We start from the raw sequence: 67,886 nt of genomic DNA, 5'->3' as shown, positions 1-67,886 counted from the left end.
CCTGTGACCCCTAGCCCATCCTGGCTCCTCCTTCTGCCTCCTTTACCGACCTCCAGGACTGGCCGTCCCCTAAGCACTTGGTGGCCCTAAGAACCTGGTGGCCCCCTAGGGCTTGTCCCACTTCCCAGAGGGAATCGCCCCCATACCATCTGGTGGTCCACTGAGATAATAAAAATGCACAGTTTGGGCCCCTATCAGGCACCAGGGGCCAAGTCAATGTCGTTCTAGGAAATCCCTCTAAATTCTCTGGAGGGAATTCTTCTACCTACAAGGCATTCCCCGTGAAACACTCAAAGGTACACAAACCCGTTCAGATGTAACCACGAGGCCATTGACCTCGGCTTCCTCTGCTGGTGGCCCCCTGGCCCACGCTTTCCAAACACGGGTGCATTGACACCACCATGGCATAGAGGACAAACCCAAGCTCCTGTCCGTCCTGGTGGGACTCACCAGGTGGATGCTGGCAACTCTTCCTCCCTCGGCGAGGACAGAAAGCACTCCTGGATACGGCATGACGCCGGCAATGAAACCCAACGACCAGTCATTAGAGATGTGATGATAGGAGTCATGAAGCCTACAATGTCCTGCTGTGACAGTCCCATGTGGCTACTTTTATGCAGTTCCCAATGGGATTTATATTTTTATTTTTTAGAGTGATCAAGCGGGGAGTGGGGGAGAACTGAGGGAGAGCAAAAATCTTGAGCGGGCTCCACATCCAGCATGGAGCCCGACACGGGGCTCGATCTCATGACCCTGAGATCATGGCTTGAGCCGAAATCAAGATTTGGATGCTAAACTGACTGTTCCATCCAGGCGCCCCCACAATGGGATATTCACACAGCCCTACAATCATATGTAACCCCTGCCACCAGGATTTAAATACCTCACAGTAAGAGAATGGTTTGGAGCCTTCCACTGGTGACGTTATGTGGAGGGGTCCCTCCAGGGCCGTGGTCTGGGCCTCCGGTGCACCGGCACAGGCCACCTACGCACACAAACCCCGAGGCCCAGCCTCATCAGTCACGTCCCTGGGCAGCAGCTGGTTCTCTGAGGCCTGAGAAACCCCGCCTGCATCTCACAGGAATCACCAGCCGTTAAACCACCGTCCACACTCACACAGGCACAGCGCCCCTTGGCAGCCGCCAGCCCGCCTCAGCTTTCCTCCCGGGGCCAAGTTCCACTCAAGTGCTCCCCACACTGGGCAACGACCCCTCCCAGCGTCTCCGGAGCAAACGGCTAAGGGCTTTCAGCCTGAGCGCCTTCCCCCAGGGGCACCAGCCCAATACGTGCCCCTCGAGCACCAGCTTCTGGAACCCCACTGGGCTCCTTTAGAGCCCGTGGCCCTCCCAGCTCCCACCCAGTACCCTGTGAACAAGCTCCTGTTCTCCTCAGGTGAGGACTCTGGCTTGGCACCGCCCCGGAGACCTCCTGGGTGGAGGGGCCTTCGGGAGGGCTAACCCTGACCTTGGCCCCAGCACCCACCTCCCCAGCAGCTCGTGCAGGGCCACGTGAGTTCAGGTCACAGGGGGCGGTTCATGCCTTCACCACCTGGGCTCAGGCCTTCCCTCCCCACAGGCCAGTGATCCCTGAAATGGATCAAAGTCTTGCCCAGGCCCTCAATCTTGCTCGATTCTTGCCCCCTGGGCCTTCACACCCCTTGCGCTCCCCACACAATTGTTAGAACCCCCCCAGAATTCTACTTTCTGTCATCTGGGGCAATCCTCAAGCTCTCACTCTCCAGGACAGTGGCTTTTCTTTCTGTCCTGATTCCACACCTCCCTTCCTTCTGATTTCCCCAGCAGCTCGCCATTGACTTCATACCGGTGAGCTGATGGAGGCCGACAGTCCAGGGTGACGCCGCACCCCTGAATCCCTCCCCAGGTGGAGACGCTCCAGCAGGAGCCACCTCCCTGCCAGCCGCCAACACGATGGCTCGGGGCGCTGGCTAACGAAGCTAAAATTCTCGCTGAACTCCAGGAAGCAGAAATCCTCTCCCGGGGCCCCACCAGTGGCATGGTTTGGGAATCCAAAAGAAAGAGAAACTCTGCTTGGTCGACATGAGCCATGGAGTGAGAGCTCAAGGCACAGCCGTCCCGCTAGTCGGGATAACCCATCGCAGCTGCTGGGCCCTGGGGAGGCGGCCCAGCTCGTCAGACGCTGAGGCTCTCTGGGCTGCGCACGCTGGGTGACAGGGTAGGTGGGCCCCGGGGCTCACATCGCACAGACACGGGCTGAAGTAACACCACTCTGGCCCACGGTTGCACCACTGGATGGAAAAGCAGGCGATGTTGGAGCCGCCCGTCGGCGGGGCTCAGGCCAGCAGGCCACGAGTCTGGGCGGCAAGGGGATTGGAGTTGTTTTTTTGCCTTTTTTTTTTTTTTTAAAGATTTTATTTATTCATGAGACACACAGAGAGAGGGGCAGAGACGTAGACAGGGAGCCTGACGTGGGACTTGATCCCACGACAGCAGGATCACACCCCGAGCCAAAGGCAGCCGCTCAACCGCTGAGCCGCCCAGGCGTCCTGAGGTTGAATCTCTTTGGGCAACGAGCCCTCGCAAGCCCCCAAGTGTCCTCCGACGGACACTCCCTCCCCCCAGCGTCTGTGCCGCACATGTGGCTGCAAGCTAACTGGCCGTCTGACTGTGGGTCCGAGACCTTGCCGACGGCCCAACAGGTGAAGATACTCCACAATATTACCTAAATCTTTGAAGAGATTCCCAGGGCCTCTGAGATCACCAAGCTACTCTCACGGCCGGACGCCAGGTCTGGGGCTGTGGCTTCGCACTGGATTTCAGGCCAGCGCCGTGTAATCATTACAAGGTTCGCTGCTAGAATCTTGATTAGGTGCGAACTCGGTTAACCGTGCTCTCCCGGACTTTTAACCCATCGGCTACCAACGCTGCCGAGGTGCTCCCCAGGGGCTCCCCTGCCTGAGGCATCACAGCCCGGCTGACTGCTGGTCCTGGAGGCAAGTGTCTGACTTGAGCTTCCGATTGCCAAGGCACCCCCTTCCAGAACGCCTATCTCAACTAACACTCGCCAGCCTCTCTAGATAAGGAGCCAGGCTGCCCCTCCACCTGCACCCCAGTTTGTTTTAGTGAGCTCTGGCTGGCTTGGATAGCTGACCCTTGGCTTCGTTTTTCCCTTCTGGGGCTTTAATTCCTGCAAGTATGTTTTAAAATCCCCAATAAAGAGTGAGCCTTTGAAACCCTAGGCCGGGCCCCACTAGTAAGCTCCCCGCTCGGAGAAGCCTGCCCGGAGGCCCACGATCCGGGTGGAACTGGAGAGTCCGGGGGCCACACGCGGTCTCTAACGGCGGGGCATCCGAGGTGCCCCCTGGGAGCACGGCGCAGGGGGTGCCCCTAACTTCCCTTGAGGCAAAGGAAGCCAGCTGCAGATCTGAGGTGCCCAGAACGCCAGACTGGGGGGCAACTTAGCCTGTTGGTCATCGCCCTTGATTTCGTTAGGTCGGACAGACGGAGCAGAGCCCCTCTAGGGGTCCCTCTACCCTGCCCCAGGGCTGCTGGCCCGAGGAGACGGAGCAGGGCAGGACCCCCAGGCCACTGCATTGCACGGCCGCGCACCCAGGGGTCCCAGCAGGTGGCCCTGGGCAGCTCAGCTCCGCGGCAGCGCCCCCCGCCACCCCCGGCCTGGCGCGGGGAGCCCAGGGGCCTTCCTAGGCCTGCCCTGGCCCCTGTCACCCGCTCGTTCCCTCCCGCTCTGGTCAGCGGGCGCACGTCCTGGGCTTCCCCTGGAACAGCCAGCCCCCTGCGGTGGCCTCGCGCCCGGGGCCCGTGGAGCCCACTTCTGGCCCTTCCCCATCCCCCGCACCTCTGGCATTTCGGCCTCATCCACCGAGACCCAGAGCTGCTTCCTGTGCTTCTGGGAGCCCCCTGGCAGCCTATGGGTGCCCCCCCCCCCCGGGCCGGCCTCGACCCAGCACTCCCTGCTCCCAGGGCGGATGACGCTCACCTGGCCGAGCAGCACCCGTGGCTCACACTCACCTAACGGAGCAGCACCCGCGGCTCACGCTCACCTGGCCGAGCGGCACCCGCGGCTCACGCTCACCTGGCCGAGCGGCACCCGCGGCCAGGGCCCAGCGCACCTGCGGGATCCTTCTCGGCCTTCTGTAGAGCACCTGCGGCCCGGCCCCGCATCTCCCGCCAGGCCTGGCTCAGCATCATGACCAGAAGCCGAGGGGGCCAACTGGGGGCCCCGCCGCCCCGCAGGGCCCGGGCCTCACGGCCCCCTGTATGGGCTGAGGCCAGCCCGGATCCGTCCTCAGCTTCCTTGGTCGGGCGGACCCGGAGGGGAGCGCCTCTCCCTGAGCTCCCAACAGGGCGCAGCGCCTGACAATCACTCTCAGCTTTTTCTTTTCTTTTCCCAAAAACTTAACTGGGTTTAGCAACAGCCGCGCCATTTCGTGGTCCTCATGCATGTTTCTCCCTCCCTGCATGTTCTTCAAACTCCTGATATATGGAACCCACTGGTGACTCCTCTTCCACCAGAATACCACCCAGTTCATCAGCAGCAAACGTGAGCAACCCCGTTGCTGGGGCACCCGGGTGGCTCAGCGGTTGAGCACCTGCCCTCGGCCCAGGGCCTGATCCTGGAGACCCGGGATCCAGTCCCACGTCGGGCTCCCTGCGTGGAGCCTGCTTCTCCCTCTGCCTGTGTCTCTGCCTCTCTCTCTGTGTCTCTCATGAATAAATAAAATTAAAATCTTAAAAAACAACTTCACTGTTACCTTGTGCCAGGGGTCCTCACTGCCAGCCAGCAGCCCCTGGTCCAGCTCCAGAACCCCATCCCGGCGTCTGCTTTCTGGGGACCACTCCTAGATGAAGCTCAGCTAAAGAAAGCTTCTCGGAGGGTGCTCTCCACCTGGCTTAGGAGGACCTGGATGCAGCGCTGGGCAGAGGGAGAAGGTGGGCTTCACCACTATCCTCATTTTAGGTGAAGAGATTGGGTGCTTACAACCCTCCTGACCAATCAGGAGTGGGGGCTGCCCAGAAAGGCGGCGTGGCCTTGCTCTCAATGATTCTCTTCAGCTGAGGAATTCCCCAGAGAGGGCTGACAGCTGAGGGCTGCCTGCTGGCGACACTCCCAGGGTCTGGGATATAAATCGTCTCAGGATCTGCCAGGCTGTGGGTACAGATGGAGGCTGATAGGTGGTCAGTGAACAGCGTGACATTGTCCAGATGTGAATGGAGAACATTCTCTTCTGATCAATCCAGATGTTTCAGTTAGGTAGGAAGCAAGGGCACCTGCGGACAGAGAAGGTGTGGGGCATGCTTTGTGTCAAACGTGTCTAACTTGGAAAAAGAATATGGGGCAGCGGATCCCATCCTAGAGGGTCTGTTTGCAGACTGGGACAGACTCCCAGTTAAATTGTGGAGTATTTGATTAACTTTATTCAACTAACTGTAAAAATGTATATTTGGAACTACTTGGATACATAAATCAACCTTTTCAACTGTAATTTTTATGAAACTTAAATGCAGATCAAGTATTCCTTTTGAAAATTTAGCATCTTACTGGAGATGGGCTGTAAGTGCAAGTTACACACTGGATTTCAGAGACAAAGTATGAGAAAAAGAATGTAAAATATTCCATTACTAATTTTAAAACATGGATTACATGTTGAAATGGTAACATGTGTATATACTGCGTTAAATAAAACATAGTGATAAAATTAAATCACCTATTTCTTTTGACCTTTTTTTAGTGCGGCTTCCAGGTAATGTAAAATCGCTTCCTTGGCTTGCCTCCTACTTTTGCATGGCGCGGAGTTAGAGGTCGGTGGCAAGACACAGCCATGGGATTCTCATACTGGCCACTGGGTGGCGACCTTAGCCCAGGACCGCGATTTTCGGGCTCCAGGAGGCCGCCTCCCCCCACCAACATCAATCTCCAGGGAAATCTAGAGGAAACTGTGGAAATAGAAAAATGGGAGAAAGACCTAGGAGAGGAAAGGATGCTCTGAACCGAGGGTTGTGTGTGGCCATGGCTGTGACCCACGGCAGGAGGCTGTGGGCTCAGCTCTGGGAGAATAAAATAGAAGTGCACTGTCCGTACCCCAACTCCAGGGCTTTGGGGCAATGGGCCTGCCCCCTGCCCACCTCTGACAAGGAGGGAAGATGTGCTTGGGATAAATGCATCATGCAGAAACTCTGCTGGTGGGGAGTCAAGGAGGAGAGAAAGACCATTTCCATGGCCCCACCCCACCCTTCCCAACCCCTGCTGGGTGCTGCTTCTCCCTGGGGACTGAGCACCAACGTAGCTCGGAGCAGTCTCCTGGTGGGAAGCTCAGCGATGAGCTGTGGTTGTGGCTGGGGCTCATCCACTGCTCTGGGTCCTGAGCTCAAGGGACAGCTACCCACCAGGGGCTTTCACGTGTGTGTGTGTGTGTGTGTGTGTGTGTGTGTGTGTGTGTGTGTGTTGCAGGACCCAGTACTATGGAGTATATGCCCTGTAGGAATATACACTCCTAGGCCAAAATAAGGAGAATTCTGAGGACTTCAGCTCCTTCAAAAGATATCCACAGTCGGGAATTACAGACTTCACTGGAAACAGACATAAGGGGGTGGAAATGGACCAAGACTTAAAATGGGTGCGAAAACCATCCTAAATAAGATAATTTGCCAGCAATATCAAATTAGGACAAGAAACTAGAAAAAGAAGAGCCAAGTAGAAATAATAGGCATGAAAACCACAGTGATTGAAGTAAAGAACATAATAGAAGTATCAATAGCAGAATTAATTATGTAAGTCTTCAATAGAAAGTTTACTAGAGTGGGCTCCTGGATGGCTCAGTGGTTGAGCATCTGCCTTTGGTTCAGGCTGTGACCCCAGGGTCCTGGGATCGAGTCTCGCATCGGGCTCTCCACAGGGAGGCTGCTCCTCTCTGCCTGTGTCTCTGCATCTCTCTCATGAATAAATAAATGAAATCTTTTTAAAAAATTTACTAGAGCAGGAGAAAACATGCTGCCGTATAACTCATGAGCTGAAGAAATCATAATGGAAATAGAAAATACTTAGGACATATATTATATATCAAAATTTATGGGCATCAATGAAATAAGTGCTTTGAGGGAAATGTAAAGCCTGAAATATTCATATTAGGAAAGAGGACAGGCAGCAAATTAATGAGCCAAACAGCCAAACTAAGATGTTAGAAATCACAAATAATAAACACAACGAAATCAGGAGGCTAGTGTTACCCTGATACCAAAGCCAGATGAAACATTACCAAAAAAAAAAAAGAAAAGAAAAGAAAAAGAAAAAAAAAAGAAAATTGTGGAAATTGTGGAGTATCTCTCATGAGTATAAAAGTAAAAGTCTTCCATAAAATACTAGCACACCATATCCACCGGCATACTGAAAAGATGATACACCATGACCAAGTGGGTTTTATCCCAGGCTCACATAAGAACATAAGAACCGATCAGTGGAATATACCATGTTAACAGAATGAAGAAAAATCCATATGATGGCCTCAATTGACGCAGAAAAAAAACCTTTGACCAAATTCCATACCCTTTCATGATAAAAAGCACACAGAAAACTAAGACAATGAAAACTAATACAAAAGAACTAGCTTGATGCTAAGGGGCATTTATGAAAAACACACACAGGTAACGTGTGTCCAGTGGCGAAGGATTGGAAGCTTTCCCCTAAGATCAGGAATAAGACCAAAGATGCCTGCTTTCACCACTGCCAGCAAATATTGTACCGGCCAGAACAATTTACACAAGGAAAAAAATTAATAAAATCATCAAAATTGGAAAGAAAAAAGTACAACTATCTCTATTTGCACATGACATGATCCTACATATAGAAAATCCCAAAGAATCAACAAGCAAGTGATTCAAGCTAATTACTTCAGGAAGGTTGCAGGGTACAAGGGCAACACACAAACATCAGTGGGGTCCTATGTACCTATAATAAACATTCTGAAAAGGAAATTAAGAAAGCTGCTCCAGGGGCACCAGTGGCTCAGTCGGTTAAGCATCCTACTCTTGGTTTCAGCTCAGGTCATGATCTGCAAAGTCAGCTTAAGATTCTCTCTCCCTCTCCCTCTGATCCTCCTCCCACTCTCCCTCGCTTTCTCAAATAAATATTTTTTACAAAAGAAGCTATTCCATTAACAGTAGCATCAAATTAATGAAATAGTACATATTCAAAGCAATTCTTAACAAAATAGGATGAGGGCTTATAATAAAAAGGGGGGAATAACTACAGCTGGGAAGGATAGGGAGAAATTGGAACCCTCATGCATCACTGGTGGGAAAGCATATGGTGCCTCTGCTGTGGAACACAGGCCAGAGAAGCCAGTGTCCGTGCCGAGAGCTGCAGAAGAAAAACCTCACTTGCGGGCAGGCAGGCAGACGCCCCCTTCCTACAGGGCCAGTGGTGATCACAAACATTGGGAAGTTGTACCAGTGGTCGGTGGGCACGTGAGAAGATCAAAACCACCACTCATTAGGGAAATGCAAATCGAAACCAGAGTGAGATAGCATTCATACCCATTAGGATGGCAGATATATGTAAAAACCAAAAAAGAGAAATCAACTAGAATTGGTGCGGTTGGGGAAAAATTGGAGCCCTCATACATCACCAGTGGGAACGCAAAATGGTGCATCTGCTGCGGAAAACCGGTATCTGTGTGGAGAGAGCTGCAGAAGAAAGACTTCACTTGAGGAACAGGGGTGCAGAGGGCAGGAGGCCAGAGTGCCTGGTGTCCATGTTGGGAGGGCCACGGGAGGCCATCACTGGGTGGGCCCAGGGTGGGGAGATCACTAAGGGACCACCTGTGTTGGGGGAGGGGCCGGGGCAGAGCCCCATGGACACCCTCAGACTAATCTTCTAACCGCCGGAACCTTCCTCCTGCAGTCTCCCTCCAGAACCTTCTATGAGCACACATCACATGGTGGTCATTGTCCAAAAGAAATGCTTTCAGAAATTCCATCCATTAGGGCAGAGTGGGTACTCAAGGGTGAATTTTGAGCCGATAGGCTCTAATTGCCAGTTGAGGGCCCAAACCGCCCCCACCATGCACAATGCCAAGGAGCATTAATTCCATGAGTCTCTCCTAAGAAACCTACAGAGAATGAGCTTCCCTCAAACTGGCTACAGAGACAGGCCCAGAGGCCTGGTGGCAAACCCCAAACACACACACACACACACACACACACACACACACACACACTTGCAGGCTGCAAGACACAGGTCACAGCAGGGAAGGGCTCCGTGGAGATATCCAACAACTATTCAAAACCGGGGACAGCAAAACACAACCATTTTCACCCATTATATTGGTGAAGGCAGTGTTGTTGTCCTGCAACGGCTGTGTGTAGTAGGAGACGTAGCACAGACATAATCTTGGGATATTCTAATTCCATCATTCCCTGTGTCCTTGAGAATGAGGCTTCTTGCCGTAGAGCAAAAAACATACCAGTGTACTCTATTTCCACGTAAGGAAAAAATGCTCTAGTCTTGAACTTGAAATGCCAGTATTTGAACTCATGAGGCATTTCATCTTTCAAAGGATTTACCTATAAATATTCCCTTGCTCTGCCCACTGGAAAGGAAACAACACAATGACCATAAGCATCCCCCTCACCCAGACTGTGGTCTTGAAATTCCTTTTCCAACTAAAAGAAAACAGGGAGTTTTCTTTTTTTTTTTTTTTAAGATTTTATTTATTTTTCCATGAGAGACACACACACACACAGAGAGAGAGAGAGAGAGAGAGAGAGAGAGGCAGAGGGAGAAGCAGGCTCCATGCCGGGAGCCCAACGTGGGACTTGATCCGGTGACCTGAATCAAAGGCAGAGGCTCAACCGCTGAGCCACCCAGGTATCCCTAAGCCAGAGAGTTTTAGACAAAGAGCTGACTCCAGGCCTGGGACATCTTGTTACTCCAGACAGCGAAGAAGCTCTGAAACCCTACTTGGGCCATGTCAGCACGTCTCTGACCCAAGGGGAAAAGCTCCCTCTGGTCCAGGTGGCACAATCTGAGCTTCAATAAAGACAGTAAATATGACGGATCAAAACCCTTGTATACATTTAAATGTTTATTTTTTATTTTTTTTTATTTTTAAGAGTGAGTAGGGAGGGGCAGAGGGAGAGAGAGAATCTTAAACAGGCTGCATGCCCAGCATGGTACCCGACATGGGGCTCAATCTCACGACCCCAAGATCACTAACTAACTGAGGTGAAATCAAGAGTCGGACACTTAACAGACTGAGCTGCCCAGGCACCCCAACCCTTGTATACCTTAAAATCTATAGGAATGACATAATAATTCTAAAACACTAAAACGTAATGGACTGGGTCACCTTTGGAGGATGATAAAGAACAAATGAATTATCCTGAAAATCAGTGAAAGAGAAAATGTTTCAAATTCTGTAAAGGTGGGGCACCTGGGTGGTGCAGTCAGATGGGCGACCGACTTGATTCCAGCTCAGGCCGTGATCTCTGGATCATGAAATCGAGCCCCGCCTCCGGCTCCGAGCTAAGTGTGGGCTTGGAGTCCCCCCTCTCCCCCTGCCCCTCCCCAGTGATCGCACGTGCCCTCTCCCTCTCTCAAATAAATGCAGTAATCTTTAAAAAAAAAAAATCTGTAGGGGATCCCTGGATGGCTCAGCGGTTTGGCGCCTGCCTTCAGCCCAGGGCGTGATCCTGGAGACCCGGGATCAAGTCCCACGTCAGGCTGCATGGAGCCTGCTTCTCCCTCTGCCTGTGTCTCTGCATCCCTCTTTCTCTCTCTCTCTGTGTCTCATGAATAAATAAAATCTTTAAAAAAATAAAAATAAATAAAAATAAAATTTAAAAAATCTGTAAAGGAGAAGTTGGTAACCGTTTCCCCTCCGTGTGCCATGTGAGCAGCACTGCTGCGCAATTGGCTGATAGACAGGGGCATCTCTATGGAACTATTCCAGACAATAGAGGAGAAAGAAATGTTAAAATTAAGCTGCTGCCATTGTGCAAACCCCAGGAAAAGCAACGAGGCTCAGGCAGGTGGGCTCGCCTCACAAAAATAGGGGCCCGTCCCGACGCCTCCTAAGGAAGGAAGCTGGCTCCCACCTACAGCCTGGCCAACAGCGCTGAACCCCTACATTTAACTGCTGAGGCCCAGAAATGCAGAGGACACGGAGGGAACTGAGAGGACAGAGGGGCCCGGCGCTGGTGCTGGCCTGGAGCCTCCTGGAGCTACAGAGGCTCACTGCCCTGTGGGGGCGCTGGGACCCCAGCAAGGACCGACAAAGGACACTGGAAGGGAGGGAGAGGGAGGACCTGCGGTGCAGGAGCACATGGTGCCAGGAGTAGGTTTCATGGGCACGCTGTCTGGGTCCCTGAAGCTCACCCTCTAGGGCTATGGACTCCATAGCCTGGCCAGGACAGCTCCCTTCCAGAAAGCTCCTTGGGTAAAGCTGGGTCCAGTAGGTAGAAGTAAGGTTCTACCTTAGTTGGTGGAGTCCCAAGCCAGGAGGATGGGAAATGCGTACAGCTTCCCTAAGAAGTCAGGAATGTTAACAGGGGGCTGACAAGGTCACCCCAGGGGGACAGCCCCATGTCTCCTGGGCCACACAGATACAGGCATACTCAGTGCTTCCCTTTATATGCCTTTATTGGAAACACTTAGGGTTTGGGTAGTGGGAACCAAGAGCTCAGTTGGCAGCAAGTATTTCCTGAACCCAAGGAATGAGCTCAGTGACACGGGAGTACACAGCAGGAACAGAGGTGGAGCAGGTGCCGCTGCCCCAGGACACGATGCCCACCAGGGTCCAGGCTCCATCCTTCTGGCAGACCAGGGGGCCACCAGAGTCACCCTGCAGGAAGAGAAGGGACTCGTTTCCAAGGCCGAAGCGGGGTGCCAGGACCCTGGTGTGCCCCGACCTGCCCCAGCCCAGGTTCTGTGCAGGGAAATGACCAGCGTAGTGTGGGCACGGGGAGCGGGCAGGAGCCCCCAGCTGTGGCCCCATGGCAGCCCCAGCTGTCACCTGCTCCCGGAGGGCCTGGGGCAGCGGGCTAACCCTGACCGGGCCGGCGTCTGCACATCGGGCTGGACACATTGAGCTCAGGGGGGCTGGCGGGAGGACGCCATCGCCCCCGGGAGCCCCTGCACCAGCTGGGCCAGGGGGAGCAGGTGCCGCAGAGAGGAGCCGCCCTCCCGACCCGAGCAGGGCCTGGGCAGGGCAGGGTAGGGCAGGGCGACGGCGGGGAGGGCAGAGCCGGGCCTACCATGCAGGAGGAGACGCCGCTGGCACCGGCGCAAATCATCACGTCGGTGATCTTGCTGCCCCAGAACTTCTTGCACTCGGCGTTGGACAGGAGGGGCAGGGCCGCCTGCTGCAGCTTGTCGGGCGTCTTGTTGGCTGCGGGGACACAGCCGGCCGGGGGGATCAGGACCCCCCGCCCCGGGGTGGCAGGGACCAGCGGCCGCCTGGAGACCCCGCCTCCCCTGCCTGGTCCTAGTCCTTGGCCATTGCCCCGGCCCCGGGACCGGGACCGGAGCTGCCGACCTCCCCTGAGACGAACAGCGCCTGCGGCCCCGGTGCTCGGTGCTCGGATGGCGCCCCGGACTCTGGGCGCCCGGCTCCCGCGGGGTAGCTGAGACCACCCCCCCCTCCCCCCGGCCCTGGGAGACGCTGGGGGGCGCTGTCTCCCAGGGAAGGGGGCTGACACCCTCGGCCGGGGACACCGCAGGGGCCCGCCGCTCTGGGGGGGCACAGGAGGGAGCCCCCTCCCCTGGCCGCTCCTGTCCTGTTAAAGGGCCAGCAGGGGAGCTGGGGCCTGGGCAGGAGCAGCGAGGACCACGTTGCAGGGGGAGTGCGGGCGGGGAGCAGCCGGGGACCGAGGGGGGCCCCCACCCCCTGCACCCGGACGCCTGAGCGGCTCAACACGGCCACTGTCCTCGGGTGTGGGGAGCAGTCGGGCCGGGGATGGGGCGACGGGCCCCGGTGCAAGGCGGCAGGGGGCGAGGCTTGCTGGTCCTTGGCTGCTTCTCGGCCAGTTCGTCTTCCAGCAGAGTATTTATGCTGATCTTTTAAAAAGATTTTATCTATTTGTTAGAGAGAGAGAGAGAGAGAAAGAGAGAGAAAGAGAACGAGGGGTGGGAAGCAGCAGAGGCAGAGGAGAAGCAGAGTCTCCTGTGAGCAGGGAACCCGAGGCGGGACTCGATCCCAGGACTTGGGATCATGACCTGAGCCAAAGGCAGATGCATGAACTGATTGGGCCACCCAGGCATCCCTCAGCTCATCTCTATTCATGTTCGGTAGGTTTTTCATTAAGAGAGTTTTAAATAAACAGAAAGATTTATGGCCGCGCTGCATTTTGGAAAAAAAAGAAAAAGGGAAAAGCGACTTGGGTGCCCCCTGGAGACTTCCTGCTGCTCAGGCGGCCCCAAGGCCAGACGCGTGCCCTGGGAGGACATGCCAGGTGGCCTCACCGTTGTACTTGGTCCGCCCCCAGCCGGTGGTGACGCACATCAAACCCGGGGGGAACTCGTCGGTCGCCTGGGGCAGGCACACGGGGGACACGGTCTCGGAGAAGCGGGCAGGCGTGGCCAGCTTCAGCAGGGTGATGTCGTTGCGGACCGTGAACATGTTGAACTTGGGGTTCTTGAACACCTGTGCGCGGAGCCAGAACAACCGCGTTAGGCCCTCGGATTCGCCGGCAATCTGAGGGCTGCAAGGAGGCAAGTTCTTTTTCCGGTGCCCCCGTGGGGACACGGACCCACAGGGGCCCGGAAAGAGAAGTCGAGGCCCACCCCGGCCACCCCGGGCGCTGCGTCTCAAGCAGCCGAGGGGCTGTCCTTCCCGCCCCTGCCCCCGCGCCTCGGCCAGGCGGCGGGGCTCGGACGCACCTCGGCGATCTTCAGGACCTGGATGTTCTCTTCACTTGAGCTCTGGTCAAACTCCCCGGCCACGACCAGGTGAGAGGTCCTGGGGGAGTCACGTGGAGGTTAAGGCCTGGGGGTGGCTCCTGCTCCCTCCTCACCCCCCAAATAGCCAGAAGCAGAGCCCTGAGGCTGCCCGGGCCTCACCTGACCCCGCAGTGGGCGGCCGTGACCACCCAGTCCTCGCTGATGAGGGACCCCCCGCAGAAGTGGAAGCCGGTGCTGTCCTGGAGGAAGACGCGGAGGGTCAGGCCCAGCTGGACACCAGCGGCCCCCAGCCCGGCTCGTACCCCAGTGTGTCCCCCACTCACGTACAGACTACCCCCTCACCTGCAGCGACACCTGCCAGGGCCAGGAGCCCGGGACGGCGTCTTCCCCATTGACGATCCTGGACAGGCCGTTCAGGACAGGTTCGATGGCGGGGACCCCGCAGTCTGAGGGGGGCGGGCAGCAGGGGGCAGGGAAGAAGGCTGAGGCCCAGGGCCACTCTGCAGAATTCCTGGCTTCTTCCAGGCCAGGGCAGGACCCCACACCGCCCTCCTACCGCCCCCAGGCAACTTGGGCTGCGCTCCTCAGCCCGCAGGCACGAGGAGCCCCACGTACACCTGCTAACCCGGTCGTGCCGCCAAGGCCGCGGAGGACGGGGGGCCGGGCTGCTCCCACCCGAAGCCTTCGACGAAGGAGCAGAAAACAGGCTGAGAAATCAGCCCGCGGGGCTGGACTCCCAGGCCCAGCCTTCTTGCTGTAAGGCCTCAGGGGGTCACTGAAATCTCCACTGCTCACCCTCCTCAGTAAACTGGGGAGCAAACAGGACTCACCTCACAGGTCAGAGCTCGCCTGTCGGATGGGGGGAGTGGCATGAACACCGCTAGCCCCAGTGCACGGGGGCCTAGAACCTGGATGCTCTGCTCAGGCGGGGTAGCCAGTGGTACGTCCCAGCCTGCCTGTGCCCACACTGAATTTCCTCCTCCAGAGAGTTCAGGAACTATTCTCGTATAAAGGTTCAGTGTCTTAATTAGCTAATAAAACAGGACTTGGATTCCGCACCACGGAGAAAACAGAAAACAAGGGCTTGAATTGTCACAGACGGTGAGAAAAGATGGGTGTACTTAATCTGTCTGTGAGGCATTCGCTGTGCCAGCACCTGGGGAAATCTCAGCACCTGTGCAAGCAAAGTTAGGGTCTCGCAGCCCCGAGCACCAGGCAGCCCTCCTCGAGGTGACACAGGCCAGCACCTGCCCCACTGTCCCTGCATAACCCAACGCAGAGCATTATTGCCAAAACGTAGGTCATCGTACTAATCACTTTCTTTGTAACACTAAAAACATTTGAACTAAACCAGGACGTATTTACGCAGCTGACTACGGTGATTACAGTGAATGGGTCTCTGTACCAACAGGGATAAATCTAAAACGTTACACCTGAATGGGTGGGAAAAGCCCCCCCTTTTTGTTTCTGTGTTTAAGTAAACTGTCCTTGTGGGGCTCGAACTCTCCACCTTGAGTTCAAGAGTCGCATGCTCTACCGACTGTGCCGGCTCAGGTGCCCCAGGCACATTTTAAAATTGATGTAGAGTATAATGCTGTTTGTGGAAGTTTGTACACATTCCATACAGTGTTTATGGATTTATAAATATGTAGTAAATTGGTAAAACCCGCACAGAAATGAGGCACAGCAAGCTTGGCATCGGGCTTACCTTCCACCAGGGGAGGAGGGGGAGGGTGGCTTTAGCTGAATCTATTTTATGTTTTAAAAAAAGAAATACCTGAAGCCAGTCTGCTAAAAAGTAATATTTGCAAAACCCTGATGTAGTACATGGTTGTCATATTATTTTCTGAATTTTTTTTTCTCTTTCTTCTCCTTTTTAAATGGAAAATAAAGGACTTCACAAGTGCCTGGCACAATAAATAAAAACCCGAGGAGGGGGGCTGAGAGTCTCCTGCGACACACCCCTACTCTGCTTGCAGCACCCCGCCTGAGCCGCTCCAGAGGCCGCAGAACTCGGTGCGGCCCAGACTGGTCTCGGGCAGCCCCCTGGCTGGGGTGTACGTGCTCAGAGAACCCCGAAGGACCTCTGTGCTCCCTGCAGCCTCAGCGTGCCAGTCTGGGCAGAGGCCCCAGGTGCAGGGAAAGGCTCACCAAACTCCCTCTTGGCTGGGCCCCAGGGCTCACTGCGGACAGAGTCCCCGGGCTCCTTCGGTGGCCTGGCTGCAGGGCCGCTGAGGACTGGGGACCTCTGTCTCAACCCGCTCCAGGCCTGGCAGGCCAACTCTGGGATCCCCGGGGTCCCGACACTCACGACTGGAGGCGGCCCCCACAAGGGCGAAGCAGGAGAGAAGCCACAGAAAGGCCATGTTGCTGCGGTCAGGAAGGCGTGAGGTGACCACTGCAGGGGTCCTCCTTTTAAGGCCCCTGGGCCACCCCAAGCCCTGCCCAGCCCCTTTGGCCCTGCCTAGCTGGAGAAGCCTGAGAGCCACCCTCCCCATTTTCCGAGGACCTTGAGTGATAAGTGGGGGTCAAGCCCCTCTCACAGGCTGGCCTGGCTCTCGGCCCGGGATGCCCCAGCCCCTGAGAAAAGGGCAGCTGCTCTGATGCCATGTCACCCCTAAGACTTGGCAATACCTGGCATCCCGAAGGCTCTGTGGGCAGCGTCAGCATCCCGGCCGGGAGCCTGGGCCCTGCAGAGCCCAGTCTGGGCGGCCTTTAGCCAGTCCCAGGGGCAGGGACCCGGCGCTGCCAGGGAGGAATCCCAGCTCCTAACCAGAGGCAATCCCACCTGGGGACACCTCCAGGACAGTGACCATACGCTGCAGGTTCTCAGTAAAGAGTATTTTCAACCCAATATCACCTACAAGTAAAGTAGCCTACACATGCCCTGGGTTACCCAGAGGGTCACCTTCAAACCACCTCAGCCAAGCAGCTTCTGAGCGTAGGTCGGGCTGCGTCAAGGTCAGGGCGTCACCCCCATGGAGGCCACCAGCAGGTTCTAGGTGGACAGACAGGCTGACAGGCTGTTGCGCATCGAGCTCTGGGCTCTGAATCTCTTTCTGTGGTAACTCACAGTTTGAGCCACTGTAGATAGCTCCGTGTCCTATAAAATGGAGTGTTGATTCCACACCATTAAACGACACACAAGGAAACGGAACAGAAACGATGTTGATGGTCCCAGAACAATGAGAGAAGGAAGGTGTACATAATAGGGGGGTGACGCATTTGCCGCAAGTAGGGGCCGAATGAGCTCTTAGCAGCAGCCCCTGGTGTAGGCGCTGGATGCTCACATGCACACAGCACAGGGCACCCCTGTCCTCATGAGGCCGAGAGCCTAGGGACAGAGACAGACACCAGAGGGACAGGAATGTGATGTCGTGAGCCCCATAGTCCAGGCAGGAAAAGGAGAGTGCTGCTGTTCTGGAAGGTGCTCTGGGCCTCAACCCTGAGCCGGTTTGTAGAGGAAGGTGGGCTGGGAAGGAGGCCGGGGCACCCCGGGAGCAGCTGGCCAGTGAGCGGCACAGGGTCACTGCCCCTGACTGGAACTGCATCGGCCTGGAGGTTTGGTCGTGGTCTGTAGAAGCGCTGCGTGCTTCCCGGGGTGGGGTGGGGGGCAGGGGCTCTGCCCAGGGGGTGGGGGGGCGGGCTCCCGGAGGGCCCCCAACGGTGGGGCAGGGCTGAGGCAGCCGCGTTTCCAGGGTCGCAGGGAGCCAGCGGCTGGGTGCTGAGCGCTAACTGGGTCTGAGCTTTCTGATCCCTCTGGCTGTGTCCCCCACACCCGGGGCCAGCTGGGGGCCAGGCCTGGGCGTGAGGGTGAGCAGTCCGCAGTGAGCCCACACTTCCGCTGCAGGCCAGGGTCATTCACATTCGCTCGGCTTCTCTTCTTTTTTTCCTTCCCTTATTCCAAGCAGGGAGCCAAGCCAGTTGGATTTTCCTTGCCTCAAGGACTTTCCAGAACAGACAACGGCGCCCGAGGCCCTGGCTCTCCGGTCTGCTCGGAAACTCAGCCCCGGCCCACTGGCGTGTAGGGGGAATCCGGCCTCAGATGCTTCTGGAAGGGGAGGGAGGGCTCCCCCAGTCCCGGAGGTGAAGGCGGGGTGTGCGTCTCTGCGGGGGGCGCGGGGGGGCTCGGACTTTGACAGAGAGCCAGGCCCTGGGGCGAGCGAGGGGTCTGTCGGCGACAGCGCCAGCCGCGCCTGCCCGCCCGCAGCCAGTCCTCATTCTCGGCCACACCCGGGGCTCCCCGGGGTGAGGGGGCCGGGAGCAGGGCCCTGGCGGGGGGGACAGAAGCCCGGGACTGCTCTGGCTTGGCCCCCGGAGGCGCCCGCCGGCAGCCCGAGCCCATCGCGGCTCCGGCCTGACACACGGGCCACGCGCCCGGAGGGGCGCTCGAAGCCACGGGCGGCGGCGACGCAGGACTCAGACGTGGCTCGGGCTGCCCCGTGTGGCTTTCGAGGTGCCAGCGTCACCGGCACCGTGTGGCCTCTCGCTTGGCCACACGCGCAGGGGCCCCTGGGAAGGCCAGACATGGATCCGGCTCCCCTGCCTCGGCGGGCCTCAGGTGCTCGGCGGCCTGAAGGCCCAGAGGCTGGTCCTGGCCGGCGACGCCACTAGGAGTCCAGCCGCCGTTGCACAGGCCGGCCGCCGCCTCGCCGGCAGCAGAAAGCGGCCGCCAATTGTGAGACAGTTCCCACTTTCAAAGATATTAAAACGTAAAAACATCTTGTCTGAGAGATGATCACATATGTTCAGGGCAGCGGGGTGGCTCACGGGTTAGGCATCTGCCTTCGGTTCAGGTCATGGGCCCAGGGGCCTGGGCCCCAGCATCGTGTGGGCTCAGCTTGCTGAGGGGCTTGCGCCTGGACCCCCCGGGTTCCTGATGACGCTGGGAGCCTCTTAAGAAACTGGGTGCCTCAGCTTTGGCTCACGGTGTGGTCCCAGGGTCGAGTCCCGGTGTGGTCCCAGGGTCGAGTCCTGCATCGGGCTCCCTGCAGGGAGCCTGCTCCTCCCTCTGCCTGTGTCTCTGCCTCTGTCTCTGTGTCTCTTATGAATAAACAAAATCTTAAAAAAAAAAATTGTCCTCCTAAATCTGCAGAGTCCCTCTAATAGAAAAACCTTTTTTTTTTTCTAATAGAAAAATCTTAAAACTGACATTTCTTGCATGCCCATGTGTAGAGCTGAGAGTCACCTTACTACAAGGAGCAAAAGGAGGGGACGCCTGGGCAGCTCAGCAGTTGAGTGTCTGCCTTTGGCTCAGCCTGCTTCTCCCTCTGCCTCTGTCTGCCTCTCTCTGTGTCTCTCATGAATAATAAATAAAATCTTAAAAAAAAAAAAGGAGCAAAAAGAGGAGTGGGCTGGGGAAGGAGCGAGCAGCAGCCCAAATGGCCCAGTGAGGGAACAGTATGTAAATTTTGGGGTGCTTATGATGTGCAGCACCGCTCCTAATACAGCCGAGAACACAAGTGAATCACAAAACCATTGGGCTGAGTGAAAGAACCCAGATACAAAGACAACATACAGTATGGTTCCATTTATAGAAATTTCTAGAACAGGCAAAACTTATGGTGAAAGTAATAGGAACAGTGGTTGCTGGTTACTCCAGAGAAGGGGGAACTGGAAAGGGACATCGGGAAATTTCTGGGGTGACGGCATCTTGTTTCTTGGTTGTGGTGTTGCTACACTCTGGTGTGCGTGTGTATGTACATATGTAAACTCATCCCTCTGTTCACTTAAGATCTGCGTGTCTCATACGTAAATTATACTTCAATATATCTTATTTTTAATAAAAAAGAGAGTTGGGATTTGACCTCCTGAAAGACAGGTCTTGGAGAAGAGGGGCCCCTCTACCTACGGAAACTAACATCGAGGTCCAGCGCTGAGCAACGCCGCAGGCTGAGTCCCCAGCGCGAAGGAAGCCCGCGCAGGGCGCTGCAGGGCCCGGTCCCCCACGGCGACGCCCGCCCAGAGCCAGAGCCGGGCGCTCCCTCGCGCTCGCTGCAGGCCCGGGCTGTCCCCATGCCCATGCTGGGGTTCCCAGCGCGCACGTGGACCGGGTCGCCCCGAGCAAATCGCACTAAGCCACAGCTTTTCCAGGAAGAGCGTCCGCACTGCCCGCTGAACACGGTTCGCGCTGCCGACGTGCAAGCAGGCGCCCGGGGCTGGGGCGCTGGGGAGCCCGGGGCTGGGGCGCTGGGGAGCCCGGGGCTGGGGCGCGCTGGGGAGCCCGGGGCTGGGGCGCTCGGGGAGCCCGGGGCTGGGGCGCTGGGGAGCCCGGGGCTGGGGCGCTGGGGGAGCCCGGGGCTGGGGCGCGCTGGGGAGCCCGGGGCTGGGGCGCGCTGGGGAGCCCGGGGCTGGGGCGCTCGTGGAGCCCGGGGCTGGGGCGCGCTGGGGAGCCCGGGGCTGGGGCGCTGGGGAGCCCGGGGCTGGGGCGCGCTGGGGAGCCCGGGGCTGGGGCGCTGGGGAGCCCGGGGCTGGGGCGCGCTGGGGAGCCCGGGGCTGGGGCGCTCGGGGAGCCCGGGGCTGGGGCGCTCGGGGAGCCTGGGGCTGGGGCGCGCTGGGGAGCCCGGGGCTGGGGCGCTGGGGAGCCCGGGGCTGGGGCGCTCGGGGAGCCCGGGGCTGGGGCGCTGGGGAGCCCGGGGCTGGGGCGCTGGGGAGCCCGGCGGGGCCCCGGCCAGGGCGCGTCGGAAACGCCAGCGAGAAGCGGAAGCCGGGACATACCCGCGGCCGTCGGCTTGGCTGGAGGAACCACGGGGTCCGGAGGTGCGCGCTCATCCTAACCGCAGTGGGTGCACGAGCGGCCCTCCCCGCCCCCACCTCAGCTGCGCGCGTCTCCAGACCTCCCAGACCGCGGCCCGGGCGCGGGGGGCGCGGGGGGCGCGGGGGCGCGGGGGGGGACGGGACGGGGGGGTGCGGGCGGGTCCCCCGCGCGACCTCCGCCACCGGCCCCGCCCCCGCCCCGTGGGCCCCGCGTGCCGTGCGGCCCGGGCCCCTGACCGCCGGGTTCCCTCCGCGGCCGCACGGGTGGGAGGACCGCGTCAGGCCGCCCCGCCGCGTGTCCCGGGGCCCTGGAGGCTCGTCGGTGCCGACCCGGCGGGCGCCCCCAGGCCCGGGCCCGCCCTGCTCGGGCTCGTGCCTGCGCCTCGACGGCCTCCGAGCTGCGCTTGGCGCACCCCGCCGGCCCCCCTGACTTAGCAACGCTGAGGATAACTCCTTAGCTGGTAGGAATGGACATTTTACTTTTTTTTTTTATTTGCTCTTTTAAAAAAAAAATTCTTTTTTTAAATTTACTTTTACTTTTTTTTTTTTTTCTTAATTTACTCCCTCTCCTTTCCCCGTGTAAGCTTCCTAAAAGAAGGAGAAATTTGGGTTGCTTTTCCTTTGCTCCACTGCACTATGGGCCTAGTAAGCTGGGCTCAAAAGGATAAAGGGGCTTGCATAGGTAGCCTGGTCTCGCTGAGGGCCGCCTCTGCCCCCTGTTCTGTGCCCCGCTTTTCTATCTGAGAGTGTGGCCATCCCTCACCGTCATCAGACTGTCTTCTAGAATGTGAGAAAGGCATCAGTAGGAAATTCAGGAAGGAGTACAGAGGATCAACCAGCATGGATCGTGTGAGGCCTGGTCCTAGCTCAGATGGGTCATGCGCCGCGTAATGTGGGATCCATACCACAAGCATCCTCATTTCACATACTTAGAAACAAAACCAAAGAGGCCCCGTAACCTGCCCAAGTCCACACAGCCGTTTTGTGCTGAGACCTGTACCGCAGAGCATGCCACTGTCATCAGTGCGATGGAAACTAAAAGCAGCTGTGAGATAATCATTTTCCTTGTGTGTTTTGTGGGGCTCACACTGTACCTGGCAGGCTCACCCTCAAATTTCTCCTTCCCCAGTTTCCCAAGTGTTGAGAAAGGGCCCCACTGCTTGCCCTGTCGCCCAAGCCAGAAGCAGGCTCCCTGCCCACTCCCACCCCCTACTCCCCATTTCCTGTCTGATCCAGCCTCCCCTGGGCTCTCAGTGGGGCCATGGCTCCAGGTTGCCACATGCTCGATTCCAGGGGTCCATGGCACCCGTGAAACCCAGCCTCCTGTGAACAGGCAGCAGGAAGCTTGCCCCTATGAGCCATGCTGCACATTAGCCCAGGTGATGGCCCCAGATATTTCAGGGAACCTTCATGGAAGCTTCTTGGCCATCCCCAGGACCAGGAGGGGCATCCTCAGCCCCCTGGCCACCCGCACCTGGGTCTTCACACCTCCTGCCTCCTTGACCCCACTGCCCAGGGGTTTTGAATAACTAACAGGCCAACTAAACTTCCTGCCCAAGGTCCTCCAGCCCATGGGAGAATCGGCTGGGCCTCAAACCCTGCCCAGGCCTGGCTGCCGTCCGAGAGTTCCTTCCTGGAAGACGAAGCCCAAGTTTTCTGAGCCCTTCCCTGTGGCTGTGGGTCAAGGGCCACTTTGTTTGGCCCTACCTTTGCCCTTGACCCAGACCTAAGCTCAACCATGGGCCACAGCTGTTGCTGTCCCAGGCCTGATGCCAGCCCTGCTCTGGCACATCCTACCTACTCGGGCACATGCCCAGGAAAGGGATTGTCACCTCAAGGTTTGCTGATAACAGCTTGTTGGATATAATGGGGAGCTCCCCAGGCAGGCGCCCCACACCTCCCTGACCACGTACCATGGCTTTCCTCTGGCTCCTCTCCTGCTTCGCCCTCCTGGGCACAGCCTTCGGTGAGTTTGGGGCAAGCAGAGGCCAGGAAGGATGTCTCTGCTCCCCGTCAGCCCCTGAGGCCAGAAAGGCAACAGGGTCCCTGCTCCCCGTGCAGCTGCACACCGTGGTGTGAGCCTGAGTGGGTCTCTCTCTCCACCTGAGCCTCAACAGCTGGGAGGATTGGACTGGACTAGCCAGCAGGAAGCCCCCAGGAGGAGGTGGGCCTTCCTGCGACTGACCCAAGAGGCCTCATACCCTGTGCAAGGGACAGGGAAGACAAATCCAGTGGGGGCGAAGAGTCTCAGAACAGCTAGGGGCTCCCAAATGGGTGCAGAGGGTAAGCAGGTGGGCAGGTGTAGCTTGGCCACCACCAGCGCTTTGGAGCCCTTGAACCTGGCACTTTTAAACTTGTGTTCACTGAGCACTTACTATGTGCCAGGGACAGAGCAAGTTCCTGCTTTTCCTGCTTAGTCTTCTTGCATCCTTTTTTTTTTTTTTAAGGATTTATTTATTTGAAAAAAAAAAAGGATTTATTTATTTGAGAGAGAGAGAGAAAAAATGAGTAGGAGAGGGGCAGGAGGAGAGGAGAGAAGCAGACTACCTGTTGAGCCCAGAGCTCAGTGCAGGGGTGGAGTGCCGATCTCACAACCCTGAGATCATGACCTGAGCCTGAAATCAAGAGTCGGATGCTCAACAGACTGAGCCACCCAGATGCCCCGTCTTCTTGCATCCTTATCCCAACTTTGTGAGGTTAGGCAGCAGCTGTATGATCCCCTCTGCGCAGAGGGGGGAATGATGAGAATGCTCAGCCAGGCGGCACGGGGCTGGGTTTCAGACCCCCAGAGCCCTGCCTCCAGCCCATGCTGGGGCCCTGCCACCACCTCTCAGCCCACCTGTTGGGCTTGTCTGGGCTGAAGCACAAGTCAGACTGAATTTCCCTGGGGTTCCTGGGAGAGTAGGACCTGGGCAGGGAGCCCGCGGCCCCCACCCTCCACCCCTTACCTCACACCCCCTCCAGGCTGCGGGGTCCCCGCCATCCAGCCGGTGTTAAGTGGCCTGTCCAGGATCGTCAATGGGGAAGACGCTGTCCCGGGCTCCTGGCCCTGGCAGGTGTCCCTGCAGGTGAGGGGGTTTTCTGTATGTGAGTGGGGGACACAGTGGGGTACAAGTAAGGCTGGGGGCTGCTGGTGTCCAGGTAGGCCTGACCCTCCCCATCTTCCTCCAGGACAGCACCGGCTTCCACTTCTGCGGGGGGTCCCTCATCAGCGAGGACTGGGTGGTCACTGCTGCCCACTGCGGGGTCAGGTGAGGCCCAGGGTCCCCAGGAAATCCCTTGGTAGCGGGGAGACTCAGAACTGAGGGCTGGACCTAGGACATCCTTGTTCCTCACTTTCCTTCTTTCGGAATGTGTAGAAAACCCTGCTGGTCTCCCAAAGTCACCAGGAGGGAAACACCTGGTGGGCTGTAGGTGCAGTTGTTTCGGGGGCGATGATTGATATTTTGAGCTCCCATCTCTGAGCACGTGCACAAAGGGACAGACATGTACCCTGCACCCCAGCAGGCCCCACCGCCTCACAGCAGGAACCCCCTCCCTTCTCTGGCCCTCTCCAGAACCACCCACCAGGTTGTAGCCGGGGAGTTCGACCAGGGCTCAGATGCTGAGAGCATCCAGGTGCTGAAGATTGCCAAGGTATGGTGGCCCTGGGGTGACCCCAGCACAGCAGGCCCTCGGGAGTGCACAGCCCGGGCTGAGGCCTGAACACCCCCAGCTGCTCCCGACTGCCCCGGCACCCCATTGGGACGGGGCGGAGCAGAAGGCAGCGTGTCCAAAGTCCACATCTTGGTCCCAGCCCTGACCTCTGGCTCTTGGGGCCGCAGGAGGTGATCTGGGGTAGCCTGGCGCCTGGTCCACGCCCCCCCCCCCGCCTCCTCCCAGCCCCCCATCGCCGCAGCTGTCCACCCCACCCCACAGGTTTTCTTTTTTTTTTTTTTTTTTTTCCCCACAGGTTTTCAAGAACCCCAAGTTCAACATGTTCACCATCAACAACGACATCACCCTGCTGAAGCTGGCCACACCCGCCCGCTTCTCCAAGACCGTGTCCGCCGTGTGCCTGCCCCAGGCGACCGACGACTTCCCTGCTGGGACCCTGTGTGTCACCACGGGCTGGGGCCTGACCAAACACACCAGTGAGTGACCTCCAGCTGGGGGTGGGGGGATGGAGAGCGGGGCTCTGCCTGCTGACCACCCACCCTGCCCTTCCAGATGCCAACACCCCCGACAAGCTACAGCAGGCGGCCCTGCCCCTCCTGTCCAACGCCGAGTGCAAGAAGTTCTGGGGCAGCAAGATCACCGATCTTATGGTCTGTGCGGGTGCCAGTGGCGTCTCCTCCTGCATGGTATGGCCTCCCAGACTCACCTGGCACCCCCTTCCCTCTTCCCTCCCAGCCTGGGGTGGGTTCAAGCGAAAGCCCAGGCCAGGGGTCTTGGCTGGAGAGAGGAGATGGAGTAACACACAGGCCTCTTTGGAGGGCCGGACACTCTCTCCTTGGAATTCATGCTTGACCAGTTGTAAACACGGTTAGCTCTCCCGGCCGATCACCAACGACCTCAACGGACGGGTGCCCGAGCAGGGGGCTCTGGTCTTGAAACCCACCACACTGCAAAATTCCATTGAAATCAGGGACTGAGCAAATGGCACCCCTGGAGCAGAGCAGTACGCAGCCTGGGTAGTGGAGTGTGGTGCCCAGGTGTCCGCAGATGGGGTCAGACAGCCCTTCTCCCTCACCACGGCTCCACGGCCAGGCTGGCACCAGCCAGGCTTCCTTCCTGTCAATCAAACCAGCTTTATCAGGCCTCTATTATAGGGCCCAGGCGATGGCCCAGACGCACAAGGGCATAAACCACAGAAGTTGCTGCTCGGTCATTCTTTCATCCCCCTCCAATACTGGTGTGCTGGGTGTCTACTGGCTGTCAGGCTCTGGACTGGGCTCTGGAATAAGGTCCAGGGGCCCCTAGGGCCAGGCCACCTGGGCTGCTGGATCTAAGCCTCCTCCCCTCTCCCTGCAGGGTGACTCTGGTGGCCCCCTGGTCTGCCAGAAGGATGGAGCCTGGACTCTGGTGGGCATCGTGTCCTGGGGCAGCGGTACCTGCTCCACCTCCACTCCTGGCGTGTACGCCCGTGTCACCAAGCTCATACCCTGGGTACAGCAGATCCTACAAGCCAACTGAGTCCCCCACCCCCACCCTGACCTCTCTGCAGACCCTGCTTCCACAGAGTCTCCATAAAGCAATAAAAGACACATTGATGATGTCTCCTATGTTGGGGCCGCTGAGACCGCATTCTGCTCTTGAACTTGCGTCTTCACTGGGACAAATGGCAGGGGGTCCTTGGCGGGGGGCCCTCTGTAGTCTTGCTCCTAAGAGATGAAGTGGGACCTTGGTCCCCCCCACCCATCCGTGCCCCAGGGAGTGGGCAGGGAGCGGGCATCTGGGGCACGAGCCAGCTGCTGGCTGCACGCACCTGTGGTTCTAAAGAACCTTCCCAGGAGCAGCCCCTGGGCTGCCTCTTTCCCAGGCCTGCACAGGTGCCAGGTGCTTCTCAGCCCAAGGCCACATGATAAGGACAGGATGGCGGGGCAGGCCGTAATTGGTGGGCTGGGGGATATAACGGGGGTCCTTTGGGCAGACCCTATCGCATCTCCCAAGCCACACACCATGGCCTTTCTCTGGGTTGTCCTTGGCTTTCTTCTCTTTGGCAGCAGCTCAGGTAAGCGCAAGGTTCAGGCAGGCCTGGCGGACCCAGATCAAGCCTCTCCACCCCTGGCCCCCACAGCCCAGAAGGGCCAAGTCCTCACACTCCCAATCACCCACCCCGGCTGGCCCCACAGCGTCCCTTCTCAGGCCCCCTTGGGGCCTCTCCTCCGCTCCCTGCTCCTCCTCTGCCTAGAGGTCCCTCGGGCCCCTCAAACTCAACTGGACCTGCTGGACCTGCCTCATCCTGGCCTCCTCCATCCACCTAGAAGCCGGGGGTCGTCCAGGTTCCTCCATCATCTGCATCTGTCCCTGAGCCGTAGGAATCCTGCGTGGGGAATGTGTCCCTGCCCTTCTGTCCTCTGGGTGGAGTAGCACTCTGGCCCCACAGACCTGCTCCTGCTGCAGGGACAGCCCTGGGGACTCAAGCAGGACATCCCAACCCCAGGCCCCAGACCCTTGGGTTTGGAGCTGGAGGGATGCTCCTCTCGGGGCTCATGGTGGGGCGGGGAGCTGGCTACCTGGGTCTCCAGACCCAGCTGTCTGGCTCTAGGCCCCAACTCCAGATGCCCCCGGCCTCAAGGACCCTCCTCCACAAGAGCACCAAAGGCAGCGGCCGGCTGGGTGGGGAGGGGCTGAGGGCCCTGCAGCGGCCAAAGCTCTGGGGGTAGGTGGCCACAGAAGCCTGAAGTGCCGGGCCTTCCCCCCCGGCCCCCTTGCGGCATCATCCACTGACCAGCTGCTCTGTCCCTGGTCCCCAGGCTGTGGGGTCCCTGCCATCCACCCCCAGCTGAGTGGCTTGTCCCGGATCATCAATGGAGAGGATGCTGTCCCCAACTCCTGGCCCTGGCAGGTGTCCCTGCAGGTGAGGGGGAAGCCGGGCGTGGGGGGCTTCGAGTGGGAGGCGTGTGGCAGGAGGCAGGGCTGACTGCGCCTCCTCTCTCCCAGACTAGCTCCGGCTTCCACTTCTGCGGGGGCTCCCTCATCAGCCAGCACTGGGTGCTCACGGCCGCCCACTGCGGGGTCAGGTGAGGCAGCACCGGGGGTAGGCGCCCCCGGGGGCGGGAGCAACCTCACTCCTTCCCCAACAGCCCCTCCAGGCACTGCGAGCTGGCAGGAGGGTCTAGGCAGGTGGCAGCTGGGGAAGGAGCTCCTGTGTCCCGCTACAGGCAGAGCCGCGGCCCTGGGAGGCAATCCCCGGCCTGTGCCCCCCGCCCCCCCAGACCCCAGCCTGGTCTACCCCCGGAGGCGGGCCCCGTGGGGGCGAGTGGCTGTCACCTCAGCAGGCACTCTTCCCGGGCACCCTCCGAGGTGGCCAGTGCCTGAGCACCCTGTCTCTCCAGGAAGAGCCACCTGGTGGTGGCTGGGGTGTCCGACCACAGCTCTACGGAGGAGGCCGTGCAGGTGTTGCCCATCGCTGAGGTACTGAGGCTCACGGCAGCGCTGCCCGGGGGTGGGGGGGGTGGGGGGTAGTGGGGGGCCCCTCTGCTCAGGCCTCACCCCCTCAGATTTCTCAGTCCAGAACCTTCTTTCCCGAGTCCTAAAGCTCCTTTACAAATACTGAAGGAGGTCGTTTCCGATTATAAAGTTAAGTTTTGCTCACTGAGGAAAAGCACAAAAATGTAAAAACTACATACCACCACCGTGCCAAACGCCAGCTTCCAGGGGCTCTGTCTGCAGCTCCATCTGCGTTCCTTTCTGGGCACCCGCCCCCCTTCCATCTCCCCTGGAAGATGAAGAGCCCCCGCCCCGTGTCCCCAGGTTTTCGAGCACCCCCTGTGGGGCCAGGATCTGGGCCCCTACGACATCGCGCTGCTGAAGCTGGCCGCGCCCGCCCTGCTCTCGGCCACCGCGTCCCCCGTGTGCCTGCCCGGCGCCAACGCCAGCTTCCCCGCGGGCTCCCTCTGCGCCACCACGGGCTGGGGCAGGACCCGGTACAACTGTGAGTGTCCCGGGGGCTTCCGCAGGCAGGCTCCTTCGGCTCCAAGTGCTGAAGCCCAAGCACGTCCACTGCGAGTCATAAATCTATTTCTTTAAAACCTTCTTAATGAAAAAGCTACCGAACTAGAGTAGAGATGAGCGTAAATACTCTGCTGGAAGACGAACTGGCCGAGAAGCAGCCAAGGACCAGCAAGCCTCGCCCCCGCCGCCTTGCACCGGGGCCCGTCGCCCCATCCCCGGCCCGACTGCTCCCCACACCCGAGGACAGTGGCCGTGTTGAGCCGCTCAGGCGTCCGGGTGCAGGGGGTGGGGGCCCCCCTCGGTCCCCGGCTGCTCCCCGCCCGCACTCCCCCTGCAACGTGGTCCTCGCTGCTCCTGCCCAGGCCCCAGCTCCCCTGCTGGCCCTTTAACAGGACAGGAGCGGCCAGGGGAGGGGGCTCCCTCCTGTGCCCCCCCAGAGCGGCGGGCCCCCGCGGTGTCCCCAGGCCGAGGGTGTCAGCCCCCTTCCCTGGGAGACAGCGCCCCCCAGCGTCTCCCAGGGCCGGGGGGAGGGGGGGTGGTCTCAGCTACCCCGCGGGAGCCGGGCGACACTCAGGGGAGGTCGGCAGCTCCGGTCCCGGTCCCGGGGCCGGGGCAATGGCCAAGGACTAGGACCAGGCAGGGGAGGCGGGGTCTCCAGGCGGCCGCTGGTCCCTGCCACCCCGGGGCGGGGGGTCCTGATCCCCCCGGCCGGCTGTGTCCCCGCAGCCAACAAGACGCCCGACAAGCTGCAGCAGGCGGCCCTGCCCCTCCTGTCCAACGCCGAGTGCAAGAAGTTCTGGGGCAGCAAGATCACCGACGTGATGATTTGCGCCGGTGCCAGCGGCGTCTCCTCCTGCATGGTAGGCCCGGCTCTGCCCTCCCCGCCGTCGCCCTGCCCTGCCCTGCCCTGCCCAGGCCCTGCTCGGGTCGGGAGGGCGGCTCCTCTCTGCGGCACCTGCTCCCCCTGGCCCAGGCCAGCTGCCCTGGCCCGGCTGGTGCGGGGCTCCCGGGGGCGATGGCGTCCTCCCGCCAGCCCCCCTGAGCTCGATGTGTCCAGCCCGATGTGCAGACGCCGGCCCGGTCAGGGTTAGCCCGCTGCCCCAGGCCCTCCGGGAGCAGGTGATAGCTGGGGCTGCCATGGGGCCACAGCTGGGGGCTCCTGCCCGCTCCCCGTGCCCACACTACGCTGGTCATTTCCCTGCACAGAACCTGGGCTGGGGCAGGTCGGGGCACACCAGGGTCCTGGCACCCCGCTTCGGCCTTGGAAACGAGTCCCTTCTCTTCCTGCAGGGTGACTCTGGTGGCCCTCTGGTCTGCCAGAAGGATGGAGCCTGGACCCTGGTGGGCATCGTGTCCTGGGGCAGTGGCTGGTGCAACCCCTCCTCACCAGGGGTGTACACCCTTGTCACCAAGTTTATTCCTTGGGTTCTTGAAATTCTGGAGGCCAACTGAACCCTGTCCCATCCACTTCTGAAAAACGCAAATAAAACCCCCAAGAGCAACCACATGCCTCTTCTTTGTGTCTTCACTGGGGTGCGGGGGGTGGGAGGATGGCTGCCTTCACCGGGGTCTCCTCTGTGGAGTTCGGAGCCGAGGGCTGACAGATCCTACCCTTTCTGCATAGAGGTAGGGAGAGTGAGGCCAAGGTCCCATGCAGGACAGTCAGAGCCAGGAGCAGCACCTGGGTGCCAGACATACCCCGAGAGTCTGGGGAGGACACACTCACTGATCCAGGGCAGGGGCCCTCTGTGCCCCCACACCCCAACCTGGAGGCCAAGTCTACATGTAGTTCAAATAAGACACTTTGGAAGAAGTCTCACAAGCTGAAACAATGAGCTTCTAAGAGCAAAGTTCCGAGTGAAGCCGGTGAAAGCGAGTTTAGGAGGAACGAGCGTCCCCAGTGGTGCCTTCAGTCGGCCTTGGAAGGCGCGGCCGCAGAGCCCAGCAGGCTCCCGGAGGCCCTGCGGTCCGCACTGGCTTCCCTCAGGCCTCGCCACCCTCCTCGGCCGCTGCGCTCAGGTCCTGCTGTTTGATGTTGGCTCAACTTCTCTCCAGCAGCCTTGGCTCCCAAGGTCTTGGGGCCACTGGCAGACCTGCCCCCACCTTGCAGAAGATGCCTGGCCAGGCCCTGTTTCTCAGGCTTTAGTTTTCTCCTGAAGGGACCCAATCTTTCTTCAGCGTCCTGAGAAGCCACCCACAGCTTCACCACACACCCCCTCAATCTGCTGCTCCTACCCTGTGGTTCCCAGAGCAAGGACACACCTGCCCACATCCACGAACCCTCCTGGCTCTCACACTTCTTACACCGGAGGCTTTTCATTTTTAAATTTTTATTTAAATGTAGACTATTAGTCAAATGATTGGAAAATCAATAATGAAAAATAGTGTTTTAGAGTTTTTCTCCTGGTATAGTGGCGCTTGCGCTGCAGGGGGCTGGGGACATGGCACTCCTGTGGCGCCAGACTCAGCTCAAGGGGTCATCTGAGGCCATGTGGGTCAAGGGGCCTCTGTGCCCAGGCCTAGCCCCCAGCGTACTCAGGGAAGACCACCAGCCCACTCCTCAGCCTCGGTTCCTGCGGGCCCAGCTCTGCTTGAGCTCCTCTGAGGAGACACCGTCCCATATCCTGCCCCATCATAAATATGTACAAATCCCTGCACAGTCTGGGGCACCAGGCCCAGGCAGAGCTGGGGTGCCTGTCCCCATGCCTGCAGCACGGCAACCCTCTCAGGGCAGGTGCCCTGGGCAGCTGGGACCCTCGCTGCCCTACTCCCCTGACCCCCATCCCTCTGGTCATCTGCCCTCAGGCAGCAGCCAGCTGGCCCAGGACCCGGCGGAACTGCTGAGTGCTGTGCCCTAGCTCCTTGACCCTGTCCACCATGTCCTGAGCAGCGGCAGGCGAAGGGTACTGCAAGGCAGCGGCCTTGGTGGTGGCAACAATGCCACGCAGGAGGTCACACAGCAGGTTGCTGTAGTGGGTCACCTGGCTGCGCACGTCGGCCGCCTTGGCCTGCCGTGACAGTGTGTCCCCAATGAACACCAGCTTGTGGGCACTGAGGATGACGAACTTGCTGTGTGCCACGAAAATCTTGGGGGGCTGGTTGGTGGCCACGGCAGTAAAGAAGGCATCCACCGCGTTGGTCAGGGTGGTCAGGTTCGCCTCGCACTGCTCCAGGTAGAAGAGCAACAGCTGCCGGTCCGAGGGCCCCAGGCTGCCTGTCCGCCCTGGGGCCAGGGGCTGGGCCGGGGTCCAGTTGGCCAGGTCATGGTCTATGGGCCGTGACACTTCCTGCTCCAGTCGCTCAAACTGCTTCAGCTGGGGCGGAAGGAAAGCAGAGTGAAAACCGCAGCCACACAGCCCAAAGGAAATAAAGGGCTGGCTCCCGGCAGGAGTGTGTGACACAAGCCACCTCCATGCTACAGGCAGAGCACCAGCCTCCCTGAGTCTCCCTGTAGCTTCTGCTGATCCCAAAAGATATGATTCCATCTATGTAAGATTTTTGAAATAACAAAATGATGGAAATGGAGACCAAATGAGCAGTCGCAGTGGTTAGGGACATTGGTCTCTTGGTCTGGGTGTTGCTGTCTATTTACTTAGGATGCTATCACTGTGGGAAACGGGGTGAAGGGTACCTGGGACAGTTTCGTACTCTCTCAGCAACTCCCTATGAATCTATATATACTTTAAAACAAATCAAAAAGAAAACCACATTTTGTTTTTAACGTAGATGTTATAAATAAACAGGGGCGCCTGAGTGGCTCAGCTGGTGAAGCGTTCCCCAGGTCATGATCTTGTGGGATCCAGCCCTGTGTCTAGCTCTGTGCTCAGTGGGAGTCTGCCAGGATTCTCTCCTCGCTCTGCTCCTTCCCCCACCCGTGCTTGTGCGCACGCTCTCTAAATTAAAAAAAAAAAAAAAAAAAAATCAAATACACCAAGCAGAAAAAAGGATAGCTGTCACCTGGAATCCCATGCACTCAGACGTTGCATGAAATATAATCTGATGAAATATAATCCTGGTAAATTATCTTTTAGAACGAAACACTAAAGTATTTGCAGATGAAATGATGTAATGTCTCCAAAATGGTTTGTGGGGCAAGGGTGCCAGATAACCAGGTTAGCAGTTGTGCTGAGAGGGGTTGGGGGTGGGTGAGTGGTACCCAGGGGACTGCCTTCTTTAATTTTATAAAGGTATTCAATTTCCCATAATAAAAACCTTAAACAGAAGAAGAAATATAGGAGGAGCTATAGAAATATAGCTTAGTTGGTAGAGCATGTGTCTTGATCTAAGGGTTATGAGTCTCAGCCCCATACTGGGTGCAGACTTAAAATCTTTAAAAAAAAACTTAAAATCTTAAAAAAGACTTAAAAATCTTTAAAAAAAATGAAGAAAGGTCACAGTATTTGTAAAACTTCAGAAAACAAAATTCACATAAACAAATGGTGACTATTCTTCAAGATGCTTTCCTTTAAACATGAATATTCCTATCTCCTTTTTAATTAGACTAGACACATAGCACATGTGCCCCCAGAACATGGGAGTTACGGGACCCACCCACCTCGCAGTCAAAAACCTGTGTGTAACTTCTGAAAAGGCCAACTACTAATCAATAGCCTGTTCCCTGGAAGCCTTATCAATAACACAAATAGTTGATTAACACCTATTTTGTACTTTACAAGTATCATATACTGTTTCCTTACAACACGGAATTGCTTCAGTATTTCCACACTACGTGGTTCATCTCCCTGTTTTTTCAAACTGCCCTCATCTCCAATACATTTATTGAAAAAAATCCAGATATAAGTAGATCCATGCAGTTGAAATCCACGTTGTTCTACAGTCAACTGAATGTTCAGTATTTTATAACCAACTTCTAGCCCTTACCAACAGGTCATACTGTCAGCCAGTAGATATAAATGCAGGGGGTGGGGAGAATTTCCACTCCTGGCAGCCCCTGCCTCAGGAGTCATCCCTCTGATCTCATGTTCTCTTCCCCAGAGCTGGTTCTGACCAGGCGACTGAGTGGCTGTGACCAGCTGTGCACAGGCTCCGGGACAGATACTCACTCAATTCTCACACTGACCCTGGGATGAACACAACTATGACTCTTACCTTACACAGCTGGACAAGCTGTGGCTTTGTGGGTTCAGGTGTGAGCCACGGGTTCTCACTTATGCCATCCTTCCCCACGCCCAGGGGGAGGGTGGGGTGCAGGAAAACGTGATGGGTCATATTTCTGTGCTTATTTTGTGCTAGTCTGTAATTTAACTTTTTATCATCTTCATAATCAGAATAAAACTATCTTTTTTAAAAAAATATATGTATTTACTTGAGCAAGAAAGAGAGAGAGAGAGAGAGCACAAGCAGTGGGAAGTGGTAGAGGGAGAAGCTGAGTCTTCTGTGACCAGGGAACCTGCCATGGGGCTTGACCACAGGACCTGGGATCATGATCTGAACCAAAGGCAGATGCTTAACTGAGCCACCCAGGTGCCCCTAAAACTACCTTATTTCTTAAAAGGAAAAAAAAAATCCCTTTCTCATTCTCAAATGATCTAAAGTATAAAGAAAATTCTACATCTGCAGATAAACACAGCAGTACCATTATAAGAAGGGAAACTGGGTTCAATGTGAACATTCAACAGTAAGAGATGTTATGTGGCCTTTAACAACAGCTTATGAGGAATGATTAATGCTATGGAAAAACCTTGAGATGAAAGCAGACGTAAATATTCACAAAGTATCATCTCAAACACAGGAGAGAGGCCGCCCTGGAGGCCTGAGCAGAGCTACAAACCAGCCCCTGCGTACTGCGCCGGGTCTTTTCATGCCTTTCTGTATGTGTTCCCCCAAAACTCACGTATAAATCCACCCAACACATAGATTGCCGTGCGGCTGAGCAGGGAGGGGTGGCAGGGCCCCTGCAGACAAGCCGCCCGAGCCCAGGGACGCCACGCCGGTGAACCAGGCACCCTTACCTGCTGGAGCTCCAGCTGGCCCTTCCCCTGCCGCATGATGTTGCCTTTCTCCAGCAGCTCCTTCTGGGTCTTCTCAAACTCTTCCTTCCCCTGGAGGCAAGGCACAAGGACCCTGCTGAGCTAGAAGCCCCCTAGGCCTGGTGGAGCTTGGGGCCTCAGAGGTGGCCACCAGGCGGCACTGCAGGCCACGCCCAGGCTCTGGCTGGCGGGCACCAGGCCCACAGTAGGGACGGCTTGGGAGGGGGAGGGGGAGGGGGAGGAGGCAGTGGTGGCTGCAGCTCCTCTCCAGCTCTTCTCTGGGCCCCTTTCACCAAAGGACAGCCCAGGAAGGGGCTGGGCATACTCCATGTAGCCAGACCATTCTCCCTGCCCCAGCTCCTACACCAGAAATCACATTCCAACCCTTCCCCTTGGCATTACAGGGCCTGTTCACCCATTTCTGACCACTTGGCACCTGCTAATCCTCGGCACCTGCTGATCCTCAACCTGGAATGGTTCTTCTTGGGGCACTGAGTTGGCACCCAGGTCTCATCTCTACTCTCACCTTTCCATCTCCTTGCTTTATTTATTTCCCCTCACCTGGAACTATCTTTGTCTTTGCTTATACTTAAAAATCTATCTCCCCAAACAGAACACAGCCACTTTTGCCCTGGAGAAGCGCAGCCCCTGCAGGTGCTCAGGAGCCATCCTTGGCTGGCACTGCAGGGCCCTGATAACATGGCCATGTTGGTCCAAAGGCCTGAGGTCGATCGAGGAACGGGTTTGAGTGGGTGGGGGGGGGGGTGCATCTGGACTGGAAGGTCAGAGAGTGGCACGGGGACTCACTGAGGCCTACTGGGGCCCAAATTCTCTTTTGGCCACAAGAACCCTCAGTGTGGAGGGGATCAAGGTTCCTATGACAGGGATAGCAGAATTAGAGAGCTGAGAAGGCCAGAAGGCTGCCCTAGAGTATTCCCTGGGGGAGACAGGGCAAGGTAGTCACTTACCTGCAGGTGGACATAGTCGTAATCCTCCATCCAGCCCCCCTCACTGTTCTCATACTGCCCGTCCGGGGAGTCCTGGGAGGTGAACTTAGGGGGTGAGGGCAGAGGCCGGGACTGGATGCTGCTGGCCTTGTCAATGGGATTGGGGTGCAGGGGACCACCTCCCTCAGGCCCTGGCCCAGGGGCCTTGGTCCGTCTGAAGAGCAGCGAGGCATTGCCATGCAAGAAGGAGGCCAGCTGCTTGGCATCCTCGGGCACAGCCCGTGAGCAGGCTACCAGGCGGTCCAGGTCTTCGGGAGTGGCCCCTGGGGCTCCCCGGCCACTGTCGAGGGCCTGACCATGGGCCACCAGTGTCTGGTACACATCCTCCATCTTCTGCAGTTGCCGGCTAAGCTTCGCATGCAGCGTGCGGTCAGAAGTGTGGGCAGCATTGCCTATGGCGCTGCGGGCAAACTCCAGCAGCTCGTGGACAGCCCCCTGGACAGCAGCCACAGCAGCCCGCAGGTCCTGCAGCAGTGGCTCCGGAGGCTCAGAGGTGCTACGCCAGCTCCCGCACCCGCTGACGCTGCCTGCCAGGTCCAGGAGGTGGGCTACGGTGGCACTCACGCCCTGCTGCAGCCGTGCCAGGGCCTCCACTGCCACCTCCAGCTCCAAGGGCTCACGGCCCGGCACCGCAGCCTCCAGGGAGGAGGCCGACTGGCTGCTGCGTGTGCTCCCTGTACTGGAGGCTGACAGGCGCTTGGCATCCGTCGGGGCCTCTCGTTCTGCTGGCGGTGGCACTGCGTACACATTGTCGTCAGCCACGCCACCATCAGCCGCCTCAGGAGGAAGAAGACGCTCACGGGGCACATCATAGAGGGTGCCGGGACCAGGCCGTCGCAAGCCAGGGGGCACATCATAGAGGTCAGGAGCAGGGGGAGGCACGTCATACACATCCTCAGCCGGCAGGGAGTCCGGAGGGGGTGCAGCAAGGACCAGCGGGTGGCGGGTCGGGTCAAAGGGCTTGGCCTTGGCAAAGGCAGGGGGTACGTCATAGGTCTCTTCACGCAACAGTGGGCCATCAGGCACGTCCTTGCTCACTGATGGAGGGACATCATACACCTGGGGGGCAGAGGAATGGTTAAGGCTGCCTGTCCACCCGCTCACCCAGGGCTTTGGGGTAGGACCCAGGCACACATACAGGCATGGCGCAGGTGCAGCATCCGTCAACAGTTCTTATCCACACAGGTTACTGCAAAGAGCCCAACTCTGGAGCTAGATCAGAGTTCAAGATCCTGGCTCCACTGCTTGCTAGCTGTGTGACTTAAGGCAGGTGACTTGACCTCTCTGTGCCTATCTGCTCGGCTGTAAGACAGGAGAACTCTCTCACAGGTTGGTTGTGAGGATGACACGAGTTCATTCACTGTGCAACTACAAACGCTTGGTGAGAGGACAGCTGTCATGCCGCCGCCACCGTCATCACCCCTTGCGTATTCTCTACTCTGTGGCAGGAACCTGGCTGATCTGTGTATTCTATTCAGGGTGACAACACCCTGGTTCACCCGGGACAGTCCTGGTTTGAGCCTGGTGCCCCCTCATAATGACTGGTCCCCTTTCACTCTTAGAAGTGTCCTGCTTTGAATGATCAATTCTGTGGTGGCCTCCTGGCTAATACCCTGTGTGATCCTCTCAAGAGCTTGCTACAGAAGGTCCACAGGCTGAGGCTCAGAGGACCACTCGGTTTCCACTTCTGTCACAGAGAGTAAGGGGCACAGCTGGTGCCTGCAGTCCAGTCTCTTGCTGCCACCAGGCCTGGAGACGTGGGTCCCCGCCCCACAGCACACATTCAGTCAAACCTGAAGCCTGTGTAGACATCAGGCCCCAGCATCCCAAATGCTCACCGCGTGGTGGTTAGTCAACGGCAGGCCTTTCTCCACACTGGGGGGCACGTCATACACGTCCAGTGATGGATCCCGGCCATTAGGACCCTTGACGGCCATGGGGGGCGTGTCATATACCTGAGGCAGAAAAGGTGCAGTGATACAGGTGCCAGGGCCACCTGAGGGGACAGGAAGAGCAGAACCCCACAGTACCAACCCGAGGACCACCCTGCCCAGGGCAGAGAAAGCCCGGCTCCCTGAGCAGGGCCAGGCCAAAAACCCCCAGCTCTTAGATCCAATACCTACCTCTTGGCCATACTGGCTGGGAAGCAGCCCCCGAACAGGGGGCACGTCGTAGATGTCCTGTGGCCCTGGGGCTAGCAGGTGGCGTGGGATGTCGTACTCGTCCTGCTCTGGCTGGGAGGCCTCAAACACATATCCCTGCCCCACACGGGTGGGTACCACTACCTGGGGGCAGACAGCCAACTGTCACCAACCTGTCACCACCAGCCTGGACACCAACTTCCAGGAACCACCCTCAGATCCCCAGGGGAGAGGCTATACCCGCAGGAGGTAGGCGAGGCACACAAGGGGGGCTGTTTCCAAGAGTGGGCATAGAGTCCACGGAGAGGCAAGGGTATTCTCATCCCTTTGTATTCTTGCCCTTTCTTCGATGTGATACAGTGTCTGGGGTGCACTAGAACCCCCAGGGTTTGCTTACAGGCATCTGGTTCTGGCCAGGAAATGGCAGTAGTCTATACCTGGATGAGCTGGAGAGTCGCAGAGGAGGGTCCATGGGGACTGACAAAGAGGGTCATCCCTGACTGGGATGGCCCTGCCTGACAACACCTCCACACTGCACCCTCCTCAGAAAGGCTGCCCAGCAAGGGGCCTCCCCAACTGCAGGACCCAGCAGCCACCTCCTGGCTTTAGGACAGAGATGACAGTGCTAGGTTGTGCCCTCCTTAGGCTGGACCTAGACATGGCCTGCAGAAGGTCCCAACAGTTGGGGCCTGGGGCTTCCAGAAGGTGGTACCCTACCCTCCTCGTCAACCAAGCATATCCTGGGGACACTCCTGAAGGCAGGGCCACCAAAGACTCTCCCAGACCTCAGGGCCAGATCCTAGGCTATTCTGGAAAGTTGAGTGTGGGTGTGAGGGAGTGGCCAAGACTAGAACCAAGACCCCCACGCTCCCCAGAACACCACACGCACATGGCAGCCAAGACCACCACTAACCCGAAAAGGATAAGGCCTTAGTTAGGGGACGCTGGCCCAAAGAAGGGCTCAGCACATTCCCCTCTCTCGTAGGCTTCCCAGGCCTGGCGTCCAGGACAGCAAGCTGCTGAAAGCCCTTCTCACCGGCCTGGCCTCTCCTTTCCCGGCAAGCACCCCGGCCCTGCAGGAGCCTGCAGCCCAGTGGGAGGGGCTGGCAGGGTCTAACCCAGCTCAAGGCACGCCTCCCCCACAAGGCTCCCGGCTCAGCACTCCGGGACAGAAAGGCTTTTTTGTTCTCTAGTCAAAAGGGACGTCTGGAACAGAGTTGACTCAGGCCCTCCCCACACACATCTCTGGGGGCAACAGGGCTCGATGCCCCCAGAACCTGGCATCTCGTGCCTGTACCTAGTCCCCTAGGCACTGCCAGCCAGCTCTGCACGCCTGTGTGTCCTGCGTGTCTGCAAGCACTAGGAGCAGCAGAGTACCCCAGCCCCTGGAGGCACCCGCACTTTCCTGCCCAGCCCCAGGCCTGGCACGGCTCTGCCGACACATCCTCTGCCCACCTCCCAGGCAGCACAGCAGACCTGGCCTCTCTGCTAGCTGCCGGGGCGAGCGCCTCCATGGGGTACTCCCCGTCCCCCACCCCCAGAGTGTCTGCAAGTGGAGTTGGCGGCCCTCCTCAGACTCATCTCCCTCCTTGAGCCCCAGACTTGAGTCTCCTCCAGAGTTATTTTTAGACGCTAGAACCTGCCAACAACACGACAGGCGGGGCAGGCGGGGGCCGGCGGGACGTGGCAGGTCGGCAGGGCTTTGAGGCGAGACCCAAGGCGTCTCCGGGCCCTGTGGACTCCAAAGGGCAGGTGGAGACCCAGCCCCATGAAGAGGGGTATGGACCTGCTCCCTCAGAGCCCCCACAGTGCCTCCCAAAGACAGAGAGAGTAGGGAGCAGAGGCAGAAGGCCTCTGGGGCCGGACCCCAGGCCCAGGCTGTCGGCAGCTTGCCACTCCTGCAGCTGAGCTGGTGACAGTAAGCAGCTGCGCTGGCCAGCAAATGTTCTCCGTTAGAAAAAAACTGTAAGGCAGCCACCAGTGGGGAAATGCTTGTTAGGGAAACCCACTCTCCAGAGAGCTGCTGAGCCCGCTAATCACAGGCTGGTCTGCTCTGCACCTGAGGCCCCATTAGCAGGCCCCAAGGGCCCTGGGGGTGGGTGACACAGCCAGTGCCCAGGGGGAGACAGAGAACCCCTGACCCAAGACCCACATGCCCCCTCACACACACGTCAACGGTGTAGAGAACACACAAAACCTCACAAAGACACACCAGAGACCCAGGCAGGACAGGGTCTGCAGAGAGCAGGGGTGAGAAGTCAAGCTGAAGGCCCAGAGAACCACCGGGAAAGGCCCCACCCCGGCCACATTCTGCTGGGCCCCCAGTCACCCTCCAGGCAGCTCAGCTACCGGCCTCCCCCTTCTGCAAAGTGGACATCTCCCCACGTGACCCAGGCCGGCTTCCACTCTAGCATGCCCACTCCCACCCAGGACCCTTGGCTCTTTCTCTGGAGCACTGATGGAGTGCTGTAGGATCAAGGAGGTGACCATCTAAGCTCTCACCCAGAGTGAGGGACGTCCCGGACACGGCTCCCCTTCCAAGCTCCCGGGCTCCCCAGGAGCAGGACTGAGTTCAACTGTGTCTGCCACAGCACAGCTGTGGGCCCTGACCCAGAGGCACTCCCCCAAGAGGAACCTCTCAAAAACACCTCCATCTGGGGGCCCACCTGCTTCTGCCATCGAAGCCCACAGCCACACCCCAGGCCAGAGATGCTAAAGCTGCGGTGTGACCCTGATCTCTTTCCCAGCCGTACAGGCCACTCTGCCCCAGGCTCCTGGCATTTGTTTTGTTTTAATTTTTATTTATTTATGATAGTCACACAGAGAGAGAGAGAGAGGCAGAGACACAGGCAGAGAGAGAAGCAGGCTCCATGCACCGGGAGCCCGACGTGGGATTCGATCCTGGGACTCCAGGATCGCGCCCTGGGCCAAAGGCAGGCGCTAAACCGCTGCGCCACCTAGGGATCCCGGCTCCTGGCATTTGACCTCATCACTCCCCTCTGGCTTCCTGGATCATAGGGCCCCCTCACCCCACCCACAGTTCTGGCAGGGTCCCTCCTCACACCACCTGATCTCTTGAACGAAGAGCCTCAGTTTCCCAGACTTCTGAGGGGGAGCCCAAGATTTATGAAAAGCACAACCTTGAAATGTGGGCAGAGAAGCACAGTTATCATCTGTTTGTAATCCACACCCATGTGATGAGAAACTGCCTGAAGCCTGCGCAAGGCAAGGGGGTGACACAGTAAAATCTGGGGTGGCCATCACAATCACCTTAGGGACCCAAGAAAATGCTTTTGACATCTGTGGGAGCTACAATCCCAAAATGCAAAAGTCTGCATACAAATTGGCGCAAGACAAATAAAGAACGTGCTATAGACAAAACATGCCAAAATTCCCAGTGATCACCTCTTGATTGGGGCATCTCCTCTCCAGGCTTCTTCACATGTTATGTGTTTTCTGCGACAAATAATCACTGCTCTCATGATCATAACCTAAAAGCAGATGCTACCAGAGGCTGCCCAGGCCAGGAGCAATGAGGCTTCTCGGAAGGGCAACCCAGCCCAGGACACAGGGTTCTCCTTCCAGGGCCGCCAGCCAGGCCAGAGCCCTCGGGGAAACAGGCTCTGAGCAGCCCTATCACTGGGCCCAGCTAGTTAAGCCCAGATGTCACCTGAGTGCCAGCCCATCCCCTGGGAGGGAAACAACCCACAGCCAAAATGTGGGCTCGGGTCCACCACCCAGCACCTGGGTCTCACTGCCACTTCCTGGCCCACAGGGCTTCCAGCACTTGGAAGGACAAGCTTGTCGGTTAAGATGCAGGGAGGGAAGCGGGAAGAGGAAAGGGCATGCCTCCCTGAGGGTATGCAAAGTGTGGATACTGTATGTGTGTGTGTGTGTGTGTGTGTGTGTGAGAGAGAGAGAGAGAGAGAGAGAGAGACTCTGAGTACGAGTGTACAGGGAGATGGACTGTGGCCTCTCCCGAGGATCACCAGCCAAGCACTGTTCCCTGCCACCTCCTCACAGGACAGGTGTTTCCCTGGCAGGGCTCTGCTTCTCTCCTGAAAGCCACCTTAGGATTGGCCCATCTGGGCTATTCCAGTCCAGCATGGTGTGCTCCTGCCTGGCACGTCTCTGGCTAGGCAGCTGAAGGAGCAGGTAGGTAGTGACCCTGAAAGCCAGTGTCCAGGGAGCCTCACCCTCAGCCAGCTAGCCTGACCTCTGGCCAGGTGTGCCAGCTGCCAAGTGGCATCCTGCAGGCAGGGGCAGGGCAACACTCTTGACTGCTGATTACAGCCCAGCTGGAATGGGTAAGGCTCCCACCTCAGCCCTGACAGGTCCTGAGGACTTGGCCACTCTCTCCAGACACAGGCAGCTCTAGAATAGACACGGCACACACATAAGGCCCGGTCTGGGGCTCAGGGAGCCGACTGTCAAGAGTTCAGCAGCATCTTCTATGGGCCCACTACCGTGCCCAGCACCTGCCCTCTCCCACCAGGGCTTCTGGGGCTTGCTGCCTGCTGCAGTCTCCTCTCTACAGAGGGGTGAGCTGGCAGCTGGGCCTGGGCTGGCTTTGAGGGACCTCTCTGCTGGCACGGGCTGGGTTTCTCAAGGTCCTCCGAGGCGAGCTGCAATGGAGGAACGGCCATGGTGGAGACAAGGAGAACTGGGTATGGCAACTCTGTCTCTCAAAAGTATGTGGGATGTCTCTGCTTCTGGGCCTCCCAAAGTCTTCAAGGGACTTGGCCAAGGAAAGACAGAGGCCAAAGGTGAAAAAAGGTTGCTCCTGACCCAGCCCAGAGCGGCCCATGGAGCAGGGCCTTCAGTCTGCCTCCTCCCCACAGGCAGATGGACTTGGGGGTGGGGTGCCCAGGCAGGCCTATGCGGAGCTGAGGGTGCTGCCTTTGGGGCCGTGTCCCCCAGCCCAGCCTCTCCCGGCAACAGCCCACAAGGTGACCTGAGAGGCCCCACTCTGGCCATCCCACCTCTGCCCATGGTCCAGGCATTATCACAAACAGGTCACTCTGCTGGCCCACTGACATGGCCAGAAGAGAAGGGCTGGGTGCCCGTGGAGCCAGGAATGCCCGAAGATGTGCTCTGTGCCCATCCTAGGAGCCAACACACACCCAGAGGACTCATGGGAGCCCCTGGGCACAAGGTTGCTGACCTCTCAGGAGGCAACCATCCTGGCCCATGAAGTGCAAGCTCTGTGCTGAGGAGGACGGAGTAACAATCTGGACTGTTGTGTGGCCCCTGACGCTCACGGAGGTGCTTCATCAGCCCTATAGCACTCATATATAAACCATGACATACGGGAGAGAAAAGTCTCTAACGTGATCTACTCCTATGGATTTTCAGCCATTCTTGCCTAACCGCTATCCTGAGCTCCCCCCTTCCAGTACTGCCCCTAGTTACCTCCCCACTCCTGGGTGCCTCTTTCCACCCCCACCAGGCCCAGTATCCTGCACTCTGTGGGCAGAATGACTTCACCAGAACATGGATTGGCCAAGTCACTTCAACTCAAAACCCTCCACCCGCAGGCAGGTATCTGGTCTTCAGGAGCACCAGCGCCCCCTACTCTGGGGGGTTGGTCCCCAGCCTACTACTTAGGATTCATCAGCCAAGTCCTGCCTATCACCCCTTCCAGACTTCTGGGCTTCTGACAGATTGCATCTTTGCTGGGGACACCTTCCCATTGGGGTCCGTCTGCGGAAGACCACCTCAGGGTCCAAGGCCAGCTTGGATGTCTTCTCTGTGGGCTGCCTGTGCATCTTCAGTAGACAGACAACATATTTCCCAAACACTCACCTCCCATCTTGGCCCCAGACCAAACATGCAGCTGTGGCTGGAGCCCTGGAGACCCCAAGGGTGCTTGGCTGGACCCAGAAACCAGGGCCTGGGCAAAACCCACCAGGGGATTGCCCAGTCATGACAGGGCAGCCTTACCTTTGCTGGTGGCTTCGTCCCCTCCCAACTGCGTGCGTCCATAGATGGGGGCACCTGGTAGATGTCATGCCCTATTCCAGCAGAAGGCGGCACCTGGTAAATGTCCTGGGCAGGGCTGCCAGGCCCTGGGGGCACCTGGTAAAGGTCCGGGGCTGGGTTAGGAAAAGGGTGATGGGGCATCTGCTTCGAGAATGTAGATGTCTGCTTGGCTGGGGGAGACTGGAACTGCGAGCTGGGCCCAGGGGCTTGGTAGAGGCCTTGCTGAGTCTTGCTGGGGGTGGGTACCAGGTAGACACTATCTGGTTGGGGCTGGTATGTGGCAGGAAGCATGGGTGTGTACTGGGCACCTGGGGCGTGGAGGCCAGGCTGGGGCTGGGCCGAGGTGACAGGTGGGCCGGGTCCGGGTCCTGCTGGCTTCTTGTCATGCATGCCCACCAGGATCTTAAGGCGGTTCCCAGGCACAATGCCTTGGCGCCCATGCAGTGAGCAGAGCCACCAGCCATCCAGGCCCTGTGTGTCCCGCTCCAGCACTGTCATGATGTCACCCTTGCGGAAGGAGAGCTCATCCGGGGACTCAGCCACGTTGTCATAGAGGGCTTTGGCCAGCACATTCTGGGGAGAGAGGACACAGGTAGGCATGAGGATGTGTGCCAGGGGCTTGGCGGGCTGCCCAACTGCCACCCAAGGTAACTCTTCTTGGCACTAAGGAAAGGCTTGAGGAGATCCTGGAACCTCTGCCCCCTCTGCTGCTAGCAGAGAGGCCCAGCTGATCGTGGCAGTTTTCAAGTAAGCCTGGACAGTACCTCAAAAATCCTAAACTGTAGCCACCACCTACACTCCAGGGATGACACTCAACATACTCTTGGAAACCACTCTAAAGTCACGCTACAGCCCAGACCAACACTGGGGAGGACAGCAATAATGAAAATAATGACCAGCACATTCTGGGAAGAAAACAGGATGCACACCCTTGCTGCTCCAACTCCACAGTCCTGCTGCCCTGCCAACCGAGAGGAAAAAACGAGAGCGTAGGGAGGGGACACACAGGGACAAAGTGGTCATCATCTGCAGACCATATGATCATCTACGTAATAATTCCAACAAACCAGAACCAGTAACGGATGAGAAAGAAGTACAGAAAAGCCCACACAACAACAACAAGCTACTAGATACCCAGGAATTAATCAAGCAAAGACAACAGGAGACCTCAGAGCAAAAAATGTGTACGTTCTGCCAGACGGCTCAAGGGAAAAACCTGAATAAAGGAGAAAATGTACCAAATTCACCATAGGATGACTAAGCACTATAAAAGGCCAATTTGCCCAAGCTTACTTAATAAGTTACAATTATAACAGAAATGCCAGCAGAATTTTTTTTTTAAAGGAATTTGACCAAAGAAAAAGAATCCTTCTAGAATAAATGGAGAAATAGAGGTCCATCTATAAGCAGGTCAGCCTGACACACTCTTTTCAGGCTGTGAGGATGTGCCAGGACCGTGGATGAGTGGGACCAGTGCCCAGGACAGGGCTCGCAGACGCCCCACACTACAGGAGCCCATCGGACGCCACAGGCGCTATCACACAGCAGCATGGGAGGCCAGGGCTGCTTCATGGATGGTGCTAGAAAACTCACTCACTGTAAGAAAAATCAATCCCCACAGTTGCCTCATGTCATAAACAAAGGACAATTAAAGACCCAGGTGTGAAAGATAAAACTCTAGCTCTAACAAAAGAAAATATTGGGGAGAATACCTTTGTGACCCCAAAGTGCAAAAAAGTTATAAAACACTACTCTAAAAACAAAGACCATAAAGCACACAACATAAGGTTAACAACAGTGACAAAGAGATTTCAACCTCACCAAAGCGGAATGGTTTCTACCGGATAGGAGAGAACACAAAGCTGACACGGTAACAGGTCACCAACGACAAGAGAGGGATGAATCCAGAATCTGGAGCATTCTACAAACCAGCAAGGCAAAGACAAGACATGGAGAAAACCTACAGAACATGAACAGCAAGTTCTCTGAAGGGGAAAAAGACTGGCCAAGGCCACTACGAAGCAGATTGGGCCCATATGCAATCAGGATCCCCGCGATCCTGCTCTCTTCTCTGGGGCTCCGCACCCCAAGCAGGCGCCCAGGTGGGCATCTGGTGAGGAAGGTCGGCCACGCCCCCCGAGTTAGAACAGCAAGCAGGCCATCTATTGCCCAGAACCCTTTCTGTAAACATCATAAATGTCTACAAAACAACTCTATGTATTTTCCAGACGTTGACCCAAGGACAGACGCTAGACACACGTCACCAGCATGGGTGCTTCTGGAAAAGGAACATACACGCACCAAAGGAATCAATGAGGAAAATACAGCAAAACGAGAAAGGGATCTCATTACAGACAGTGGATGGCCAAGGTAGAGCAGTACTCTTCCCCCAGCCCTACTTCTTACCCTGGCGCTCTCCTGGTAATTCTCTCAGTGCCTGCTTCTTGGATGGGGCTCTTTTACTCAGCAAATACTCCCAGAGCAGGGACAGGAGCTCCATGTGGCCCTGGCATGGAGAGGCCTTGCTAAGTGGCCTGCATGAGACCTGGGGAGGGCCTTGGGGGAGACAGTGGGACAGAGGCGGGAGGACCCCAGCACTGGTAGACACCAGGCTAGTAGGTCCAGAACCTCACTGGCCCCTGTGTTCCCAGGCCACGGAGTCTGCTATACTGCTCGGCGGGCGTGAGTGCAAGGATGAGGCTGGACCCAGAGATGTCCCAGAGGGTCCCAGAAGAGGGCAGGAGGGAAGGAGGCACTAGTTGGGAGGACGCCAGGGCTGCTCTGGCCTCCCAGGGTGGGGAAAAATGGGGATCAGCTGGAGAAGCAAGAGAGGCCAGGTCAGGGGAGAAGCCAGCCCAGGTGGGCAGCTACACATGGAAGACAGGTTCGCCCCAGCACCATGGTGAGCACCAGGGCGAAGGCCCTCAGAACTGCTGCTTCTGCAACACTGCCCACCTCATGACTATGATGCTTATACACGCACCGAAGCATTGACCATGCCTCAATAAGATGTCACATGAACTTAAACAAACTGAGGAGAGGGTAAGAATAGCGGTTGTGAATGGAGGATGCTTTCTCTTCCTGTTTTTCAGAATTTCTCAGTTTGTATTTAATGAGCACTTCTTGGCTTGGGGTTTGAAAAATATACATTCTGAAAAAGGACAGTGGACTACCTCCTTAGGCTCCAAGGCACAATGGGGCAGAGGAGGCTGAGGCAGGTCTAGAGGCCACAGCCCAAGGAGAAGCAGGCAGGGGCAGGGGCTGTCCCACTGTCCTGCAGCCCATGCCCCCCCCCCCCCCCCCCCCCCCCCCCGCCCCTCCGGCGGGCCCCATCCCCAAGCTGCCTGCACGGAAAGCAAGTTTCCCAAATATGGTCTGCAGCCTGCCTCAGGGAATCACATCCCGTCAGGGGGCGGGACACCCAGCCCACCCTCCCCCTGTGACCCCACTGGGTCCCCCCAGCCCCTGCCCTGGTGACCACAGGAAGTGCCAGCAGAGTGAGTCACAGGAAAATCCCCCTCCAAGCCCAGTCAGAGGGGGCGGGGTGCAGACAGAGGGGACTGCCCCTCAGAGGCCCCTCACCTCTCAGGAGGACAGCCCAGGGAAGGCTGGCAGAGGGGCTGGGTGCTCAGGGAAGCTGGGAGGCTCTTGCAGAGGGCAAGGTCCAGTAGGGAACAGGGAAGGAGGGGGAGGGTCTGCCCACGCCCACGAGAGCCACTGGGGCCTCCTGCACCCAGGGTGGCCAGCCCCCACCCCCTTGGTGTGAGCTCACGGAGCAGTCAAGGCCAACAACGGCTGCAACTGTATAGTCTGGGCGGCTGGAGCCAGGCTGGGAAGCACCCCTTGGGCTGGGCACGTGGCACAGAGTGCCTGGCACCAGGAGCTGCTCTGTCTGCATCAGCTGGGGCCCCCGCCCACAGCTCCAGAAGCAGGCTCTCCACAGGCCCTGCTGGTGCGGAGCGCTCCAGCTGACGAGCACCCCAGCTTTGGGCCTCTAAGCCTCCCCAGCTGTTACTGAGACATGTTACTCCCTGATCCTTCTTCCTTCTTCCCAGTCGCTCAGCAGCAGCTAAAACCAGACCTGGGTCTGGCTCTCCCTCCACTGCTGGGTGACTCCGGGCAAGTCCCTTAGCCTCTTTGAATACCCAGATCCCCTGTGCTAAGACGACAGTCCTGCTTTCAGAGGATTGTTCTTTTGTTCAACAAAAGATGTGCATAGCTCCTGCTCTCTGCCAGGTGCTGGGCCAGGCTCCACTAGATGGTGCAGGCCTAGCTTGTCCATGTCTGCATGGGGTTTCCATTCCAGTGGAGCAAACACCGAACAATTTGTTAGGGCACAGGGGAAAACAGGCACCTATAATAATGTGGGACAGGACCACTGCATATAGGGTGGTCAGAGATGACCTCCCCGAGGAAGTAACACTTCAGATGACTCAGGAAGAATGAAAACCAGGCACAATGACACCAGCTAAGGAAGAGCACACAGCCAGAGGATGGACATGAGCCAAGGTACTGGAGGAGGAAGAGGCTGGAGGGAGACAGGGTTGTGGCCCCAGAGTGGCAGGCAGGCTGGAGACAATGCAGGAGAGCTCAGTAAATGTCACCAGATGGTGGCACCCCATGGCAGGTAAGCCCAGCCAGGGCAAAGCCTATAGCCCCTGAACATTTCTGCTGTAGACACGCTCCCTATGACCCAGTGTCTTGCTCCTGCATGGCAGAGGAGCCAGTCCCCAGAGCTTGGGCTAATCGGGTGCCTCCACCCACCCTGTAACAAGGCATAGCTGTGACATCCAAAGGGGCACACTGTCAGGGTGCCATCATGGTCTGGGCAGACGCTGCCAGACATCTGTGTCCAAGGGACCACAGAGAGTGCTGCCTGACTTACCCCCAAGTCTCTGGCCAACCTCATTCCTGCTTTGAAGAAACCTTCCACTGTGTCCCATTCCTCCAGAATACATTCAGGGGTCACTCCACCAGGTAGGTGACCATGCCCCTCCTTGGGCATGTATTCCCCATTGTCCCTAACTCAAAGTGACCAAAGCATCTTGTTACTGCCTACTTTGTGCCCTCTGACCCAGGTACCCATGGGGGAGTACCTGGGGGTATGGGGGGAGGGGCTGTGTTCTTCGGCATGGAACCCTTAGACACCCATGCATGGCCCCCTTGCAGAAGATGGTATCCTAGCTTCCCTGGGAGCAGCCAGGAAGACCATCTGCGGCTCACTCACCCCAGAGGGAGGGGGAGAAGAGAACCCTCAGCCTGATGCCAACACTCCCCAGGCAGTGGCCTGCCAGCCAGGCCCACTCAGAACAACACCCTGGTTGTTGCAAATGGAGCCAACAGGGCTGCCCCACAGGCCCGGCCTGGCTCTTAGAATAGCTCTCATTGTGTCCTAGGGCCCCATGGGCACCAGACCCCCAGGGCCAGGTGGGCTCCCAGACACAGAGTAGCTGGGCCTTGGCCACAGGTGGGCACATCTGGAGGACTGCAGCCATCTGATGGCTATGCGAGTCTCTGCCTTGGGGAACACTGGATAACTGTATGGGTACTCCCAAACCCTGACTCTATGGGAACTGGGACCAGTGGGGTCGGACATGTCTGACAGGTTCACAGTAACAGCGATAACGATGAGCTCCATAGGAGCAAGCTCTTCTGTATACTTCGGTCATCCCTTTCAACCTTAGGAGACACTGTGATTACCTCCACCTTACAGACAGGGAAACTGAGGTGCATGAGGTACACAACAGTTACGTGACCTGCTAGGGACACAGTTAGGAAGCAGCAGAGGCAGATCTGGGCTCTATGATAAAGCAGAGTAGATGGCTCCCGGGGTGATGCTTAGGTTCCTGGAAGCCAGGAGTGGAAACCTGACAGGCCTTTTCTCTCTGTGTCGCTCAGCCCCAATACACACACACACACACACACACACACACACACGCCCCAAACAGAGCTTCACACATTGTAGTCACTCGGGAAACACTAGTTTCCTTCATGCCCAGAATCATCTCACACTCGGGCCAAGATTATTTCTGGGGTATACTGTTTGCTTGTCCCAAGAAGCCCCTAGTAGCTAATGGACACAGGCCCAATGCATGTGTTGAATGGTAGTCCACGTCCACAACCTCTACTCATTGGTGCCCCAGGAATCCCCCTGGAAAGGCAGCAGCCAGGGGGCCACCAGTCAGGGTCCTGACCATCCCCTCCCACTCTGAGGACAGTCTCTTCCCTTCCCACAAGTCCCCACACCCTCATCCTTGATGAGACTCCATCCCAGCCAGCCTTATCAGCATTCTCCTAACACCCCCAGGAACAATTAGTAGCCAGGGTCTGGGCTCAAGTCCAAAGAGCAAAACCATGGGCAAGCCCCTATTCCAGAGCTGTCCCAGGGGGAGCATAGCTCCTGCCCTACCCATCTCAGAAGTGCTGGAGGCTCAGCGGACATGGCTGGGACTGTGCGCAGGTCTTCGGCCCTGTCTAACACTCATCACCTAAGCGGCAGGTCTGTTGAATGAAGGACTAAAAACCCACGTCTGTAATGGCCACTGCCAGCAGCTCCCTCACACAAACAGGAGCTGTGGCGTAGTCTCGTTTGCAGCGGCCACAGCAGTTGCTTCTGTGTCCCGGGCCAGCTTTGAGTCAGAAGCAAGACCTTGCTCCCACCCTTGCCAGGGCATCCCAGACACTGTCCCTGGGAGACTGGGCAGACATGGGCCCCTAGCACCCCACAGCTGGTGAGAACAAGCAACCCTCTAGAACTCTCACCATTGCCACCCAGCCCAGGGAACTGCCCCAGGCTGTTAGAACCCAGACCTGCACTTGATTACTCATTACTCTCCTTCTCTGTCCCTGGGGCCTTGTGGGGAGGACTCAGGATTCTTGAGTGGGCTGGGTGGTCTTTTGGAGGGGGCTCAACATCATGAGACTTCAGGGTAACACTTCAGGGGTAACCCAGCCCCAGATATGTCATCATGGAGGGAAAGAGGCGGGAGGAATGGCTCAAGGGGGGACAGGAGGGATCTCACTCCTAAGACCCCATTTTCTCCAACTCGATGTTCAAAGCCCCCTGCAGTTCTGCTACTCTCTAGTCCTAAATGATAACTTGCGGTAACCCTTATAGCAGCACCATCCACCTGAGCAGGAATGGAGGGGGACAAAAGGCACAATAGTGGGGTTCTCGCTCAGATAAAAGTATCAAACCCCTGATTTCTGGGATGCACTGTGGAGATGAGGGTCTGCAATGGGGCCCTGCCCCTCCACTGTTTGAACTCCTTCCACTCCAGGCCAGAACTTCACCCCTTAGAAGTGGAAGGGAATCAGGGCAGCAAGATAGCAGAGCCAGGGCCTCTCCAGTGCTAGAGGGCCCAGCCCCATACCCTCCCTTGAAGGGAGTCCACCCTTCAGCCCCTTATTTGGAGGGCCCAGAGAAAGAGGATCTTGGCCTGTGTCTTTGCTGGAGAACAATCCCTATTCCCCTGACCCTGCACCTTGTTCTCCAAGTGTGACTCCAACACTGTCCCTCACCCCTCTAGAAGCCTCCTGGGGAGCACACCTGGCCTCTGTTTCTGGCTGCTCCCACTGGCTGTGGGCTCCTGGGAGGTAGGGGAGGGAGTTTTCAGGCCCAAGAGAAAAGGGTGGTAGGAACACCTAGACAACGGATGCCAGAAGGACCCCACCAAGATGGTGGCCAGTAGAGCATGGCAGCACCCTAAGGACCAGAGCACCCCCAATCCAAGGGAGGGGGCGGTAGAGCACATGTGAGGCAGAGCATGGGGCCATACCGGGAGACCAAGTTCTTTTTTTTTTTTTTAATTTTTATTTATTTATGATAGTCACAGAGAGAGAGAGGCAGAGACACAGGCAGAGGGAGAAACAGGCTCCATGCACCGGGAGCCCGACGTGGGATTCGATCCCGGGTCTCCAGGATCGCGCCCTGGGCCAAAGGGAGGCGCCAAACCGCTGCGCCACCCAGGGATCCCCGGGAGACCAAGTTCTAAATCCAATCTGTGCCTCAGTCAGTCTCCCCATCTGTATAACAAGGAGAGCAGCTGTCTTGGGCTTTTCCCACTAGGGATGCCCTAGTGGCGCTGACCTTGCTTCAATCCCCTGTTTAGGCCCAAGGAAACGGTCCTAGCAGCCCACAGCACTCGCACTCTGGCTCAGCACAAACTGTAATGGCCAGAGGCCCCAGCTCCCCTCCTAGAACCAAGGGTAACTGTCCCAGCAGAACCTGGGGCTGCCCGGCCTCCACCAGTTCCCACAGAGTTCCTTCCTTGCCCAGAGCAAGCGGGTAGTGGGTGCTGCTGCCAGGACGGCATGCCAGCAGCAACTCCCAGCACCCAGCACACACCTGTTCTTCTAAGCCCATCATCCCTGCCACCCCAGGACCCCACATCGTCAGCTCTCCACCTGGGAAAGGAAATGGACACAGGAGGATGGGTCTCCGGGCCCAGAAGGATGAGGAACATGTCCCAGCCTGGCTGAAATCTGCAGAGAAGTCACAGCAAACCAGAATAGTGCCTCCCAGCCTAGACCCTCATGGTAGGGGTAAGGAAAAAAGAAACTCCATGTCCTCAAGACTGACCAATGAGCCGCTACCCCCAGTCTGGGATCCAAGACCTCAAAATCTCCCCGGGCACTAACTTCCACGGACCACAAGCATCCCAGCCCTCAGCAAACCTCAACTTCTCCAACTCCTTCAGTACTGCTCTGGGCTGTGCCTCAGGCAGCAGCGAGGGGCTGGGAGCTCTGGGGGACACCCAAATGGCAGCCTCGCTTCCCCTCCAGCTCCATATGCACCGGGCCCTCCGACGCTGGGCCCCGGGGTCACCATGCCACACTGCACACCCGCCGCCAGGATCCCGCTCCTACCTCAGTATTTGCAACCACGGTAGGTGAAGGTGAAGTGCCTGCCCCCAGGCCTGGAATCCGGCAGGGACAGGCCGGAGGGTGAATCATTAACAGACCCAGGACTGGCTGTCGGCCAGCACCAACACCTCCTCGGTCACCACACACTTGCTCGCTCAACCGCGGGCCTGGGGGCGGGGAGGGGGCAGCTCCCCACTCCAGAACACACCGACGGACAGGGATGGACCGCCACCCATTTCCTGGAAATCCACGCCTCCTGGAAGTTCGTGGTCCAAGGAAATCTCGGACCTGTCCCCGTGGCCGAGGAAACTGAGGCGGGAGGCGGGTGTCGCAGGCCCAAGGTCACCCGGCAGGCGGTGGCCGGCAGGGGGAGAGCGGGACGCCCGCCAGCAACTTTCCCGGATCCAGGAACTCTCCTGCCGGCCAGCGGCCCCGAGTCCCGCCCTCCCCACCGCCCCGTGGGCGCACGGCCCCGGGATCCTCGCAGCCCTGCCTCCGGGCGCCCCGCCACGCGGGAGAGGGCTCCAGGGCCTCGGAGCCCCGCCTGGCCGGCCCCGCCGAGGCCGCAGCGGCCAGCGGTTCCCAGGACCCGCAGGTCCGGCAGGAAATGCCACTCACTGGACTCCTCGCTGGGGACCGCCCCGGGCGCAGGCAGGGCGGGCGCCGGGGGGCCGGTCGGCGGCGCGCGGACTCCGCTGCGGCCCCGGCCGCGTCGGCCGCACTCACCAGGTAGTTCATCGTGTCCGGCGGCCGGGCCCCGCCTCCCGCAGGGGCGCACACCGAGCTGCGGGCGCCCGGGAAGGCCGCGGGCGGCTGCGGCGGCGGCTGCGGGGCGGCCCCGGGCTGGTCGGACGGTCCGGTCACCACGCTTGCCGCCGCCGCCGCCGCCCGGAGAAGCGCGGCCCCCTCGCCCCGCCCCTGGGCTCGCCCCGCCCCGCCCCGCCCCGCCCCGCCCCTCCGCCCCGCCGCCCGCCCCGCCGCCCGCCCCGCCGCCCCAGCCGGCTCCCAGCCCTGCTCCCAGCCCGGCTCCCAGCATGCCCGGCCCCGCGCGCCCATTGGCCACCGCGGCTCCCCATGCAAATGAGCCGCCGGTCGGCTCCGGGGACGCGGGCGCGCGCCACCCAACGGGACCGCTCCCAACGCCCCGCACCCGCACCCGCTCCTTCGAGGCTAGCACGGGGATGTCACCTTTTCTCCAAATGCACATTCTCCGCCCGCCATCCAGGGCAGGAACGTGTCCCTCCTCAAGGACTAAGCCAAGGCCCCCTCCTCTGGGAAGACTGTGGGGATAACCTCCCCCATTTAGCCCCCCAAAAGCTAGCCTCAAGTCAGCCGACTTCTGCCTTCACCACCCACCAGACCCTGGCGTTACGCAAGTCTCCGTCGGGCCACCCGACTCCGATCTGAATCTAGAAGTACCAGGGAAGGGGCATACCCCAGCTGGCAGAAAACTAATAATGTCCACCTCACCCTCTCTGTCAGGCCTACCCTGTAAGAGCCCCAGGAAAGGAAGACTCAAGGCAGGGAGACGGAGAACTCCCAACGGGTCCCCTAATTCAAGAGGCACAGAGCCACAGGGCTTATCCCGTTCCACCAGATGTGCCTGAGGCTCCGGTATACCCCGTAGTCAAGGGCTCACCATCTCCCACCTGCTCCACCCAATTGAACCCAGCCACCCCGAAGGGTTCCCCCCCCCCCCCAGTTCTGGCCTAGGAGCTCTGCTCCCACCCTAATCCCTCAGTCAGTGCTGTCCAGGCCTAACCCCCTTGCCAACAACATGGTGGGAGGGGGAGATGTTGCCGGGAGTGAGGGGGAAGGAAGAACCACCACAGGGAAACTGAGCAGAGAGCACCTTGGTTCTCCGGAGTCCTCCCGCTCGAGGCTGCAGGTCAGCGACTACCCCACACAGCACAATCGGGGATGCCAGAGTCCCAGAGCGTGTCCAGGGTTGCACAACAGTCAGCAGGGATGTCTAGGATAGAACCTGCTCCAGAACCAGGCAGTTCAGTGCCTTATCTCCAGAGTCTCCAGTTGTCATGCTGGACCACTTGCTGAGCTTACAGACACCACAATGGTAGGGATGCAGTGGGGGCAGACCTGGCTTTGCCCTGCAGGGAACCCTCAGGCATGGCCTATATACAAGCCCATGATGGACTCACAGCTGCCCTTACACCTGAAACACATACCTGAAACCCAAAGCTCAGGTGACTCAGGTGGCCAGGTGTGCCATTTGTAAAAGGAAGGGATTGGGCTAGGGGCCCCAGACAGCTTGTTAAAAAATCACATTCCTTGGGGCACCTGGCTGGCTCAGTCAGTAGAGCAGGCAACTCTTCATCTCAAGGCTGTGAGTCTGAGCCCCATAATGGGTGCAGAGATTCCTAAAAATAAAATCTTAAAAACAATAAGATTCCTTGTTCTCCCCTCCAGAAAAACTGGGTATGGGGGGACCTACACATCTCCATTTCCTCAAAACTTCACAGGGAACGTGGGCAGAACTCATGGCCTGCGGGGAGTAAGGAGCAGTGGGACTCATGACCCAGAAGGAATGGGGCAACCAGCTGCCACCCTATGCCCTCCCCAAGACTGGCCCCTTGTCACTCTTAAACTGCCTACTCCCCCATGAGAGGAGCCAGCTGTCAGGGAAATACTAGGAAATACTACCTCGGGCATCCCCTCCTGCTGTTCCCAGGGTCTCTGCCCCAAAGTCAGGCATGGAGCTGTGGGTCCAACCCCTCCAAAACCCTGACCTGTCCTCAGCCCAGCTAGCACCCAAGGTTCCCAGGAAGCAGATGGGAACTGGCTGGGCCATGCCTGAGAATTTGTCTGTGCTGGATGCTAGAGGGAGTCCTTGGGTTTTCCGGGGTCTCCACTCCTGTGGGGAGAGGAGGAGAGACCCGGCCTCACAGCCAGGAAGAAGCCTGCTTGCAGGTCTCTGCAGGGGTGGGCAGGGACGCAAAGGCCTGGCCCTCAGCGTGCTGGCCCTACTCCACCCTGGCTGGCCTTGGGCGAGAGGAGGCGGCTGGCTGGGACCAAGGGAACCGGAGACCCTCCCGACTCTGGCTCTGGATTAAAGCAGTGCTGGGGGCGGGGCTGCTGCTGGAGGCGGGCAGGCGGGGGAGGGGAACCCAGCTCTGGCAGAGGCATTTCAAAAATTTGCTCCTTTTCCACTTAAACTCCTTCCCACTCCCCAAGCCTGTGCCTCCCAGAATGGCATTTCCGCTTTGTAATCAAGGCCCTGGGATCTTTGCCCCAATGTGATGGAAGGGGAGTAACTGGAAGAGGAGAGGAATGCCCTCTCCCAGGCCTGCAGGTAGATGAGTGGGGGAGGGGCAGGGCAGACTCCAGCTGGGGTGTGTGGGAAAGCAGACCCTCGGTGCCAAGAAGCTCTGACAGTGACCCAGCCCCCTGGACAGCCAAGATGCTGGCCCTGGACCAAAGGCTCTATGACCATGGGCTCATTGTATGCCTACAGCGATCCTGCAAAACAGACTTCACAATTAGCCCCATTTTCCTGATGAAGAGGTTGAGACCCAGTTTACTACCCCTTCCCCATCCCATAGGCTCCCTACCACAAAAGGATCAGAGCTGGTGGCCAGAGAAGGGACGAAGGGCTTGCTACACAGCTCTGGGACAGGACTGGAAGGGAATGAAGGAGCAGGGGGGCACTAGGGCTCAGAAAGCCAAAGAAGATGTTGTGCTCAGAGACCCCAAAGGACAAGCAGCTGAAACGCAAGCACTCCCTAAACACAACTGAGTTCAGAACTGGGGCCCAGTATCACCTCTCCAACACAGAGAGCAGGGGAATGTAGGGGTGATGACGTTGAACCTGGGGAAGGTGGAGAGGGTGCTGCTGGCTGGAGACAATCTGGCACCTCCTGCCAGGCTGAGAACTCACAGCTCACACGCTGGAGAGGGGAATATCACCAACCCCTCCCCTTGGGGCCCTGAGTAGGAAACATGGTGGGACCAGCACATGGGGACAGTGGTTCTCATATGTCCATTAAAGTGTGCACTGGGGTGGGGGCTGCTATTGGTCCCAGATCCTAAATAAGCAGTAGAGCTCCGGACCCAGCTCCCACTCTCTAGGTTTTCTGGGTCTTACTCTTTAGGCCAGACCCATCGCACAAAGAACTATTCTTGCATTCGACCCAGCAATGTCTGTTGCAGCATTTGTAACAGCAAACAAAGGTGGGGGGATATAACCCAAAGGTCCAACTGTAGGGGACTCGTTAGGCAACCTGAGCCTCTCAACAGATATTGTGCAGCTATTAAGGTGGCCACTTTCAAAGACTGAAATTGTTCAAGAAAATGCTTACGACAACGCGAAGTGAAAGGTGCAGGCTAAAATGGCTTGCACAGTGTGACTGCAGGCAGCCCCTTTCCCAGCAGCCTGAGAGGGTGGCTGGATGGGTCAGCTGATGGCCAGCTCTGGGAGCGGCAGCAGGAAAGGATTTCCTGAGGCCGGAGGTAAGTCCTGCCAGCCCTAGGGACAGGAAGAAATGATGCATCTGGAGGGCCATGGGTTGTTGCCGCCTTCCCCCTCGGCTGGCTGCTCACATTGGCAAGCTCAAAACCAGCCTGAGAGCTGAAGACAGCCTGTGAATGGCCCAGAAAAGAAATGAGTCCAGCTGCATCCAGAACCACTGCAGCACACAGGCCGGACACCCCGCACACCTGCTGTCAGAGGCCCAGAGAGGGGATGTGCTGTGCCCAGGTCACACCACCAGGAAGTTGTAGCACCAGGAGCTACAATTGCAGCCCACCCACCCAGCTACCCAGGTGTGTCCCCACAGAAAAGCACCCAGATAACCCCAAATGGTACTTAGGGTGATGTTGGAGCTGTCAGACATAAAGAACTTTCCCATTTTCCCCTCCTCTCTGAGGGTGGAGTGACCAGTGGGGCAGTTCATCTGTCCTTGATGAATCTGACTGTGGAAAGGTGGGTGGGCCCATCAGCCTGGAGCTTGCCATCCTCTTGCACCTCCCACCCCGGGTGCAGGGGTGGGGGAGTGGAACTGCCAGGTGCAGGCACACAGCAAGTGAGGGCAGAGGACTGACTAGCCTCCCAGATCCAGGCCTGGATCCCAGCAATTGCAATGGCCCCCCCTCTAGTGGCTCCCTCCCCTACCTGCTCTGGCTCTCTCAAGGACTGAGAACTGGAAGGAAAGGAATACTCTTCTCATTCTCTTCGTTGCTTTTCTTTTTTTTAAAGATTTATTTATTTGTTTGTTTGTTTGTTTATTTATTTATGAATGATAGAGAGAGAGAGAGGCAGAGACACAGGAGGAGGGAGAAGCAGGCTCCAGGCCGGAGCTCAACGTGGGACTTGATCCCGGGACTCCAGGATCGAGCCCTGGGCCAAAGGCAGGTGCCAAACCACTGAGCCACCCAGGGATCCCCTCTTCGTTGCTTTTCTAATTTGAAAATTAAAGAGCACTAGAGGCACCTGCGGGGAGGTGCCTGCTTCAGAGAGGGGCTCCGCTCATAGCAGGCCTCAGGCTGCAGAAGGTGACCAGTCAACGTGGCTGGGCCCTGGAGTGCTTCCCAGAGGCTCTCTGCCACACCCCAGGGCACTGCCTCCTGGTGGCCCAAGTCCCTTCTCTTCTGCACCTCTCTTTCCCCATCTCCCTCTGAGACCAGCTCTCCCCATGGGGAATCCCCCTAGGTGCTGGTAGGTGGGTAGAGGCTTGGTCCAACAACCAGGCCCCTCCTGTGTGTAAGACGGACGATGAGGGCCTAGATGCACTCCACCCCCTCTGCTGGTCAGCTGGAGCACCACCACTTGCATCCTCACTGCCCCCCTCCCAACACTGCCTGGGGGAGGAACGCAGAAGATGCCGCAGGGGAGGAGAGGAGCAGGGTCCTGGCTGGAGGTGGGGGATGAAAAAAGGTAAAGGGAAGTCCTGTCCCTAGAGAAAAAGCTTATCTGCTGGTGGCTGTCTGGCCCTGGCTGACAGCCTGGCCGGGAGGGACAAGGGTGCGGTCAAGAAGCCATCTGCTCTCGCCTCTCCCCATAGCAACCAGCCCCAGCATATCAGGGCAGTTGGAGGGGGATGACTTCAAATGCCATCTGTCACCCCCCACCCCCGCCCCAAGCCTACTTCCGCAGGAGCACAGGTGCCCACACCCACAGAGACCCAGGAGAGAAAGAACAATGCTGCCCGGCTACTTGGCTGGGGTGGGTGGGCAGAGGGAGGCATGAGGGGCAGTGCAGTCACAGGAGGGGACCAGGGGTTCTGGGGGCAGCAGGGTGAGAGTGGATACACAGAAAGGAAGGAGTGATACAGAGAAAGCTGAGCTCCAGCAGCCAGCCTCCAGGAAAGCGCAACTGCTTCTCCCTCCTTGGAGAGTACTGTTGGGACATCCCACCTGCCCTGCTCCAGCCCACAGAGAAAGGCTCCATGGGCCCCAGGACACCCACACCCCAGTCCTCACCCAGCTGGAACTTATAGGGACAGAAGCAGAGACCATTACTGACTCCAGCTGGCGTGGGACCCTCAGCTATCACCGTACCTTTCAGAGCCTCAGTTGGCGCACTTGTTAAGTATAAGGACACTAGTAATCCTGCTCATCACCAGGCCAGGAGATTGCACAGTGGACAAACACACCTTGGTGTCAGTGGAACACCCCTGTACCTGCTGCTCACAAACCAGCCCCACCAGGCCTGGCACCAGGGGGCACTCCCTTGGGCACTCCACTAAAGCCCTCTCGCCTCTCCCAGTCCCTGCTCAGGTGCCCTGAGCTTCCCTGAGCCCCCGAACCATGAGGAACAAAACCTCCTCTGAGACGCGTGAGCAAAATCTCTCTGGGAAGCCCTGTTGCCCCTATATCTATCAGCCAACCTGGGGGGAATGGCTGTGTGGGAAGTGCCTAGTTATGGGGTCTCTCGCTAAACACAGCACAGTGTGACGGTCATTCCTTCAGCACCTACTCACTGCCAGGATACAGCTGCCATGAAAACAGGTCTGTGTTTTGGGGGGGTGTATGTGAGGTGGCATAAACACGTGACCATCTGTGGGGATGAGGGCTCTGAAGGAGACTGCAGCAGACAGCAGGGTGATGGCAGGGGCTATTTTATACAAGGTGCTGAAGGGGGGGGGTCCCCTCAGAGGAGGTGGCATTTAAGCAGATGTGTGAATCTTCTCCAAGGCTCATTTTGTAGAAAAAAATAACAGTAAAGATTCGTAAAATTAGCACAGGCTCGCCAACTCTCTCAGTGTGAAGCACAGAGCAGGAGGTATGCAGTGTCCTGGATGCAGGGAGTGGTTCTCAAACAATCACTCCCCCATTCCTTGAGTGGTGGGGTATCCACCAGGCTGGGGCTCCCCAGAGCTGAAGCAGAGTGGCCTGGAATGCCTGCCTAGAGGGATGTCTTAGGACAAAGAGGAGTGAGCCCAGGAATCTATCCAGGCCTGAGAGTGTGAAAGGACGTGGGCAGCTCTCAGGTAAGGCTCCATCTTCTCCTACCTCCTACTCTCCTAGAAGCCTCTCTCTGCCAGGACCTCAGAATGGACAGGGGCCCAGGATAAACACAAGTGACTCAAAAACCTAAGATACTTTACCTCTTGAGGAGCCTAGAAAGAGGGAAAACAAACCCCAGATACCTGAGGAGGGCTGAACAGAAAGGTTCCTGAACACCACTTCCTGAACAAGATGTAACTTTGGGAGACCCAGGATCTGGTAATACAGACAACTCTCTGGGCATGCCTCAAGACAACCCTCTTGGATATTGGGTTTTACAAAATACTGAAATAGGGTATTACACCAGCAACAATGCCAATGCTCCAGAACCTAAAAATACACAGTATACAAAAACCAGAGACTGGGACACCTGGATGGCTCAGTGGTTGACCATCTGCCTTTGGCTCAGGGCGTGATCCCAGATTCCTGGGATCTAGTCCCACATTGGGCTCCCTGCATGGAGCCTGCTTCTCCTCCTTCTGCCTGTGTCTCTGCCTCTCTCTGTCTCTCATGAATAAATAAATAAAATCTTAAAAAAAAAAAAACAGACAGATATCCATCAGCAAGAGAATGGATAAGTATATAATTTCATTTTCATAAATGGAACACTACTCAACATAGCAGTGAACAAAGAATTCTTGATAACACGCTACATGGATGGAAATCTCAAAACTGTTATACTGAATGAAAGAAGCCTGACCTCAGAGAGTACATTGCTATATACTTCCACTTATAGAAAGTTCAAGAACAGGAGCACCTGGGTGGCTCCAGGTGAGTGACCAACTCTTGGTTTTCGGCTGAGGTCATGGTTTCAGGGTCATGAGACAGAGCCCTTTTGGGCTCTGTGCTCAGTGGAGAGTCTGCTCGGGATTCTCTCTCTCTCCCTCTCCCTGCTCTTCCCATCTTAAAAAAAAGAAAAAAGAAAACTCAAAAACAGGCTAAACTAAGCCACGATGAAAGAAACCAGAATGTTGGCCACCTTACAGAGGGTTGGGGACTGTTGACTGTAAGAGGGACGCTCTCAAACTTTCTGAGAAGATGGAGATGTTAATTATCTTGATTTGATTGATGGTTACATGGGGTCTGCATTAGTCAAAACGCATCTAACATCTGTCCATTTCAATACATGTAAAATATTCTTAACAAAAAGAGTCTCAACTGGTAAAAATAAAACAAAGCACAGAGGAAAAAATACACGGGATTAGGAATACCAAAAATAGTTATTGCAATCCTAAACCCACCATGTTACCCTTTTTGCCCTGGCTGTCAGGGAGCTTAAAGTCATGTATGTCTACTTCCCCATACGTTACATAGTTCTGGATCTTTTCACGATCCCAGACTATTTGTGTCTTTCACTATAATCTGCTTCAAATCCTTCTTGGAACTTGGAGGGGTTTAAATAATAAATTTAGATTAAAGAAAAGCCCCCTCAGCCTCTAATCCCCTTTAAAGAAGGGATTAATTTTAGAGCTGCAACTTGTGACCATCAATCCTGCCCCAGCAGGCATCCAACACCACCTCTACCACAGTCCCCAAGCTGTTCCCAGCCACTTTTTCTTGGAGAGAGAAAATGGCCCAGCCAACAGTGACTAAGAGTAAACCAAAGAAACAATGGGGTTTGACCCGGATGCAATCAAAGCAGGTGACTGTGACAAAGGCCGAGTCAAAGGCCAGGAAGCAAAGGTGACCCAGTGATGTGGAGGGCATGGGGGGGAGGCAGAGCCACAGGCACCCCTGACCTAGGAAATGCAGCCCCAAGCCTGGCAGTGGGGGCTCAGTGGGGGCTGCCCTCGGGGTCCACTTGCCTCACCCACAGGTTCAAGCCCCCCTTAAAGTGCCGCCTTCTGGCAGAGGGGCTAATCCCTTCCCAAGCAGGCTGCTGCAGATCACACCTGAGGACAGACCTACAGAGCCCCAGCGGCTTCCGCTGCCTGCAGCTCTGTGCCCACTCCTGGGGGCACTCAGGGCAGGGCATCCACCTGGCCTGCAGCACCATGGGCCAGCTGGATGTTGGTGGGGTGAAGACCAGTACCTGCCCATCCAAAGCTCAAGAGACAGGGGTCCTGTAGGCAAGGTGGGGCAGGCAAGGGTCCAGGGTCACCCCAGGCTAAGGCCTTGGCTGGAAACACATCAACGATAAAGAAAGGGCCCCTGGGGGAAGACTGGGCAGGCCACAGAGAGCTGGTCACCCCTCCCAAGCCAAGTGCACAAGAGCCATGAGTGGATCTTGGCCACTGCACCAGCCAGGGGTGCAGGATAAAGATCACAACCTCAACAGAAGGAGCTTTCTGCAACCCCTGCCAAGTTCTCACAGAACTCCAAGAGTTAGTGCCGTTAATATCCCGGTAATTCGGAGAGGGAGACAGGCTCAGAGAGCTTCAGGAACTGCTTGAGGTGTAGACAGGCCAGCATGATTCATTCTAGAGCCCTTGCCCTCAACTCAGTGAACGTCCTCCCTTCCCAAACCAGCCTCTCTGGGAACGCCTCCTTGGCCCCCAAGCAGGCTTCCAGGACGGCAGCCGAGATGCCAAGCCCATCTGCAGGGGCTCCTCTGCACTCCCAGTGCCACATCCTCAGCAGACAGCCATGGCAAGCTAGGACAATGAGGCAGGGATAGAGGAGCCAAGCAGGCCGAGTCCTACCCCGAGGAAGCCTGAGAGCAACCAAATAAACCCGACAATAAACACACAACCACAGATGTGAGTCCCAGAGGACTCTGCAGAATGGTGCCCTTCACCTGAGCACGTGAGGGTGAGCAGGAGTAACCTGGTGAGCGAGGCAGTGGCTGGAGGTCACTTCCTGCAAAGGGAGGCCAGGCAGAGCCAAGGCCAGGTGGGAGGAGGGGCAGGCCAGGTGCTTCGAAGACTGACCGGAGGGCTCTGGACTAGGACCTTGCCTCTTCCCCACACCCCCGCCCTGCCGTTCTCTTTGGAGCCCGTTCCATCAGGCGCTAGCTGTCTACAGCCTGGCTGCCCAGGCCAGCAGTGAGCCCAGGGCAGGCCTCCTGGCTTCCTGGCCAGCTCTCCCATCACAGTGCTGGCTGGCTGAGAGCCAGCCGCCCCTGGTTCCTGGGATCGCTGGTGGAGGTTCAACGAAGTGCCACACCTGGGTCACTGACCTCCATCAACCACTGCTGGGCCTCAATGGGCCAGACCCACCCTGCCGCACAGCCCTGGGCAAGCTGCCTGGCCTCTCTCAGTCCCAGCTGCCTTATCTCCCCAGGGTGCCGAAGGGGTTACACAAACTCATACTTGAAAAGCCACAAGCAGAGGGTCAGGCTCTCAGCAGCCTTGGCCTCTGTGGACAGCTCGACAGGCCACAGCCCCCACAATTAGAGAGACCATGCAGGATGACGCTCACTTTCCGGCTTTGCATCCTGCCAGATTTGGTTCCCACCCCGACTTCGTCTCTCAGTGGCCACGCAACCCTGGCAAGACACAGATCCTCTGTGGGGCTGCAAAGCCTGTGAAGCCCAGAGCCCAGCTCCTGGCACACACATCAGCACCTTCATTCCTTCAAAGGACCCATCATCAATCGATAAAGGAGAAGAGGGAAAGATAATAATCATTTTAAAAAGGAAAATAAAAAATTAAATTAACATGAATAAATTAGATAAATAGAAAGGAGCAGAAAGGCTAGAATGGTAGCGTACATTTCAGACAGGAAACGAGTGTCAGGAACAGACATCAGGGAACTTCTCTACAAGCTGGAAGCTGGCCTCTTGCCTGACAGCGCCAGGGGGCAACCAGCATTTTGTCACTCCTAAACGTGAATCATGTCAATGCCCAACAGGGGTCTGAGGTGGATGGCACAGCACTTTTCCTTTCAAATGCTTCCTGCCTGACCAGGGGGAAGAGACTGGCCTGGGGTGCCAAGGCCATGGCCAAGAAGAAGGCCAATGTCAGAGAATAGCCAGGAAGTAAATCTCCAGGTGCTGTGTGAACACTTCCCTCAGCTCAGGGAAGAGGAAGGAGCTACAGAGCAGGGACTCAGGATGACCTTGTGTGCCCTCCCGTCCCTACGCCCCACAGCCCATGTGGGTCAGATGTCAGAGTAAGACCAGTTAATCCCCAGACAGGCCCCTGCTCTAACAGGAAGTCACTCGTGGCTCAACCTGGCCCATCCCAACCTCTTCTCTCCTTGCCACCACCTCCCATTCCATTCTGAAGCATCTTGTTATTTCTATGGGCCAAAGTGCCTGCGTCAGCCCAGTCCAGGAAAAGACTGCCCAAATGAACGGGTGTGCTTAAAACCCGAACACATCCGTGAGCACCACATGGGCAGTCACCATTCTGGGTTCCAAAAGCATGGCTTAAGGAGGCAGCTCAGCCTGGAAGCCTCCAAGGAGCCTCACCACTCGCAAGCACATGAAAGCAATTTTCAGAACACTTCGCAGCAGCAACAAAAATGAACTTCTCCTCCCAGCCCAACCAGTTCATACACTGCCAAGATCCCAGGAGGGGGCCAGGTTACTGATAGCCCAGCCACTGGGGCAGATGGTGAGAGCCCTGTCTACCGCTTGCAGAACCCCCAAGGGCCGTGGCTATGGGCAGGAGTGTGGGGAGTGACTTGGAGCTGGCAGTGGTATGGACATCACTGAGCAGGCCAGGGCTCCAGGTCTTTCCGGCAGGTGTCCACAGCATCGCCTGTCTGTCCAAGTCACACCTGGAACCTGCCCCATACCCCTGCCATACCTCTCTTGTTACAGATGGGCCCATTGAGGTACAGAGCCCAAGAAGGCTGCCCGAAGTCCTGTAATGCAAGAGGTCTGGGTGCCATCCTAAGCTCTATGCCCAGACCTCTGCTATGACTGTGACAGCCAAACCAAATCAAGTGCAGACCACCCAAAGTGAAACCCATCCAGCTTATGATATGGCCTGAGTTGCATTCCCTGTTCACGATTGTCCTAAAGACCCAGGCCCTCAACCAGGCTCAGATGGTCCACTTCCCCTCCTGCTAGTGCCCACAGGGTCAAGGTGGGGGGAGTCCCCTGATGCCCTGGACCAGAAAAGATCCAGAGCTTTGCAGGACAGCAGAGAAGAAGGGCTTGACAAGCATTTTCTGTCTTCTTTCTTTCTTTCTTTCTAAAGATGAGGCAATTATGCTCTGAACCAGAACAGGTGTGGGGAGGAAGGGGCTGCGGGGGAGAGGGGGGCGGAGTTCACAGCAGCACAGTCTGGAAGCCTTACTTTTTTCATCTGTAACTCTGCATTACCACTTAGGAGGCGTGGGGAGCTGAGGTCTCTAATTCCATAATAACAACGCTTTGCACTTACACAACACCTTCCTCCAGTCATCTCCACACTCGGTGGTGGTTAATTAAAAGCCGCCCCCCCACCCCGCCCTGCCAGGAGGGCCCTACTGTCTGCTTCACCCGGAGAATGGGGCAGGAGTGAGGAGCCAGGCGCTTTGGCCCACTGCCCCTTCCTGTCAAGAGCGAAAAGACCCTAAGTCAGCAGAGAAACAATGGCTGGAAACCACAGCTTCCCAGCCTGCAGATGGCGCCCCTTCCGGGCAGGACGCAGGATGCTGACCGCTGCCTCAGTCTGTCCATCTGTAAAGAGGGCTAGGGCCTGCACCTGAGGCCTGGTGACAGAGGGGGCGGGGGTGGGGGGAGTGGGGATGGTGGCCAGGATCACTGGTCACCCAGGCGGCTGGCCTCTGGGTGCAGCGGTGATGGCAGGGGGCTGCCCAAGCCTGCCTGCTGGGCCAGGAGAAGCGGGTGACGGGCGACAAGAGAAGCCCATGGCCAGGAGGGGGCAAGTGGCCGGCCCGGCACCCGGCGGAAACTTGCCGGTAGAGCGAAGGCATCAGCCTCTCTAGGGGCGGGCGCAGAGCCGCCCTGGGGCCGCGCTGTCCCGCGGGGGATCGCAGCCGGCCCCAGGCCTGGCCATCCCGGTGACCACCCTGGAGCGCCGCAGGGCAGCGACCCCGGGGGGCTTCCCGGGCAGCACCGACCCCCGCCTCACCCCGCTTCCCGGCGCGGAGGGGGGGTTCCCGGTGAGCGGCAGGGACCCCTCCCCGAGGCCCGGCCGTCCCGGTGGGGGCGGGGTGGTGCGGGGCGGCCCGGCTCGGCCCGGCCCGGCTGGCCCAGGGTTTGCTGGGGCCAAGCCGGCGGGGGCTCCTCCCCGCGGGGACAGCCCGGAGCCCGGAGCCCGGAGCCCGGGGCGAGCCGGCTCCCGGGAGCCGATGGAGAGACAGGCAGGGCAGCGAGGCCGGCGGGGGAGACGCCCCCTGCGCACCCAGCCCGCCCGGCAGGCCCAGGTGGGGCGCCCCGCCCGCCCCGAGCCCCGCGAGCCCCCCCGCCCCCCACCCCCCCGGCGCAGCGGGCCCGCCGAGGGCGGCGCGAGGTCTCAGGCCCGGCCCGGGGCAGCAGAGGTCCCGGCCGGCGGCGGGTACTCACCGGCACGGACATCTTGGCCGCCGCCCCCGGGGCCCGGGCGGGCAGCGGCGCCGGCAGGCTGGGGCTCGGCTCCGCCGCGCCGCTCAGAGCCCCCCGCGCGGGGTCCCGGCGCTCTCGGGGATCCCCGCGGGCTCCTGCGCGCTCCCGGCGGCCGGACGGTCCGGCGGCTCCAGCCGCGCCGCGCATGCGCCGCCCCGCGCCGCCCCTCCCCCTCCCGTCTCCTCCCCGGGGGCCGCGTTAAAGGCGAGGACCCCGGACCGCGGCATTTTTCTGTCGGCCCAACGCGGCGAGGGCGCGCGGTCTCCACCCTTTGCCCGGCGTGCGAGGGCCGCCTCGAGTGCACCGCCTCCCGTTCACCCACCGGCGTCTGCGGACCACGGCCCCCACCCCACGCCGCCCAGCCGGGGATGCTGGGCGCCTGCCCTGCGGTCTGGCGGGGCTCCAGTCCCTGTGTCTGAAGGCGACTGCAGGTCAGCCTCGCCGGGCCGGAGAAACCCTGCCCGCTGCTCCCGCTGCAGGCCCAGAGCCCCCCGCCCCCTCCCCCGCTGCAGGCCCAGAGCCCCCCCGCTGCTGCCCAGACCCCCCCCTGCCCCGCACGCCCCCTCTGCCCCTCCCGCAGCGCCAGGCGGCTCCCGACCGCCTGCGCACAGCCGAGCGCATTGTCGGGTCCTCCAGCAGACAGAGCTGGACCGGCGTTCAGGGAGGACCCGGCCACCCAGCGCCAAGGGCGACAGGCCTTCGCCGCCCCAGCCTTTCTTCCCCAAGGTTAAACGTCCCCAATTTCCTCATCGGTCCTACCTCTGCCGTGGTGTCCGCAGGTGGTGGGCATATACGCAGGGCGCCCTGATTTCCCACCCCCTGCCAGCTCGGCCTTGCTGTACTCATGTTACATTGAATAAACTGAGGCTCTGAGGTCCCTCAGCTACCAGAAGGCAGAACCAGGAGTGTGACCACTCTGGTCTGCCACTCACCATATACAGCCTGTCCCTGCTCCCTGGAGACCCTTCCTGGGCAAAGCTGCACCCGAAGAAAGGGCTGCTACTCCCCAGGAAGGATGAGTGGGGACCAGGTCAGTCCAGGGAGATGAGCACCACTGCCCCTGCCTCTCCATGGAGGAAAGATAGAACTGGTTCCATGAGGCTGGCTGGCGGCAGATGTGGCTCCGGGCAGGACCCCAGGACAGAGAGTTCCAGCCCTCTAAGAAATCTGTGGGGGCAAGTGCCCCAGGCTTCAGGCTCTTTCCTCTGCAGGTGTGGGGAGCCAAGAATCCTCAGGTCATTGGACAGAGGGAGGGAGCGGTACAGGTGAGATAAACTTCCTCAGAGACTCGGACCCATCCCCAGCTCTCCAGGCCTCAAAATCCCCCATTAGCAGGTCATCCATGTGGTGTCTGAAGTTTCTCAGCCTTCTTCCCCAAGAGGTGGGGCAGCCTTGGTCTTTCTCTAGGATGATCCCAGGGAGAGTCCTAACAGTGGTCCCCAGCAATGAGAGGGGTACTCAATGTGCAAGAAAGGAGGAAATTGAGGCCTGCTATGAGACCCAAGTCCCGATTCTAGGACAGATGAGCTGGGGTCCCTTCCTGCTTCACCTAAGCAGGATTGCCTGCCCCCTTGAATGGGGGTGGTCAGTTACGTGCCTCGGTTTCCCCAGCCCCGTGCTCAGTAAGGCATTGTTGGAGGGAGCAGGCAGGGCCACAGCTGCTACCTCCTCAAAGGGCGCTCTGTGTGTG

The 67,886-nt window shown here is 58.1% G+C and overlaps 4 protein-coding genes and 1 long non-coding RNA gene across 10 annotated transcripts; 3 read left to right on the top strand and 2 right to left on the bottom strand.

Annotated features, from left to right (window-relative positions):
* Window positions 1-11,616: 11,616 nt before the first annotated feature.
* LOC112646653 (chymotrypsinogen 2-like) lies at window positions 11,617-16,365 on the bottom strand. Its single transcript, XM_025426845.3, has 7 exons — window positions 16,205-16,365; window positions 14,236-14,339; window positions 14,053-14,132; window positions 13,873-13,951; window positions 13,456-13,636; window positions 12,249-12,382; window positions 11,617-11,836 (listed from the first exon to the last, which is right to left on the bottom strand). Exons 1-7 carry the CDS (start codon window positions 16,257-16,259, stop codon window positions 11,675-11,677), a joined length of 795 nt encoding a protein of 264 aa, XP_025282630.1. The 5' UTR covers window positions 16,260-16,365; the 3' UTR covers window positions 11,617-11,674.
* A 6,091-nt stretch (window positions 16,366-22,456) lies between these two features.
* On the top strand, window positions 22,457-25,906 carry CTRB1 (chymotrypsinogen B1). The gene is made up of 7 exons (XM_025426853.3): window positions 22,457-22,615; window positions 23,614-23,717; window positions 23,821-23,900; window positions 24,207-24,285; window positions 24,602-24,782; window positions 24,859-24,992; window positions 25,663-25,906. Exons 1-7 carry the CDS (start codon window positions 22,564-22,566, stop codon window positions 25,822-25,824), a joined length of 792 nt encoding a protein of 263 aa, XP_025282638.1. The 5' UTR covers window positions 22,457-22,563; the 3' UTR covers window positions 25,825-25,906.
* A 3-nt stretch (window positions 25,907-25,909) lies between these two features.
* Window positions 25,910-29,810, top strand: LOC112646655 (chymotrypsinogen B-like). The gene is made up of 7 exons (XM_025426852.3): window positions 25,910-26,362; window positions 27,108-27,211; window positions 27,295-27,374; window positions 27,690-27,768; window positions 28,108-28,288; window positions 29,035-29,168; window positions 29,599-29,810. Exons 1-7 carry the CDS (start codon window positions 26,020-26,022, stop codon window positions 29,758-29,760), a joined length of 1,083 nt encoding a protein of 360 aa, XP_025282637.1. The 5' UTR covers window positions 25,910-26,019; the 3' UTR covers window positions 29,761-29,810.
* Window positions 29,811-30,621: 811 nt separating this feature from the next.
* On the bottom strand, window positions 30,622-67,057 carry BCAR1 (BCAR1 scaffold protein, Cas family member). Of its 6 annotated transcripts, none has more exons than XM_025426848.1 (7): window positions 66,956-67,057; window positions 43,390-44,001; window positions 37,429-37,590; window positions 37,144-37,260; window positions 35,267-36,364; window positions 34,281-34,370; window positions 30,622-31,622 (listed from the first exon to the last, which is right to left on the bottom strand). In XM_025426848.1, exons 1-7 carry the CDS (start codon window positions 67,040-67,042, stop codon window positions 31,110-31,112), a joined length of 2,679 nt encoding a protein of 892 aa, XP_025282633.1. In that variant the 5' UTR covers window positions 67,043-67,057; the 3' UTR covers window positions 30,622-31,109. The 6 variants fall into 6 exon arrangements, with proteins under 6 accessions (XP_025282633.1, XP_025282631.3, XP_025282636.2 ...); XM_025426846.3 differs by lacking the exon at window positions 66,956-67,057 and adding an exon at window positions 66,158-66,358; XM_025426851.3 differs by lacking the exon at window positions 66,956-67,057 and adding an exon at window positions 52,912-53,213.
* On the top strand, window positions 44,008-46,587 carry LOC112646657 (uncharacterized). Its single transcript, XR_003127766.3, has 3 exons — window positions 44,008-45,530; window positions 45,657-45,798; window positions 46,080-46,587. It is a non-coding gene; the product is annotated as an uncharacterized LOC112646657 (long non-coding RNA).
* Window positions 67,058-67,886: the final 829 nt, after the last annotated feature.

This window comes from Canis lupus, chromosome 5 (genome assembly GCF_003254725.2).
Source record: "Canis lupus dingo isolate Sandy chromosome 5, ASM325472v2, whole genome shotgun sequence".
Classification (NCBI taxonomy): domain Eukaryota; kingdom Metazoa; phylum Chordata; class Mammalia; order Carnivora; family Canidae; genus Canis; species Canis lupus.
Note: the sequence above shows the minus strand (reverse complement) of the source record. Positions and strands in the feature narration are given on the sequence as shown.

Coding starts and splice junctions, on each gene's coding strand:
- LOC112646655 (XM_025426852.3), top strand. CDS start 26,020: ATGAAGTGGGACCTTGGTCCCCCCCACCCATCCGTGCCCCAGGGAGTG. Junction 28,289..29,034: donor GGGCAGGACCCGGTACAACT/GTGAGTGTCCCG, acceptor GTGTCCCCGCAG/CCAACAAGACGCCCGACAAG. Junction 29,169..29,598: donor GCGGCGTCTCCTCCTGCATG/GTAGGCCCGGCT, acceptor CTCTTCCTGCAG/GGTGACTCTGGTGGCCCTCT.
- CTRB1 (XM_025426853.3), top strand. CDS start 22,564: ATGGCTTTCCTCTGGCTCCTCTCCTGCTTCGCCCTCCTGGGCACAGCC. Junction 23,718..23,820: donor CCTGGCAGGTGTCCCTGCAG/GTGAGGGGGTTT, acceptor ATCTTCCTCCAG/GACAGCACCGGCTTCCACTT. Junction 23,901..24,206: donor GCTGCCCACTGCGGGGTCAG/GTGAGGCCCAGG, acceptor GGCCCTCTCCAG/AACCACCCACCAGGTTGTAG.
- BCAR1 (XM_025426846.3), bottom strand. CDS start 66,343: ATGCGCGGCGCGGCTGGAGCCGCCGGACCGTCCGGCCGCCGGGAGCGC. Junction 37,261..37,428: donor CCAGCCAGTATGGCCAAGAG/GTAGGTATTGGA, acceptor TTTCTGCCTCAG/GTATATGACACGCCCCCCAT. Junction 36,365..37,143: donor CGTTGACTAACCACCACGCG/GTGAGCATTTGG, acceptor TCTGCCCCCCAG/GTGTATGATGTCCCTCCATC.
- LOC112646653 (XM_025426845.3), bottom strand. CDS start 16,259: ATGGCCTTTCTGTGGCTTCTCTCCTGCTTCGCCCTTGTGGGGGCCGCC. Junction 13,952..14,052: donor GCCGCCCACTGCGGGGTCAG/GTGAGGCCCGGG, acceptor TGACTCCCCCAG/GACCTCTCACCTGGTCGTGG. Junction 13,637..13,872: donor AGGTCCTGAAGATCGCCGAG/GTGCGTCCGAGC, acceptor CTCCGCGCACAG/GTGTTCAAGAACCCCAAGTT.